Here is a 72,089-nt window from a genome sequence, read left to right as displayed (position 1 = left end):
GAGATCTCCCCTACCTAGCAATTATGACTTCCTCGTCTTCCGCTTAGCCTCGAGCAACTCGCTTGACACTCATTTCGACTCCCGTTCTGACAAAAACAAATAAAGTAAACATAAATATTGGATATTCCAACAAGGACCTTGGAATAGAATAAGAATCAAAAGAACAAAAACCATAAAAGACTTATAACCCAAATTGAACTCGCTTAACATCGGAAGAATACATGTGTGACTCTTTCTGTCTTCGATTCAAACACCCGACAATTTAAATCCATTTCGATCAAACCATACATCGCTGGAAAGTTAATGTAAGTTCCTAAATTTCATTACTTAGTGCCTCGGCCAAAATCCAAATGTATAATCCTCGAAATAGCAAAATACCTACAGCAGTAAAGCATAATTTCCTAAAAGCGCGCTGCGCATATTAACAACCATAACTCTCTTATACGAAATCCAAACGACATGTATCGTACCAATTCAGAAAGCTAACACCCAAGCTACAACTTAGCTCTTTGTAAAACTTCATCCGGATACTCAAATAACACAGAAATACTCGACAACAGACTGTATTGTGCAGTCTCCTGAAATCGTCGTTCGGTCGATAGTCTAACCCTTATTAACTTCTCTAACATTTCTTGAATACTAATTCACTTATTTCTAAATTATCCAAACCCTAGAATGCTATGAAATTATAACAATCCTCAATTTCATAAACATCAACACTAGAATCCATAAACCTAGAACGTATCTCAAGGATTTGCAAAACTTACCTTAAATTACTTGATGAAAGCTTTTATTTTCATTTTCTTGTTGCTAATCCTCTGACTTCCTCCTTAATTCACGAGTCTCTAACATGCAATCATAAACCTCCATTAAACTTAGTTAAATCAACCCACCATGATCACCTAGAGAGAGAAAGTAATAATTCTTACCAAAACTTCCATAAAACCTAGCTTAAATCACATCTTCAAGCTTTAAATCGACAAAACAAGCATTCCCGCTTGAAATTCCACCCAAAAATACTTTATGTTTTCGATTTGGTTCTTTCAAATCCTAACCCCAATTAACACTATCGAGCAGCTCAATCCCATCTAATTTCATCCCTTAACAGCCGAAGTGTAACTTTAGTGACTATATTTAGAAGGATTGCAGAAAGCCCCGCAAATTTGAATTGTTTGTTGGTTTAGCTTCTGTTTTGACTTAGTCTGAATTCAGAATGATCCCTCATCTAACTTAAAATCTGGGGATGTTACATCTTCACCCCTTAAAAGAAATTTCGTCCTCGAAATTTAATTAGACCCATACCTTGATCTGTGAAAAGTTTTAAATGTTCTCGTATTTCTGTCTCCTTCTCCCATGTTGATTCTTCGACGTTTTGTGCCTTCATAAAATTCTCACCAACGGGATCTCCTTGTTCCTTGGTACCTTTAGTTGTTTGTCTTAAATCTGAAGGAGTTGAAGGAGATGTCCTTCGACCAAGGTGACAATGCGAACAATTTGTCGGATAGGATAATTGATGTGGAAGATCATCAAGTCCGATTGATTTAGGGATCGTAGAGTTGTAGCTAGAGACCAACTACGATCGTCGAATTACGAAGTAATTCGCGGCTAACTTCGATCGGATCCTACAACGGGTTACACATAAGAGTGACAAATTGATCTAGGATATGACTAGTGGGAGTGAGATATAATCATGGGAGTGTCCCATAAACATATCTCATAGGCCTAAAAAGGAATTAGGCAAAGATAGTACAAAAAGGCCAAAAACAGGGTTTTTGGGCCTTAGCCGATTCGGGCACTTTTAGGGCTCGGATTGGGCTGATTTTTGGAGGGACGTTTCCTTATGTTATGAACATTAAATCTGCCAATTTTGGCTGTGTTTGGACGTCATCTCCTTAGGGAATTGAGAAAATACCAATAGTTGCTATTTTCGACTATTTCCCTAAATCTTATTCTAAAGGGTGTTTTAGGAAACCTAAAAGGAGGTGGATTCTTATTAGGGTTCTATATAAACACTCTTAGGGCAGAGAATAAGGTGTGGAATTTCACTCTAAGCTTTCTTACTCTACCACATCAAGTAGAGAGGAGAAAGTGAGCGAATTCCCATTAACTATCTATCTAGTCAAAGAAGAAGGTGTTCTTCTATCCAACCACCATTGGTGTGCTAGCTATACAACAAGGTGGGAGATCAAATTGATTGCTCGTGTCCCAAGTAGAGGAGCTACACTTGAAGCTCTTGGTCTTCTTCAATCAATTCAACTAGTTCGAGGGAAAAGCGATTAAGGTAATCTACTATCTCCATTAGATTAATTACTAGTTTTGCATGTGATCCTGGGAATACTAGTGTAGACATTAGATGTCATATTTCCGCTATAAACACTAGTAGAAGGGTGTAAATCCCTACAGTGGCGTCAGAGCCTCTTGCTATTAACTAGTTTTTGCTAAGAATCGAACTAATTTATATGCTTGATAGTTTGAAAATTGAGTTTATAAAAGTATTTTAAAAGGTGTTTTTAAAAAGGTATTTTTAACTCATAATTTGATGGGATTCAATAAATTTTCAAATTGAGAATCACATTGATGATTAAAAGTGTTTTAAAAGTCTCAATTTGATTGAATTTCAAACTAATCCATGCTTGATTAAATTGATAGTTATGTTTAAAAAGATTTTAAAACATAAAATTTGATTAATTTTGAATTGGATTCAAAGATTTTTCAAAATTGATTTCAAAATTGTTCTTTGAAAAATTTCAAAAACCTAGATTTTGATCCAATATTGGTTTGATTAAGAGTTGTTTTTAAGTTTTGGAAACTTTTGAAAAACAAAATTTTGGAATTTTAGAAGTGTTCTAAAAAGAGTAGTTTTGACTTTAGGAAGCTCTCAAAACAAATTTGGAAAAATTTAAAAGTTTCTAAAAGTTTTAAAATTTTTTTAGAAGTGTTCTAAAAGGAATTTCAAAAATTTAAGAAAAGTTTTAAAAATTGGAAAATAGCAACTTAGAGTTGCATAAGAAATTTTTTTTTTTTTTTTCTTTTTGGAAACTAGGGTTTTGAAAAACCCTAGTGTCCGGCCAGGAAGCTTCCTGGCCGGACCAGAAGCTCCTGGATGCGTCCTCTGGACGCGTCCAGAGCAGCTGCTGAGACGCGTCTTGAAGACGCGACCAGCAGCTGCAACAGAAGCTTCTGGACGCGTCTTGAAGACGCGACCAGCAGCTGCGAAGGAGCTTCCTGGACGCGTCTAGGACGCGTCCAGAGCACTCGACCAGACGCGTCTTGGAGACACCAAGTGCTGGTCCGGTCCAGTACCAGACACGTCTAGGACGCGTCTGGTACATGGACTAGCGTCCTGGCTCCGGCCAGGACGAGACCAGGCCTTGATAGGCCTCGGCCAGGACATGCCGGCCCTATGGGCCGTGCTATGTCCGGACCTTGTCCGAGCCCTTTTTGGGCTTGGGCCGGGACTTGTCTAGGACTTGTCCCGGGCTTTTTCGAGGCTTTTCGGACCACGAAAAGGGACCATCATTCGAGTGGGAGTTTTTGCCAAATTTTTTTCTGATTCCAACCAAATAATTCCAAAATCAATCCGGGCCATCCAATAGCCCAAAACGGATTTCTCTTTAAATTGATTTATGAAATCATTAAGAATCGAACCAATATTTTTTCCGAAATTGACCCGGGCTTTCTCGAGCCCAAAACGGAGTTTTTCTTAAAGATGAGTTTAGAAATCATAAAAGATAAAACCGGAAAGCACCATTAGTAGAATTCTTCGAATTTAGACTGAAGGTCCGTAATGTGACATGTGATGTCAACAAAAGTATCTCCCAAGATAATCATGCATATATAATTCTTAGCCTTGATATATTATATGATTGCATGTGATGTGAATGCGGGAAACTAGTATGGCCATAGATTTATTTCTTTATTCTTGTTTTAAGCACGGATGGGTGCATGCTTTGTAATTAATTTTAATTTCAAGTTTATACGATCTGCGAATCGTTAGAGTCTTGTAATTAGAGTTTAGGGTCTATGAGTCCATTGAAGAAACTCGAGGATGAAATCCAAAGGCGAGTGGGAGAAATCAATGGAGGTTCAAAGATGGCGATCTAAGACGAACCAAAAGGCGAAACAAGAAGAAAACCAAGGGTGATTAGATCTTCTAGGTTAGGGGCCATACTAGGATCCATGTCTTCTTGATTTACTTTCTCGCGCGCATTTACTTACTTATTTACGCTTTATGTCGTGGATGTTAGTTAGGCTAAATAGTTCACTATAACAATCGCCAGACTAGCGTAAAAGTCCCCAAAAGTAATCTTGAGTAATCGCCTATCCAGATTAAGACACTCGTTGCGCCCTTGTTCGGGGAAGGTGGGTCGGCCTTCGCAGAGTACCTCCTCTACCTTGGGACAATGCGGGTAGGCCTATAGAAGAGGCCTACACGTCTAAATGGTTCTACTCAACGAGATCAGCAAGAGAGTCTTGGATACTCGAGGCAAAAGGATAGATTAGTCATTCATTAATGAAATCTATCAACCAAGAGTCATAAGGTATGATCAGTGAAGTAGTTCGCTCACCCGGAACGACGGAGTCAAAAGGTAGGGCCTTCGTCCGCTTTACTTCGAAGAACTGGGGTCTTGGAATCACTTATTCAATCGGGGACGATTTTATATTGAATAATGTGGGAAAACTAATGTTTTTCAAAACGATAACGAGTTTTAAAAACTTTGCCATTACTTTATGTAGTTTTAAAGATGACACAAGGAAACAAGTTCGACCTTGGAACATACCTAAGGAAGGTGTTAAACGAAAACATCCATGAAGGAAGGAATCGGGAGATACTTCAAATATTGGATGGAGAGTTTAAAAACAAGCTAAATGTCTCAGACTATCCATTTTTGGATTTTTTGACTGCTAAGGAAATAGAGCATCAAGAGGATGATCAAAAGAGGGCAGAACCAGAATCAATGACTTCTCGATTGTTATCAGCCATGGAGGCTACTCTTAACGAGAAACCTCTGAACATGGAAGTCCCCTCCATCACTCCGAAAACTGAGGATTCAATCCGAAGCAAAGCGAGAGTAGAGAGGTTTGATACAACCAGTAAATTATTGCGTCTGCGCCTCGAGAAAGGAAAACCAGTAGGTCCTCATGTTCGGCAAATGATAGAACTCTTTGCTAAACTAGAAGAGCTGGGTTCTCCTGTTAGCCAATCGGCGGCTAATGACATGATCCTCTATTCACTTCATGAAGGGTTCAATCTATTTAAGATGGAATATGCGATGAATGGATGGAACAAGCCTTTAGAGGAACTTGATGCAATGCTTCAGGCAGCAGAACGACTAACAATGGACTTGGAGCCAAAGAATAAGATTCTTGTGGCTCAAGAGAACAAGAGGCAGAAGAAGAAACCCGCGTTAAAAGGAAAAGGCAAACGTATTGCTAAACCTCAAAACAAAGGTATTCAATCTACGTCAAGATGTCTCTACTGCAGTGGCATAGGCCACTGGAAAAGAAACTGCCCTAAGTTCTTGGAGGACAAAAAGAATGGAACAGTAGCTTCCAATTCAGGTATAAACAGTCAACTTATCAAATACTGTAAAATTCCCAAATTATGGTATGTAATACCTAAAATTGCCCTTTCATTGTGAATGAACAGGCGCAGCTGGGAACTGAGTATTTGGCTAAGGAAGACAAGATCCAAGAGGGAGCAGAAGCCTCGACTGCTAAGGATGCTGAAAGGGATCGAAGTCTACTTTAGGCACTATTCTAGATTAATCGTTTTTCTAGTTTTTTAACATCATCTCTGTACTAAGTATTATGGAGAATCAATAAAGAATTTTATTTCTAAATTGAGATGTTAATAAGTGCTAAGTTTAACAAACTATACCAAAAGATTCTAAACTTGGTCAAAAACCTATAAGATAGGTTCATCCCAATCGAAAGGGATGAGGACAACAAGTCCACTATAACCAAAACATGAATCAAACTGACAAGAAAGAAAGCCTTGAGTCAAAAACAGAGATTGATCTTCAAACGTACTTCTAACCTATCCATATTTGGAGTGTCCAAAAGGATTAAGATGAAGAACACGAATCAAACTCTATCCTCCAAAATCCATTTAGTCTAGACATAGCTTCTCACAAAACTACCAAAATTCCGTCTAACAGCTAAGCTTGTAAAAGCATTACAAAACTAGCTAATATCTGACGCAATTTCTTTTAAAAGAAATTTGGGCTTCTTCCATAACTAATCAAGAGAACAAAGTGTTTGTTGCTCATGATAGTATTCTTCTAATAATTAGCACACCTAGTAGTCTGGGAGAAAACACTAATTATTAAAAGAATAAGTGGGAGAAAAGTACAAGTCGATTTAATTCGATCATGAGAAAAATCATGGAGGGTCATGAAGAACAATCATGAAACTTGTACAAGTCGATTAAATTCGACCAAGAGCAACAAACTGCGACTCCTCGGAAAAGGAAAGGTTAAAGACATGATCTTATAAACCCACCGCACAAAAGCGAATGTCATTCGCCGGAGAACTCTCAAAACAAGTGAAAGTGTCTCTAAAGGAATATCTTAAAGTAATTGAGAAAATTCCAAATTGTTGTTCAAAAGCCCTAAAAGGTCAAATCTCAAAGACACAGAAAATAAAGGTTATTTCTGAAGAGATAAAAGACCTGCGCAGAAACGGAAACTGACTCTAGATTTTGGCTAGAACCCAAAATCATCGTGGAATCCATATCTCGTCAAGACATGAAGCTTGATAATTTAAGTCAACAAAAGACCTAAATTGGTTTTCCAAAATAGAAAACTGAGAAGGATGGAAACATTCGTGTTTCCCGAAACGAGACAAGAAGAATAAAGATTCTTCCAATCAAGTTATGTCCACAAGCATGCTTCAGAAATCTATCGATGGATTAAAAGCACGCAAGAGTTAGAATCTTCGATTCAAAAGGCAATCAGAGAAATTTGATTCCTGGAGAATGAAGAAAATCTTGAATCACGAGTTTCAAGAAGGTAAGTGGGAGTAAACAAACCTTCCGGGTCCGTATGCAGAGTACATACAAAAGATTGAGTACGACATAAGGTGTTGTATAACAGTAACGAACTGACTCAATAAAGGACCACACACAAAAGGATAAAATGCCATTTTGGGCATCTGAAGATCTATAAGCATAGATCAAAAGGATGATAGGATTAGAGAGACTCAGTACGCTGAGATGCTTGAGATCCGAAACAGAAAATCTAAGACTCGGAAAGTCTAAAAGAATTTCGACCCAAAAACTCATGACAGAGGGCGTTGCAAAACTCGGAGTCTAAAAGACACCGATGAGCTAGCACGCATGAGAGAGACATTTATGTTCGAAAACATAAAGTCAATCATGTTGGACATGATTAGCATTTAAACATCCGAATTCGGATTGGAAAACCGAAACACTACTTAGTACATCCTAGAAGGCTAAAGGATGAAGTAGTACAAAGTTGAACATGTCATCGTAGCAAACTTCCAGACATGGAAGGAAAGTAGGCTAAAAGTGTTTTAAGCCGGGAACTGTTGCAAATACTACACAAAGAATTAAAGGCCTTAACTCTAGTAAAGATTACTAGATATTATCAAGGTTGAAGATAGTAATCTTCAAATTAATTGATAATAAGCAAAGTTTAAAACCGACTACCACGGTAGTCAAACTGAACTGTCACCTTAGACATAGTATGAGATTCATACACAGTCTAAGGCATGAGGTATAAATTTTAAACCTCGACAAGTAAAACTGAGTGGGTAAAAGGAGTTTTACGGAAGAGGCTCAGATTTACAACTCTCGTTATCAGAAATAATAAGAATTATTTCACCAGTCGTCTAAACTTGGTTTAGTGTTTAAACGACAGTCCATCGATAATAAAACATTCCGAATAGGTTTGTCAGATACGTGATCTGATGAATGAAACCCTATTAAGTGAACTTGGAATATTTATTATCAAAAATCCCTGGTCCAGGTCATTGCATGGACAACAATGACTCACGAAGACTAGCACGGGAGTCGATGGGTTAGCGCAGTTTCATGGGCTATAGGAATAGTATATTCTATTCGACTACGTGGGTGTATAAAAGGTTTATACACTGGATAACCCTCAAATGAGAAGTACATCATTCGTGATGAACGTCAATACTTCTCATAAAGACAATTGGAGAGATTCCTCAAAACATGAGTGCTCCACTCATCTTATGTAAGGAATGCCCGACTTTGGTTCCGTTAAACGCCGCGCCGTAAAAGGAGGTTATAAAGACGGATACTGGGAAGGACAGGATAGACATGAAGTTAAGTGGGAGCGCAAGAATGGATTGTGTCACCCTAATCACATTAGGTACAAAGTGTTTCAAGGCCACTTGATGAGTAGCAACTGAAAATGCGTGGCCGCGCTCAAACGGATTAAAAGTTAATCGTTTGTCTTTTACAGTTGTACTCGGATATCAAGAAAGTCTGAATGGCGTGACGTATCAGATGGGATACTAAATTGACACGGGAATCGAGGCATTGCACTTGTTCTAAGTCCAAGTGGGAGTCTGAAGGAGTTGAAGGAGATGTCCTTCGACCAAGGTGACAATGCGAACAATTTGTCGGATAGGATAATTGATGTGGAAGATCATCAAGTCCGATTGATTTAGGGATCGTAGAGTTGTAGCTAGAGACCAACTACGATCGTCGAATTACGAAGTAATTCGCGGCTAACTTCGATCGGATCCTACAACGGGTTACACATAAGAGTGACAAATTGATCTAGGATATGACTAGTGGGAGTGAGATATAATCATGGGAGTGTCCCATAAACATATCTCATAGGCCTAAAAAGGAATTAGGCAAAGATAGTACAAAAAGGCCAAAAACAGGGTTTTTGGGCCTTAGCCGATTCGGGCACTTTTAGGGCTCGGATTGGGCTGAATTTTGGAGGGACATTTACTTATATTATGAACATTAAATCTGCCAATTTTGGCTGGGTTTGGACGTCATCTCCTTAGGGAATTGAGAAAATACCAATAGTTGCTATTTTCGACTATTTCCCTAAATCTTATTCTAAAGGGTGTTTTAGGAAACCTAAAAGGAGGTGGATTCTTATTAGGGTTCTATATAAACACTCTTAGGGCAGAGAATAAGGTGTGGAATTTCTCTCTAAGCTTTCTTACTCTACCACATCAAGTAGAGAGGAGAAAGTGAGCTAATTCCCATTAACTATCTATCTAGTCAAAGAAGAAGGTGTTCTTCTATCCAACCACCATTGGTGTGCTAGCTATACAACAAGGTGGGAGATCAAATTGATTGCTCGTGTCCCAAGTAGAGGAGCTACACTTGAAGCTCTTGGTCTTCTTCAATCAATTCAACTAGTTTGAGGGAAAAGCGATTAAGGTAATCTACTATCTCCATTAGATTAATTACTAGTTTTGCATGTGATCCTGGGAATACTAGTGTAGACATTAGATGTCATATTTCCGCTATAAACACTAGTAGAAGGGTGTAAATCCCTACAAAATCATGATTGGTTTGACCTCTTAGGTCGCGTCTTCATCAATGTCATACTCGTCCCAACTGATCACATGAACTGGATGGTTGATACTCCCTTAGATCTCAAACGTGAAATATATTATGAGTTTTCACTAACTTTGTTGCCAAACATACACATTATGCTACTACACCAACTATCTCAGGGATAGCAAAAGGACAAACGAATGTTGACGCTAGCTTACCCTGAAGTTCTAATCTATTTACTCCTTTCACTAGTGACACCTTTGCATAAAGATGCCATTCACATCAAATTCTAATGGTCGCCGTCGTTTGTTGGCATCACTCTTTTGTCTCCTCTGGGGTAGCAGCATTCTTTTCTTGATTAACTCCACCTTACCAACTGTCTCCCAAATCAAGTCTGGTCCCAAAAATATTTTCTCTCCCACTTCTGTCCATCACACGGGGGATATACCTGGTCTCCCGTAGAAAGCTTTGAATTGTGTCATACCAATAATGTCGATGTACTGTTATTATAAGAAAATTCTACTAAGGATAAACAATATGCCCAAGAGCCTCCAAAATCTAGTAGACATGCTCGGAGCATGTCTTCAAGGATCTCGATGGTCCTTTCTGAATCCCAATTTGTCGGAGGATGAAAACTAGTAAATTAGGTGCAATTCCGTTCCTAGAGCCCACTGGAAAACCTCCCACAATCTTGATGTAAATCGAGGATCGCATTCTGAACTATTATTGTCGGTACCCCAGAGAAATTTGGTAGATTATATATATGTACTAGGTTTCCGCCGCGTCCAACGAACGCGACAGATCCATCTTGGCTAACGCCAGAGATGACATTTAAATCAAAATCTCTAAGAAGAACGCTCTGGAGATGGTATTAGTGTAAATAACGAAGATAAGGGAGAATAAATAGGGAAGGGATGTTAACCAACTCATAAATAAATTGTAAATCCTGACAAAAATCGTGAGTAGGGAGAGAAATACGTGGGTATAGTTATTGTAGGGATATCCTAACTGATTTTGGTCGATTTACACTAATACCTTTATATTTTGATTTAATTTACATGACGAGGATTTTATACCAGCCATTGGATGTGATCTCAATCAAAATCACAATAAAAATAGATGGTCAGACTTATCCCTCATGTAACCGACTGACCTGTTTTAATATATAGGATAACATCTTTTACTCTTGGCAGTTTTTAATTTTAAAGCTTTTAGACACCTAGTCTAGGCCATTTTATTTTTCTCTAAAGTCCAAATCAATCACTACTCTACACTACACACGACTTATCTGTCACAAGAACTCATGCTCGGATACCCCTTGTGATGCCCCCTGCCCCATAATTAGACAAGAGCACGTCAGGCAAATTCACAGACGAGACTAAAATCTGGTAGAGTCTCCTCTGTAAATGACATGTCGCACCTGTAATGCAAACCGTACATTCGCATACACAAATAAACGAAAGCTAAAGTAAAACATAACTCAACTAACAACTCTGGTTCCAAGTCGAACCACCACAACTAGGTTAACTCATCCTGCACACAGCCTTACATCCCTATACAACTTGTGTGATACTATATATTTACATATATGGTTTTCAGTGTATAAAAGTATCACTTTGAATCTAAATCGAAACAAAAGTGAGGGAACGGTTTTTACCTCTTGCATATCAACAACGCTTATTCAGTATATACCAGAACTATACACAAGAGTCACGTTCAATGGTTGATTATGACGAGGAGTTCTCAAAGTTGGCTCAAAGAAACAATATGGAAAACATTATAAAACCTGGTAATGATATAATAGATCGATTTCTGAAGGGATTAAAATTTAGCTTGAGATTTAGTTTGAGAGAAAATGTGGGGTTAGTTACAATATGGAATATTCAAAACGCATACAACTTAGCCTTAAAGCTGAAGCTTGATAGCGAGATTACAAGAATTTGGGACTTCAGAGGGAAGAACAACCTCAATTTAATACAAATGAGGTAAAAGAAGCTACCCTCGTTGATGTTGAACCACCATGATAAGGGATTTGTTTCTAAAGAAGTTGTTCAAGAAATTGAATTAGAGGAAGTTGTTCAGAAAATTGAGTCAAAGGAAGTTGTTCAGGATGTTGAATCAAAGGAATGTAAGAAATTTCGCATGTCAGACTTTAGTCCAATTAAATTTCTTGCACGCGAAGATACGTTTTCAGAATTTTGTGAATCTCAAGATGTTTCACATGGATTCACACGTAATTTTATTGGAAAGTTTTCATTGAAGTTTGTTTTTCTTCAATCATTATACTTCATGATTTATGCAATTTATTTTTGGGGTGAAAAGGGAGTTGAGTCACATTACAATTATAGACAGAAAAATTTTAAAGTCTTAGTGAAATCTAAAAGTTTGGTGATTCCTACCCATAATTCACGAAAAGGATATATCAAAGGGGTTCCAATCAAGATAACATTCATGTCAATTAGTAAACTCGAGGCGAGTTTTTTTTTTAAGTGGAATACACTGATGCAAGTAGATTTTCAGAAGATATTACAAGAATATTAGATATCTTCAAATCTAGTTATTTTAGTAGTTCCATGTTTTGAGTTAGAAGAGAAATAATACTTTTAGTAGTTTTATAATTTTAGGAAACTTTTTAAGTTTTATATTTTAGTATTATATTTATTTACAAGTTGTTAATTCAAGTTTGAATCAAGAAATGAAATTTCAGTTTTGGTGAAAATTTTGGTCGGTCCAAAAGTGGAAATGTTTCGGTCTGTGTGAAAATCTTACAAATCTGCCGAAATTTTACTATCTTTATTAAGGTTTGTTTAGTATGAAAGGTCTTAGAGGTCCAATATCCAATAAAATAGAAGTTAGAGGGCTAATATGAATTATTCACCCCTAATAGCCCAAAAGAAGTTAGTTTAAGGGGTAAATTGAATTAATTTTTAACCATTCTGTTAATTTGAGGGGCTATATTCACTTCAGAAATTTGTTACAGGTTAAATAATAATTAGTTGTAAGGTTCTAAAAGCGTCCCCCTAAAGTGTTACTGGCACCCCTCGCATGCATAAGGACAGTGAACAAGGGCTGCCAATAACACTTTCTAGAGGGGGTTTTAGAATTATACTTTTTAAAACCTTAGTCGTTTTATTCTTCTTCTTCTTCTTCAGACCACTCCTTTTTTTCTCCTTCTTCACCATCTGAAACCTTAATCCTTTTTTTCCTTCTTCACCTCTAAAATCACTGTCAAAATCTGATTACATAGAAATCAAAAAGATAAGAAGAAGAAATTAAGAAGGTCGCGGCTTTGGGGAATAAAGAATAATCTCCTGGGGATAAATTCTCTAGAGAATTCACGTTTTTCTATACATTCTCGGGGGCATATCTTATTTTAGTTCAAAAACTGACTTGATCAAACATTGCCTCCTAATTATCATCTTCTTTATCACCTTTACCACCACAACTTCACACCACCATCATTCCGACCACCATTGCCACCTCTTCTCTTTCCCCTCTTCTCCCCTCTAACTCACTGTTACCCTCTCTCTAGTTTATATCTCTCTCTCTCTCTTGTTGCTTTCTCTCTCTCTTCTTTCGTTCTCATTGAATTTCTCTGTGTCGTTCTCACTCTAGATCTCTTTTTCATTCTAGATCACAGAGTTCGTGGCCACGAAACGTTTTGTAGTCACGAATTAGTCATGGCCAAGAAACGTTTTGTAGCCACGAAACATTGTGTAGCCACGAAATGGTCATGACCAAGGAACGTTTTGTGGCCATGAAACGTTTTGTAGCCACGAAATGGTCATGGCCACGAAACTTTTTGTGGACACGAAATCTTAAAAGAGGGTCTTACGAGAAACCCTCCTTGATGTAAGGTTCCGACGAAGGGAACAATCTTGTTGTCAGAACGGTGTTTGTGTGAGAGAGGGAGAGAAACAATGAGACATCGACTGAGAACAGTGAAAGATTGAGGGAAAACAGTGAGAGATTGAGAGACATAGATAGTGAGAGCAATAGAGAGAGAGATAGTAAGAGATAGACAATGAAGAATCGACAGAGACTAAGAGAAGAATAGGGAAAAATAAGAGAATAAGAGAGAGATGGTAAAAGACAATGGAAGAGAGAAACAGTGAGAGAGAGAGAGAGATAGGGAGAGGGAAGATGAAGATTAAGGAGCAATGTTTAATCAAGTCAATTTTTGGACTAAAAAAAATTATGCCCATGATTCAATATTTATTGACTAAATTTTTATTCCCTGGAGAATTTCTTTTATTCCCCAAAACCGCGGCCATTAAGAATATACGATGAATGAAACAAGAAGAAAATGATGAATTAACAAGGTTTTTCTTTAATCTCTCAAAATCTCTGAACTGTTTCGAAATTTCTATAAATTTCGGTCGAAATCACGAAATTTTGCACGAAATATTTTTGTAAGCTCTATTTGGTGCAACTAATCTCAAAAAACAAAATATTTCGGATTTTTCGACCAAAATATTTCGATTTTTCATTCTTTTGTATGAATAGGTTTAGGAAACCCTAATGCTATATAAAGTAGATCTAGTACTTGTTTAGCCCAATTCATCAGTTTATCAATAAAATTAAGTATTTCTTTTAATCTTGTGAGTTTTTGTTTTATAAGTCTTAAGACAGAGATCTAAAGGCTTTTATTGAGTTTTCAGATATCAATTCAGTTTATCAATAAAAATCAGTTTACCAATTCAGTTTATCATAAATGAACCCCCAAATTTCCCTTATATGAAATTGAACATAGACGCTTCATTTACTAATATTAATGAGAATACTAGAATCAATTGTATTATTTTTTATCATCAAACACATTTTACTACAGAAAAAACGTCAACTCTTAGAGTAAGAACTGCTGAAGAAAGTGAAGCTAAAGCGGTAATAATGGGGATCAAATAGGCAGCGGAAAACAACTACAAACTCATTCAAATTGAAAGTGATAATAAAGTCGTCAGTCAAATCTGAATGTTTGGTGAAATCTATGCATAATTCATGAAAAGGATAATATCAAAGAAGTTGCAATCAAGATAACATTCATGTCAATTGGTAAACTCGAGGTGAGTTTTTTTTAAGTAGAGGACTGATGTAGAGAGATTTTCAGATAATATTCCAAGAATCTTAGATATCTTCAAATCTAGTTATTTTAGTAGTTTTGTATTTTAGGTTAGTAGATAAATAGTATTTTTAGTAGTTTTATATTTTTAGGAAACTTACTAGGTTTTAGATTTTAGTATTTTATTTATTTAGAAGTTGTTAATTCTAGTTTGAATAAGTTTAAGAATCCCTAGTGTATATATAGGGGATCTATTACTAGTGTAACTCAATCCAGTTTATCAATAAAATTAAATATTTCTTTTAATCTTGTTAGTTTTGGTTCTATAAGTCTTAGAGCATCTCCACTGCAATACTCAATCTTAGAAACTCTGAATGCACATATGATTTTTAGAGTTTTTGCTTGAAAACTCTCTGCAATACAACACTCTATTTGGATCTCGACGATGACGTGTCGAGAGTGGAATGGAGATATCTCAAGAGGACACTCTATTTCTAGAGTGTAAAGAGATATCTCTAATTGTCTAACTCATCAATATTTGAATTTCAACCAACAGAAATCGAGTCTTTTATATTTATCTAAATAACTAATTATTTCTTTACAAAAATAACTACGACACATCAGTAAATAAGATAAGTTTAGAGTTTTTCATTGGAGACACAAAAGAGTTGAAGATCTCTATTTCCACCACATAAGAGTGAGAATCTCAGTTTGAACTTGACACATATGACAAATAGAGATTTTTTTGAGTTTTGCACTGGAGATGCTCTTTAGGCGGGAGATCTAAAGATCTTTTTTGAGTTTTCTGTTGCGTCATAAATGAACCCCTTAAATTTCCCTTATATCAAATTGAATATAGACACTTCATTTGCTAATATTAATGAGCATCAAGCACATTTTACTGCAACAAAAATGTCCATTGTTAGAGCAAGAACGGCTGAAGAAAGTGAAGCTAGAGCAGTATTAATGAGCATCAAATTGACAGCGGAAAACAACTACAAACTCATTCAAATTGAAAGTGATAATCATACTCTTACTATCGTCTTCAACACGAGAGGAAGACTATTCAATGGCAGACATTTGGGCACATTAAATTTAAGCAAATCAGATTGTAATCCCTTAATTTCATAAGGTCAAGTTCTCCAACATCCATGGTTCGGGCATCACTCAAGCAATTATATTGGCAAAATGGACAAGATCACACCAAGGCAACAAGATTTAGAATAATGCACTCCAACCACTTTACAAATGTATTATAATCACAGTCTTATTTATTAGGGTTATTTCCCTAATAGTCCCCAACTTTGTGACCAGTTTCCTGCCTAGCCCCTTACTTTATAAAAAATATCCAAATAGCCCCCTTTTTTAGATTCCGTTATAACACCGTTACCTAGTCACCATTTCTCTTTCTTCCATCTCATTACCTCTCTCTGCCACCTCACCTTATCGCCACCTCGTCGTCTTCACCGGCGAAGGTCGCCGGTCGACTAATTTTCCGACCGGCGACCTTCATTAAAAAAAAAAAAGCTTTTTTTCCTCTCTCCTCTCTTTCTCTAAAAAAAAAATCTCTCTCTCTAGATCTAGTTCATATACTAGATCTAGAGAAAACAAATGTTTCTTTTCTTTTTAGAGAGAGGAAAAAAGTTTTTATTTTATGAAGGTCGCTGGCCAGAAAATTGGCCGGTCGACGACCTTGCCGGTGAAGACGATGAGGTGGCGATAAGGTGAGGTGGCAGAGAGAGATAACGAGATGGAGGAGAGAGAAATGGTGACTAGGTAACGGTGCTATAACAGAATCTAAAAATGGGGGTCATCTAAGTATTTTTGATAAAATAGGGGGCTAGGCAGGAAACCGGTCACAAAGTTGGGGGCTATTAGGGAAATAACCCTATTTATTAGTATAAGTTCCTTTTCAACCAAATAAAAAACAATTGATAGGAGAATTATGTATGGATCTACAAACATCTACTGATAAACTGCTTTCATTAGAAATGTTTATCAAATCTCTCACAATTATGTCAATAGAATTTCACAATCAACTCTATCAAATACCGAAAAAAAACACTACTTCTCTTAAGTGATCTTGCCCTTCAAATCCTGCTGGCAAGGTTTTGACAACTTAAAATTGGACACATTTAATACTACTCCTATTGCGTATTTTTTTTTCTTACTTCCTCTCTTTTCAGCAGCGTTTTAAATACAGTCCTTTGATGTATGAGAAATTCTATTCGTCCCTCCCCCAGTCATCCGCCTGATGTAGCGACATATCACCTGACCGTGGAATAAATGGAGAGAGAAATGTGAGGGACCAAATAGAGGGATGAATAGAATTTTTGTTGATGTAATTGTCTTAGATGGAGTGCCAAGCTAGATTTTCCCTTTCAGTTTTACTGTCAAAGTTTTACGCTGGTTTCACCTTGCCACATGAGGTTGGCTGCTTCCACATGCGTGTGTATCGTGAATGAGTATGTATTTTTCATATTTATATCCATTATATATGTTATGTGACGCCCAACCGATGCGTAGTTTTGTTCATGACAAAGACCACATGCTTGCCTTAAAAGCTTTGAGACTAGCTAAGCTCGAGTATGCACCTATGGCACCTATGGCCAGAGCCGTGTTTGAGGGGGGGCGGGAAGGGTGTCCGCCCTGGGCCCCCACCTCAAAAGGGCCTACTTCCTATAAAAGGGCCATAGTTTAAAGGTTATATTTTATGCAATACCTAATCAATCATCTAATTACTGCTAGCTTTGTTGGAAAGGGTGATTGATGTCCATGCAGTAGACACGGGTTCAAGTCCAGAGTTCTACTTTTTGAATCTTTATTTTTGCTCCACTACTACACTTTGTTGTCTTAACCATCTTTATTTTTGCTCCACTACTACACTTTGTTGTCTTAACCATTTTGTTACCTTTGGTGTCTTTCGTTAATTTTTGAAGTATTTTTCAAGGAATAGAATGCTAAGTGTTTTTTCAAAAAAAGAAAACCAATAATACATGAATAGACATGTGAATCATCTATGATTTTCATCATCTTCAACTTTTTGCTCGTAATTTATTTTTGTACGAAAGGCCCGCAATTAAGTTTCGCCCAGGGCCCTCAAATTCTCAGCCACGGCTCTGCCTATGGCCTACGCTCCATCATCTTATCTCTTTTTTATGGCACAAACACTCAATATCATAACTAATTTTGGAGTCCTCTGCAGTTTGTTAATCAACATTAATTATCACAAATAACAACAATATAAGAGTTTACATGGGATAGATGTTTATAGCTAGAGTGGGAACACTAATGAGACTGAGATGAAAAATGGATTATTTTTCTTCTCATAATATTATCTATGCATTTTTCTTGTGTCCACTCATGTTGGCTATTTAATAATTTACCAACACCACCAAAATTTACAGACCTAGACTTGCTAGATATAAGAGAAGCTTGTACTACCATTTCTGATTTTAACGTGGAGAATTAAGCATCCAAGGTGGCATAAGTGTATTGATGGTTCTAGTCTGTGGTCGAACCCCTTCCTCCTCGCTCCTGTCGCTGCTGCCTCGAACATGGTAACTATAAATATACAATCATATGTCTAATACAATAAGTACCTTTCATACATAGAGAAGCTTAATATATTATACTGAGCATTGTTAGATTGACTAACATGAATATTGTGATAGTCTCACATCGGCCGCGAAAGTGCCCAGAGTACGAGTCACAGGTGAACGCTCAAGTTTAGTAAGTAGCGAGGTCTTTTGGGGGGCTCATGGAGTCTTTGCCAAGAACAAGACTCCGTACCTGTGGCCTTGGGCCTGAGGTGCCAAATGCAGGGACAATATCGTTAACGGTTAAGGTTTAGGGCGTCAAGAATATGGGATACTCTCATAATTTGATAAGGCCAATTCTACATGTGTTTCACGTCACACGAACGAAAAATATTCGTCTTCGGTACGAAAATGTCACGTGTAAAGGGATCAATGTGCGACAAAGTCTTACATGACAAAGACTACCTACTCTCATATCCAAGAACATTATTTAGGTCTCCTCCTCTCAGTTCCAATTAATTTTGAGTTTGACGACCACAAACTTAGCATATAGCAAGTTCCAATTGAGAGAGAGAGAGAGTGAGAGTACCCAATATTTAGGGAGGGAGTTGAATGTGAAAGTAGGAAGGATGAGGGAGATTGGCCATGGTTTTGCTGGTCACACTGAGGTTGCTGCTGTGCTGCTTCCTTCTCCATTTCCTTCAGCTATTTGTTTTAAGCATATGACATGCACAATAAACCCTATAATTGTTTAGCAGAAAGAAGAGAAATGTAAATAGACTTCACAGTAAGAATGAAAGTGATCACCTTCTTTCCTAGTTGGTTATTCTGCTCCTGCAGAGCTTTTTCCTGTCAATAAATCATTGACCATTAAACTTTGTTAATTCCTAAGCCCTAATTGTTTAGCAGCATGATATTGCTTAAGAAGGACGAAAAAATAATTATGGCGAGAAAAGTTTAAGTAGAAAAGTGTTACCTTTTTTTGAAGCTCAGCAATTGATTCATACATGAGCTGATTCTGCACGAACAATAAACCCCATTTTGGGTGTTAACACTATTCGTTAGAGGAATATACTAGCAGCAATACATATGAAAGAAGGGTTTTCCCCAAGGCTGATGTTAAGTCATTAATTTGTTTACTTTTAACAAGTAAAAGTTCAATTTTACATTAATTTATTGTACTGGTCTCCGAGTTTCTAATTAAGAATAAAGATAACTTATGTCTTGTGTACACGTTTAGAAACATGCGTAAAATAAACGTTTGATATAGACAAAACTGAAAAGACCCAAACAGGTCGAGTGCTCAATTGTCATTGCTAGCGTGAAAAGTAACAAGAAAAAAAACAACGCTAAAGCTGAGTAGAATATTGAGGATCGTGAGTCATTATAGAAATTCGAAAATTTAGAGGACAAAGTTTACATTACCTTTCTTGATCTTATCTGCTTCAGAGCAGTATCAAGCTGTTGTTCTAAGCTTTGGAGTTCTTTCAGACTCATGGACTGGAGGTCTTCACCCATAAAGTGCCTGCAATATGACAAGACAAAGAAAAACATATTTTATGTTTTGGAAGTCCTATTCCCTCGACTCGGCGTACAAGAGGTCTTCCTCCATCAAATAAATTCATAACTATATGTTCTATTAATTCGCTTCACTACTCAATACCTACCTTTGGTTTCTCTGTAAAATTTCAATCTTAGCCTTAAGCCTGGTATACTCCAGAGACCAGTTTCCCTGCAATATTTACTTAAGGGTTAAAGAAGTGCTTAACTACTAAAAGATATAACACATTTCAAGAAAATGTAACTTCATTCGATAAAATGCAGATGTAAATAGAAGGAAAAGCCAGTAAGAATCACATCTTTTAGAATACATAGGGTATGATATAACCTGTGAATCAAGATCAGTTTCAACAAGCTCTCGTTCAGCGTAAGAGTATCTCTCATATCGCTCGAGGATCCTATCCATGCTGTTGCCAAATTAAGAAAGTATGAATCTTTAGTATACCTTTCTCTGTATAATTCAATCAACTCTTATAAGTTCTAAAACAATGAAAAGACATAAAATGACAAATTAGCAAACCCTAATTATTAAATGTACATGTTGCTGCAACTGAGTCATTACTCAAAGATGCAAAGAGCATAGACCAACCTCCAGAAATAGATAATAAGAGAGATTTATCACTACGGATACTGGTTAAATGTGTAGCCCTCCAACTCAGTCAATGAGTGGAGAGGCCTAAATATTATATTTTTGGTTATTAGTATGCCTTTTTTTTTCATATGGGACTACTCTCTGGCACACCCATCACGTGTGGTGTTCTTTGAGCCTAACACGTAATTTTTTGTATCCGTGAAGCACTTGTCCATTGAGTCTATGATGTGTGGACCAAGCCCTCATACCATATATGCCGGATGAAAATCAGTCTATAGACTTAGGATCATGGAGTACATGTAACATCTTCACCAACAGTCTATAGACTTAGGATCATGGAGTACATGTAACATCCGTGCAATTGATTTGGCTTAAAAATCACGATTGTTGACCAATCGAATATGAACTGAAATAAATCACACGAAGTTCTTTGGGAAATATGGTCAAAACTCCCAATCAATTTTTCTTTGTGAAAAGGGATCACTCCAGTTTTACTAGTCTTCAACTCCTTAGATATGGTTGAAATGTGCAACTCATTGCAAATGTTTGCAACGGGTTGCAAAAAGATTACAAGGGGTTCCAAAAAAGATTGCAGCGCCCTAGGTATTATTGTAATTTGCAAAAGGATTATTCAATTAGTTTTGGGGAAAAAGAATCACTCAATTATTTTTAATCTTCAACTCCCTAAGTATTGTAGTAATTTGCAACTCGTTGCAAAGTTTTGCGGATGGTTGTAAAAAGGTTGCAATTGGTTGCAAAGAGGGTTGCAAAAGGGTTGCAACTAGTTGGAAAAGATTGCAACCGGTTGCAAAAGGGTTGCAAAAAATATTTAGATTGGTTGCATTGCATTTGGATTTAGAAAAATATTTGGGTTTTTAACCGAACAAAATACAAATATGTAGATTTTAACCGAACAAAATATATAAATTTGTTTTTTTAACTAAAGAAAACTTGATATTGTACCTTCAGCCCAAAAAATATTATGTGGTTTTGTCAGAGTAACACGACCTACATCCTTGGTGGAAAGCCATCTTGGCTACAAATATGTAGTTGTTAATTTAGTGATTTAAGTGTCCTAGTTTGATAATTAGGACTTTATCTCTAGGAAACTAGATTCTACAAAATATGTAGATGAAAATATCTAAGTAATCCTAAATTTATGAAACTCAAAGAATCTTCTAATTAATCTTGGAAATTTAAGATTCTCTATCTTTAATATCTTGGACACCTTCATTTGATCAATCTTGGTCATATACCTTGGGATCCTGATATCGTCTGGATCCATAGTATTGGTTAATATTTATTGTCTACTCTAGGATTTGTTGGTCGATGAGACAATTATCCAAGTTTGATATTATTCATATTCATAAGGAAACACACAGAGTTGCACATCATCCTGCCCGATTAAACCCTTACCACAAAATATTGCATCACACATGTACTCCATTATTCGAGCGTTCCAATAACAAATAGCTTTGATGCTCTCCCGACCTTTATAGCTTTTCCAAACTCTGTGTTTCTTTCTGAAATGATTCAACCATGTCCAATGCAGGGAAGATGCTATCCCCCAACCAGAAAGGGCTTCAATTTCCTGGTCGGCCGGTGATAGTTATCTAAACTCATAGTAGACAGCCACTTATATAAGTTGTATTAGTGGTTAAGTCAGTTCCTTCTATAAGAGGTACGCTGGAGCATTAAACCCCCATTTAGTATCTTTTCATAGTAGATGACATCAAAGTTTCTTTGTCCTTAAGAGTTCATCCCACAAAACCAAGGAGGCCATTGTATCTTTGCTACCCTTTTCTAGAAAACTCATCTTGAGAGTGTTCTAAACTCCAAAACTTAAATATCTTCCATTAGAATGGGGCGGTGCGTGTACTGTTTCACATTATATTGAATCTCCAAGACTTGGTTATAACACATTTTGCCCTCACTAATCCCAAATGATGTCATCTAGTTTTTGAAGGGCTAAATATATGAATGATGGGGAAACGAAACTAAGTATTACTATAGAGTCACAGCTAAAAAAGGAACAGCTTGATCACATCTTCACTCGTTGGTAGCTAGTATGACAGACCTAGTGGCTATAGAGGATGCTTTCCTCAATATCTTTTAGAATCGCTATCATGAAACACAGACACATGAAAGAACGGGCACCGTCTCTCAATTATGGTTGAAGAACTGAATTTTGTAGGAGATCAAGGCTATCTTGATACGAGAACTAAGTGTACTTCCATTGCTTTTATAATTCCCAATGTACAGACCTTCTTCCATCCAAAGACTACAGGCCGATAAGCCTCAAAGTGGTTCTAACAAGTTCTTTTCTAAGTTTTTATCAAATAGATTGAAACAAGTTCCATTTGTGCTGCTTAGCAAGTATTCTTCCTACTTAATTAGCAACCTCTCTGTTAAGTTTGTGGCTATCCAACTCAAAACCAATTGGCAATGAGTGGAGAGGACCTAGACCTTATATTCTTGGTTTCTAAATACCTAGTCTCTCATGTGGGACTATTCTCACACGCCCCTCACATGTGGCGTTCTCCGAGCCTAGCACGTGAGTTTTTTTTCTTTCGGGTGACGTGGAGCACGTGTGGCTTTTTTTTCAAGCCTATCACGTGTGGGCCTAGCTCTGATACCATGTTAAGTTTGTGGACTATTCTGACACTCTCTTTATGAGATATCAAAGTGAATTATTCTTCATGAATCAACACAATATGGTTTCAAATTCTCGAAAGAATTGGTCTACACCATATTAAGTTAATTAACACTTGCATAGTCTCTGATGATATGGGTTGTTTACCTCAACATTCTTCCAACATATCATAACTGGAGGAGAAGCGATCTGACTGGCAACCTCAATAATTGCTTCATCTGATTGCAATGAAACTAATTAAACCTATGCAATCAAGACACAATCACGAACTTACCATTTCCGCTTGCCTCATGGATGTTCTAGCTACTTGACAATTACTTGAACGGGCAATATATACTTTGGTGTTAATGCACTATCTACTCCTAGATTTTGATCAGCTCTTATCTACCAGTTTTCGTAGGACTTGAGTTGAAGTGCACAATTGGCATAAACATAAAAGCAGCTCCAGCTCATGGGGCTAAAGTGAGAAACACAAGCAAATCGAAGAAGACTTTTAGCATAAAAAAACATTTCCTGCGATAAAAATTGTGATATTTCCGTCACCATTTCTCTTATTTGTAGACCACTTTTATGAGTCGTCCAAAGTCTAGCTCCGAAAAGCTTGTGAGGTTCGCCATCTCTCTCGGCAGCTGCTTCATTAATGCATCCAAAGTAACCGGTTCTCCTTTTAGGTATTATTATTTTCGAAAACCTAGCTCATCTAAAACCATATATTACTCTAAACCCACATATGTCTAAATTGATCAACGGAGAAATGATCAATACTAGCCGATAATCTTATTTTCCCTTAATCAAAACCAACCACAAACTTATACTCTTTGTTATTTGTAAATCAGAAGCTAATTTTTATTGGAATTTTAATTAAAAAATGACACATTCTTTTAGTTCTAATTTTCAAAAATATGGTGAAATATATTTTGTTTTAATTAAAGCTATAAATATATATAGAAGTACATACTGTAAATGATCAAATCATATTCAAAAATAAAAATAAAATTTTAATATATATAAGTGCACTATATATGTGTACTATACTAATTAAAGTTTATTAATTATCAGATCCAAGTAGAAGTACTACTACTACGTAATTAATCCCACAAGGATCCATCCTTGATCTCTCTTAGATCTTACAAGAGAATAGAGAGAGAGAGAGAGAGAGAGAGAGAGAGAGAGAGAGAGAGAGAGAGAGAGAGAGAGAGAAGGAAGGTTAAGTGGGGTGTCTCAAAATTGTAGGTTGAACTTGGTTAGGTTTAGTCCCACATCATCAAGTAAGAATTATATTTCTGATTGACTAGAGAGAAAACCTAAGCTACCCATGATTCAAACCAAGAAACAAAACTGCATGAAATTTCTAAAAAACCAATATCATCCAATTATCTTCATAAACTACCAAAAAAAATCATGAAAAATATCAAAAGAAAGGGAAATATTCAAAGAAGAAAGGGAAACAAATAGACCAAGAAAGAATATATAGAGAGAGAGAGAGAGAGAAATTAAAGAAAAGAAAAACAAAATTAAGATCTCTCTAGAAAAACAAGCAATTTTAATAAAACAAAGAGAAAATACACCATAAGATCTTGAATGAAACAGGATAAAACCCTAATTATGAAGTGAGAGAGAGAGAGAGAAGAGTCATGTATGAGTACCTGGAATCAGTAGAGTATTCAAAGAGTTTTCCTTTAGTAGAGAAAACAATCAAAGCAACTTCAGCATCACAAAGAACAGAGATCTCATGAGCTTTCTTAAGTAACCCAGACCTTCTCTTTGAAAAAGTTACTTGTCTATTAATCTTATTCTCAATCCTCTTCAACTGAACTCTTCCTCTCCCCATTCTTGAACCAAATATGAAAAACCCTAGAAGAAAATCACAAGATAATATAGAAACAAGTAGTGAAAGAGATGTAAAAAAAAAAAAAAAAAATCTTTTCTTTTTTACTAGTTTTGTAATGTTGATATAGAGATGTAGGTTTATATGGACAGAAGGAAAGTTTGAAAACAGCCTAGATATAAGATAAGTGGTTTTAGATGAAAGAGATAAGTGGTTTTGAAATTGATAGTGGTTTTTATAGAAACGTTGTCGAATTTTAATTGGTTAGAATTTCTGTAACAGTCGTTATTATCTTGGTTTGGGTCACAGTTTTTTGTTCTGACAAATCCGTACTTTTGGGATGTCAAAACCAAACTATTATTTTCAATTCAACAACATGAGATATTATTAGAGTTGTATTTTGTTAGGGTTTTTATCTTATTGACGGCGGTATCCATCTTTCACTCTTATTATTACTTTCAGGTTGGCCTTTATTGAAGAATAACCTAACGGGGTCCCCATTCTAGTCCATGCACCTTAGGGCAGAGAATGAGACATTTTTGGTTTGGAGGGGATGGGAAGACAGACTCATAAACATATATTGAGGGTGAAAAAGAGTTTCATTTGAGTGAAATCCTCATGTGTAGTAAGGTAGTAATATTAATTACAAAAATGATAGTATGCCCGGCCAATATCCCGGCCGGGTACTCGGCCGGTTGAGATCTAGTGAGAGAAAGTGTTAGATCTCATCCGGCCAAATACCCCGGCCGGGATATTGGCCGGGCATATTATCAGTGACGTATTAATTAGGGTAAGTCAAAATACAATTGGATGAAAATCATCTCATACATATCTCCAAGATATAAGCTGATTTGATACATTTATTGTATTACTCTTCTGTTATAAATAAACATGGGAGGTATATGATTTTCCTAACTCAAAACTTAAATCTCTCGAAGTTACAAATTGAGGCTTCTAGCTTAGTAGTGTCAGTGAGGCATTTAGTGTGGATACATGGAGTCTTTACTAGGAACCGAACTTGTAACCTATGGACTTATATTAGGTTTAAAATGAGGACGATTTCGATATTTTCCAAGGCTTGGGTTGTAATATTGATATGTTACAAACTAATGCATCAGATTCTCAATCACTAATTCTTCTAAAATTGCATACCTTACCGTCTCTTCAATTAGTTCGCATCACCTTCATCTTTATTAAATTTTTACATGTGTTCTATATTTTATGATTTTGTGTTTGTTTATCAGAGTGAACTTAGGGATTGCACTTCCATGGTTGCAAAAATTGTTACACGAAATGAACAGCATCAGAAAATCGAAAAACTGGATTGGACTTTGCTACAAAATAGAAAAACTTAAAATAATAGTCATAAGCTAACAAAAGTATTTCTGCCAATTGCATTCTGATTTTGATTTTTTTTTTTGTGCATTTAAAAGTATGTGCTCGCATCTAAATTATGAATTCTTTTTAGGTCACAGAAGTTGATATTCACTTGTGACTCGTAACTTTTCTCCATTGTCCTTATGACGCTCCAGATAGGGGTCAACATCCGTCAGCTGCCAACCATATCACCTAACCGAACCCCATATCAGTTGAGACTTTGGCAAATTAAGTTTGGTCTAGTTTGGCTTTTCTCTGGTCGGTTAGTTGGTTCGGCCGATTTAGTATGTTAACTAGTTATATATTAGAATTTCTTTAAAAAATTTATGACGATTACATGAATTTCACAAAATTTCTAATTTTATACTCTTGCCCGAAAAAAGTATAATCATTACAAGAGTATATAATTGGTCCTAAGATGTGAATACAACTTACTTCATGACAAATTTTAAATTCTTCATTATGGAGAAACATTATAAATTAGTAAGAATATCATTCTATACTGATGTATGACATATGATGGGCTTGTTTGGTGTGAGCGGTTTCGAAATGCTCAAGCCTAAGTTCAATCAAATAGATGAAGTTTGGTCTAGATTGGTCGGAAAAGTGATTGGTGTTGGTAGTTCCACTGTGGTTCAACCGATTTTTTGCTCACTCTCGTTACAGGACTAAGTGCAACTCCAATGTAGGGGCTCGGGCTCCTAATTTTTTGACCCCCGATTTTTTTTCAACTCCAATGTCGGGCTCCCAAATCCAAATTATGTACATGTGTGGTGTACGTGTATGGGATTTCTATTTCCATTTTCACTGTGAAATTGTTGGCTCTAAAAATTAAAATTTTGAATTTCAAATTTTACCAATATTTTGGAGGGAATCCAAATTTCATATGTTACGAAAATTTTGGGGGTAGTTTGAATTTCAAATTTTACCAAAAAAATTGGAGGGAGTTTGAAATCCGAATTTTTTTACTTTTTGTTCATCTATAAATACAACCACTCATCCATTTAGTTTTCCACATCTTCTTTCTATGTTCTCTACATCTTCTCTCTACATTCAATGGATGATACTTACGAGTTAGTATCTATGATCATTCAAGGCGAGTTACGGGATAGGGAAGATGATGAAATTTTATATGAAATGTATCTGGAAGAGATTCAGGATCAACAATCCGGTTTTGATGGAAGTATTCCACAAGCAGTGTTTCCTGGGGGAGATATTGCCGAAGAAATGTTTGCTCGTCTTGGTCGAGTTAGAAGTAGAGAAGTTCATACATAATTAAGGGCAAAGTTCTTGTGGAATACCAAAGATCGCAACGACTAACAGATCTTTTATCGTTAATTTACTTGTTTTTTCTGTATTTCATGTATATGCTTTTGGGGAGAGTAATTTATTTGGCTTTTCAATCTATGAAATCTTATTAAAAAATTACATTTAAAAAACATTACAGTTTAAAATAATAATGATTTAATTTTTTTAAAACAAAAATAAATAAATAACTGGGGTGGATCCACCCCAAATACCCGTTGGGAACTCCCAACCGATATATTTGGGGGATGGGAGACCAGGAGGATGGGGCTTTGCTTATCAAGAAATTGGGTCGAAGACCCAGTTTTGGGTTTTTTTATTTAAAACGACAAATTATATTTTGTTTGGTTAAAAACCTAAAATTTGTATTTTGTTTGGTTAAAGGGCCAATATTTTTTGTAACCATTCTGCAATTATTTGCAAGCAGTTGCAACTCTTTTACAAGTAGACGTAACCCTTTTGCAATCAAATGCAAAATATGAAAAACCTAGGTAGCTGAAGGCTAGAATAAATTTAGTTATCTATCTTCTCCACAACAAAGAATTTACAGGGAGTTTTGACCAAACTTCACTTTGTTTATTTTCACCAACTTGAATAAGTGCTTTGAGAGTTGAGATACAATTTTATTTGAAGTTAATTAGACGAGATATTTTCATTTAGTAAATAATCATATATTTCACCCGAAGTCCATTAACAAAAATAAAGTAACAATAAAATACAATTTTTATGTGAAATGTTGGCATGCTTTAAGAGGTATGACTTTGTGTCTGGAACCCTTGACTTGGTGGGTGGAAACCAACTTGGTAACAACTCCAACCAAAGATTGTTGACTCAAATATATATATTTTTAATGTTGATTCCAACTCTGGCCAATAATAACCCAAAAATGTCTATAAATGAAGTGGAAAGTGTGGAAAATAAGGTTGTTACGCCATAATATTACCAAAATGACAAAAACAAAAGAAACACATGACATTTATATCCTAATATTGTTCGCATGCGCATCATATAAATGTTGTCCCCAGATACTATAAAAATGTTTGTTTCGTCATCTCAAAACTTTTAATCCGTTTTTTTACTTTCTTCCGTCATTTCATTGTTTTTACCTTTTTGAAATATTTTTGAACTGCTTTTACATTTTTTTTTCGTTTCTCGTTCTCGTGAATGTATCACTGTTTTTTTCGACCACTTTTTCAATGACTTTTTTATTTCACATAATCTTTTTCTTAATGTTTTATTGATTCTAATGAATTCTTGTACCACTTGTTTTGTTTTTCAACTTGAAAATGATTGTTTTTCGAACTGTTTCGTTCTTTTTCTCACAAACAACAATATACTTTCTACTTGTGTGGCCGATAAAATATTTGTTGGTATACCAAATTAGAGTTTGAGTTGTTGAACAAACTGTTCTTTGTTATTGAACAAAATGGTGTTTGTCATGAACAAACTGATGTTTATTTTGAAAACCCTCTGCTTGTTCACTATTTTATTTATTTTTATTTCTCTTTTCATTCTTTTGTTTGTCCCATTGGTCCAACAACTTGTATCGAACGTCTAACAGTCTATATCGAACAAACAACCGTTTCAAAAACAGATTTGATGTACAAATCATCACAAACATATATCAAAAACATCAAATATATATCAAACCAGATCAAAGACAGATAAAAACATCATAACATAGATCAAAACGGATATAAAAATATTAAAGCTTCATCAAAATTCAGAATAAACTGATAAGTCTCATTATAACTCAGAATAAATCTAATTTTCAAGAAAAGACAGTTGTTTGTTGAAAACAATCAACTTTTTGTAGAATGCAAACAACTATTTGTCGATAACAAACAATTGGTTGTACATGAGGGTAGTTTTGTCATTATTAGAAAAATGTGAATGTCAGCCACGTGGAGCTTGGATGAATCAAATTTATGGCGGAAACTGGCATTAGACTATATTATTTTTATTTTTTCGCAATATTGATATTCTGGTGACTTTTTGATCAGTATGTCAAATTATTTTGGTCCAAACTGACATTTTTGTTTTCTTTTTCTCTTGCTCCTGGAACCTTTACTGTTGCGATAAGCCGATATTCCAACCAAAATGTTATGATGCCTCTCAACAAAAAAAAAAAAAAATGTTATGATGCTCATTTCCATATGGGTTGGGATTGGTCCTTATGGAACAAGAGGAACAAAGCCTTCTACAAAGGTGTTCTTTCGGATTTTGAGAATGTGAAGTTAGGACCCAGCTCTTTATTAAAGGTCTGGTGTGAGTGAAAAGTATGAGGATACCACAGTATTTCATAGGGAGTCTCTTCTGGTCACAACATTAATTGTACAATAACCATGTAATTTTGAGTGGTCTTTTTAGTGTCTTATATACTTGGGGTTCCTTGCTTTATATTTGGGCTTTTGGCTTTCCTTATTTGGACAATAACTTCTAGTTTCTAGGGTGTTCCACCATACCTATCCATGTACCCATATTCATGTACTATAGTAATTGTAGCTGTTGTAGGAGTTTGAACTTATATCAAGAGTAGATTACAAAAAAGAACCATATGAGTTCCTATTCCTTATATATGTAGAAATCGTATTTTAATTTTCGCTCTTTTGGCTGGAAAATATTAAAATTTATCTTTTCAGACCCATTTCGCTTGTAGTAAGGAAAAAAGAGAACTACTAGTTGTGATATTGTTTCACTGGTATGAAACAATATCACAACTAGTAGTAAGGAAAAAAGAGAACGATCTACTAAGACTATAAATAGTCCAGGTATGAATAGTTGTGATATTGTTTCACTGGTTGTTGAGGTTGCTGGAGCACTTGTCCAAAATATGACGGGACAACTTCAATTTCTTGTTTGGACAAATGAGGCATCATTTCCTATCGGTCCCGCTTCATAAGTATGAGTACTCTAATCTTCATTGTTTAATGGCTAATTTATGAGACTTTTCTTGCACATCTTAAAAGGTGATAATTAATCACAAAACAATAGTCTGGATCACAATGGTCTCTATGAAGTTGACATTAAAAACCGGGCACTAGATACACAAAGCAAAATGTTATAAAGCATATCCACTTCTAACAGTAAAGAAAAAAAAAAATTAGGCCTCTGTTTGACACACCTGAAAATCAGTGAGAGAGTCGATATTTGTAGGAAAATCGATTTGCCACCGATTTGTTTAGTTGGACTACAACAGTGTGAAAATAGATTTTTCGTAGGGAAAAAATGTGGAAAAACATCGGAAATATTTTTCCACTCACAACGCTCCCTCTCCTCTCTCATCGTGTAACTCCCCCCCCCCCCCCCCCCCCCCCCCCCCCCCCTTGTTGGAAATTAGTAATTTGTAATTTCCTATGTAACTCTTTGTATTGGGAGAAATATTTTGATGGAGTCTTCTCTAAAGTAGAAATATCTAGAGAAGAATAATCTAGAGAAGTTTGACTAAAAAGATTAGTCCAAAAATTATATTAACTCTTTGTAAGTCCCAATGTGGAATTCTCTAGTCTTTACTTGTATGCTCTATCTTTAGTATAAATAGAGATAAGATGTGGGAGAGGAAGCATTAGGAAGCACAAGAGAAAAAAATTAGAGATTGAATTGAAGAACTTATAAAGTAAGTTGTAAGAGTTGAAGGAGCTCTGTACGGGCTTCTAGCTCGTACATCTCCAAAATTTTAATATAGTTAAATATATTACTATATGCCTAAATTTATTATAAATCTTATCTAGATATTTTCTCCCAAATATCGTCCCCTACAAGTGGTATTAGAGCCGAAGGTTCAATTTTGAGTCCTACACACATATTCATCCAAGGTTAATTGGAAATTGAAAAATGGGTGTTGGTGTATCTCCATATTAGAAAGGAAGAAAAAAGGAGGAAAATGCAACGAAAAAAAGGCGATGAATTCCTCACTATTGGCAAATAAAAAACTTAATGTACGGTATTCCCACAAAGAAGGAAAAAGAAACAAAGAGAGAACAAGGAAAAAGGTGACTACCCAAAGAAAGGGGTTGTCCACCTGGTGGTGTGAACGAGAGAATCTCTTAAGAAAGGGAGACAGAAAAATTAGCAAAAAAATATCAACAAAAAGAAGACCCAAAAAGCAGGGTTGAGTTATAACAATTAAATTCAGAACCTCTGAATCCAAGTGATCAAGTTCAATAGGTTGTGAAGAGCCTCTGAATCTAAAATTGATCAAGCTCGTATCAACAAAAAAAAAAAAAAGTAAAGCACCTGCATGAAAATACGACCAAAGTTGTCGTTTGAGCACACCAGTTGGGAAACGAAAAGTGGGATATTGATTCTTTTTATGAAGATTATGGAGAAAAAATAGTGATTCTCATTTCCTTCAAGGATGTCCTAAGGAAGATATTACAAAAGTCTTATTGCTCATTTAAAAATATGCTTCCAGCTGCAACGAGCAAATGCAAACAATATTGAGTTAATAGTTTAGTTTTCCCAACGTATCTTTTACAGGGGTTCTGTTGAGAGAACCATTTTTTGAGAAGGAAAGCTTCTCGCCGGAATCTATTCACAAGGGATGGACGATCGGCAGGATAGAGACATAGAGATAAGAAATGATGACTATGAATCTGTGGTGGTACTAATGGGGGCTTTAATGGGGAAGGAAGATGAAAATATCTTCAAGTTATCAGAGGATGATGCAATCTCAGAAGACGAAGCAAGAAAAAGCTTGGCAATAAAATTAATCTCAGGAAGGAAGATGACTACTAATGTATTGAAGATGACACTAATGGGAGTCTGGAAACCAGTAGGAAAATTTTGGGTGAAGGATTTTCATGGGGATTCTTACCTAATTACTTTTGAATTAACAATTGATAGAGAGAAAGTGGAAGAAGGATCACCGTGGTACTTACAGGATGAATTATTGATTTGGGAACGATGTGAGAGAAACAAACTCCCATCAGATTACCGATTTGATCAAACTGAATTCAATATACAAATTCATGGGTTACCAATTGAGTTTTTGACAATTGAAACAGTAAGCAAGATTGGTAACCTAATTGGCATCACAAGGGAGATTCAGAAGGAGGAAACTGTTAAGTGGGGTAAGTACGCTCGAATTAGAATTCGTATTGATGTAACCAAGGCTCTGAGAAGTGAGATAGCTATTGAATTACCAGACAAACGACAAAGTTCAATACAAATCAAATATGAGAAACTTATAAGATGTTGTTACTTTTGCGGAAAAATTGGACACTTAATGGCGGATTGTATTACTAGAGCAAAGATACGAGAGAAAATATCAGATAATTGGCCGGAAGATATAAAAGCTAAAGCTAAGAAGCTCCTTATACCAAGATTCAGTGATGTTATGAAGGCGGACTTTGGAAATACTACAAAGATTGATTTCCGGCAAAGAGGAATCGGAGAAGAGAGCCGGAAATGGATTCCGACGAGAAGGGCCGAAGAGAATCTAGAAAAATCAAATTCAAAGGAAGCAGAATCCAGTAATTCGAGAAAGTTACCTCATTTGGGTAGTAGAGAATCAGAAGATTATGCACGTTCCATAACTAAGGAGGAACGATTAAGGAAAACACATATTCTCACATATGAAACAATTATGGACGAGAATAATATACCTCGTACTCGGATTGCAACAGTTATGGAAGGGGGACCAAATCCACATCAGGAAAATCCTATCATATCATCAAATAAAATAGCAGAAGAGGACCCGATGGAAACCGCAGGGGGGCAAACAACAGAAGCAAACATACCCATTCTTACAACAAATAAAATGACTGTGGTTGGGTTAAATGGGAAGGGCCAAATTGGTATAGAGTTGTCACCAAATCTAAGAGAGTATAATAAACTACAAACCAGTACAGGGAACATGGAACAAAGAATAATGAAAAAGAATGCACTTAAAGGAGGAGGAGGAGAAAAAGATAATGGGAAAATACAGAAAAAATACAAAAGAGGACCAGGGAAGAAGACGGAACCAAAGCTGAGAGAGTTGAAAGAAAATACAGAGATGATAAAAAATAAGAAAAGAAGTCGTTCTCTTAGTTTAGTTGATGAAAACTCAGAGGAAGAAGAGAGGAAAAGAGGAAAGAATGACACAGACAACTTGACTGAAGTACGGGTAGAGGCGACCAGCCCTTCAAGGCCGCTAACACGATGATTGTACAAAGCTGGAATTGTCGGGGAGCGGGGAATGCTCCGACAATTCTGTCCGTAAATTCATTCCTCCGGGCAATTAAACCGTCCATTGTTTTCTTGTCTGAAACTAAACTATCTCAATTATCATCTGAAACTTGGATACAAAAGCTTAACTATAAGAAATACCATATTGTACCTTCTTTGGGGCTTAGTGGTGGATTGTGGCTATTATGGGATGATGAAGTGAAGGTGGAGATAATTTCTAGTTCACCAAATCATATACACTCCAAGATTGAGGAAGTAGGTAACCTACAGAAGTGGAATTTGTTGTGTGTATATGGGCCTCCTTGTGCTAATGATAGAGAAGAATTTTGGGAGTTCATGAGAAGATTTAAATTACAAATGCAGGAACCATGGTGTGCAGTTGGAGACTTTAACGCTGTAACGAGTGTAGCAGAAAAATGGGGAGGTGCAGGGTTAAATCAAAAAGCTACAGAACAATTCAGAAATATGATTACGGATTGTGAGTTGATTGATATTGGATATTCGGGACCAGCCTATACTTGGTCGAATGGGAGAGAAATACAAAGTCATATCAGAGAAAGGTTGGATCGTGTGTTGGCGAGCATAGATTGGAGAGTACGGTATCCCGATGCACAAGTGAAGCATCTCCCTAGAGTTAACAGTGATCATGCACCTATTATACTTAACACATCGAAGCCTAGAATTAAAGGTGGTATCCCTTTTAGATTTGAGGCGCATTGGACAGTACATGAGGAGTTCGAGGAAGTGATTAAAAATTCTTGGCAGCAAGCAAGAGGAGGGGTAACACATAAATTACCTCAATTGGCGAAGACGCTTAAGATGTGGAGTAGGGATAAAGTGGGTCAGATTTTTAAAAGAATTAAGGAAACTGAGGAAGAATTATTAGAAGTTCAAAATCAGTCACCTTCAAGGTTGGGTATGGAAGAGGAAAACCAAATACTTAAGAAGCTAATGGAACTACGAAGAATGGAAGAGAGCTTTTGGGCGCAAAGAGCGAAGAAGCATTGGGTGCACGACAATGATCGCAATACAAAATTTTTCCATCTTTCGGTCCTTAATCGTCGAAGAAAAAATAGTATTCTTGCTGTTAAGTTGGCAGATCAATCATGGTCTGCTGACCAAACTAAAATTGCTAATGTTTTCCTTGATCATTTTTACAGGGCCTCCAGAGCAGAACCAATAATTCCGTTTCCAGATGCCTTTGAATTGACAAACCGACCGATTTCAGCTACAAACAACTTGATGATTAGTGTTGTTCCGTCGAATGATGAGATATGGGGTGTTTTAAAAGAGATGAAGTCATGCAAAGCACCAGGTCCAGATGGGTTTCCTGCATTATTTTATAAGAAATGTTGGCACATTGTTGGTGATGAAGTCTCAAATCAAATCAGAGATATTTTTGACAAAGGAGTATTGCCAAGTAACTTCAATCACACTCATATTGTTCTTATTCCCAAAGTCTCAAATCCAGAAACCCCTATTGATTATAGACCTATTTCTTTGTGTAACGTATTGTATCGAGTCATTACCAAAATATTGACCAATCGAATTCGTCCTCTTTTGGGACAATTGATATCGTCAACACAGAATGCTTTTGTACCGGGAAGACAAATAGCTGATAATATTATTGTTGCACAAGAGATTTTCCACTCTATGGCACACACAACGGCAAAAGATGGTGCTTTTGCGTTGAAGGTTGATATGTCTAAAGCATATGACAGGGTTGATTGGAAGTTTTTAAGTGAAGTACTTATTCGAAATGGAATTATTGCCAATACTCATCGACTAATTATGAATTGTGTTACTACTGCATCTTTCTCGGTATTATTGAATGGAAGACCCAAGGGCTTTTTCTATAGCGAGAGAGGACTGAGACAAGGGTGCCCGTTAAGCCCTTATCTATTTATCTTATGTTCGGAAACCCTTACTAAACTTGTTATACAAGCTGAAACTAATGGGTTATACAATGGACTTAAGGTGAATAGACAGGCACCAAGTGTTAGCCATTTGATGTTCGCCGATGATCTCTTCTTCTTTGGGAAAGCGTCAGAAACAAATATTATTGGATTGAAAGGAATTCTCAACTCTTATGCTTCTTATTCGGGTCAACTTATTAACTATCAGAAATCCTCTATACATTTTAGTGCTAATAGTGATGAGGATAAAAGGGCAATGGTACTAAATATTTTGGGGGTGAAGGAAATGAAAAAAGATGATGTATACTTAGGCAATTACTTGTTAAAGCCAAAACACAAGTTGTCATCATATGACTTTATTGTGCAAAAAATAGATAAGAAGTTAGCCGGCTGGAAGAGAAATACATTATCACACGCGGGTCGCACGGTTCTCTTGAAAAGTGAATTATCATCCATTCCTATTTATTTTCTTTCGAATAATATTGCACCAAAGGGGGTTATAGATAAAATTGAACGGAAGCAAAGAAATTTTTGGTGGGGACATAACACGGATACTTTTAAAATGCATCATCTGAATTGGAGGAAACTTCAAGCTAGTCAAGAATTAGGTGGCCTTGGAATTAGAGATATGGGGAGTGTGAATAAGGCATTAGTAGGAAAGCTTGTATGGAGATTTCTAATGGAACCTGAGGCGATCTGGGTTTAACTCTTAAAGTCGAAGTATCTCAAGAATATAAATTTCTGGAATTACCAACCTAAATCACCAATTACTTCTACATGGCGCAGTATGTTAGAAATGAGATCAAATATAGCGGAAGGTATGTGTTATTCAGTTGGGAATGGTAAAAACATAAACATATGGGAAGATCCTTGGGTACCAAACCTAAGAGGATTTAAACCAGGTCGAAATGAAGATTACCAAGAGGAGATCCGTGTTAAGAAGGTATGTGAGCTGATTGATGAAGATAGGCAATGGAAAAAGCGGATGATTGAGGAGATGTTTGACGAGTTGTCAAGTAGAGCCATATTGCAAATACCATTAAGCCAAAATTGTACTGATGATAGAATTGTTTGGGTTCACACAGACAAGGGGATTTTCACTGCCAAATCTCTATATCAATCTATAGAGAGAGCGAAGCAAACAACGTCTTTTCATATGGAGTTATCAAGTGGATTAACATGGCACAAATTCTGGAAAAAAGTACAGGTTGCTCCGAGGGTAAAATTTTTCTTATGGAGAATTTTACACAATGCACTACCCACAAAAATGAGAACTCTCAGGTTTAGTGACCATATATCAAAAACATGTACATGGTGCCAGGAAGAAGATGAAGATGTGGATCATATATTTAAACGGTGCAAAATGGCGAAAGAAATATGGGCTTCTTATTCCTTAGACATAAGAATTGTCGATGAGTCACGCTTCATTGATATACTATGTGAATGGATCGAAAGAAGCAGAGAAGAAGATGCAAGTACGGAGAAGCTTTATATTGTGTGGTTTATATGGAAGGCGAGAAATAAATGGTTGTTTGAAGGAATAAAACCGTCTATAGGAGGCATTATTCATGCAGCAAAACTAATGCACAATGATTTTAAAGAGACCGACAATGGCCCTAATAGACAGACTAGAAGGGAGAAGAATGACGAAACACCATCGTCGTGGCAAGCACCGAAAGCAGGAGGAGTGAAATTCAACTTTGATGCTGCCTTCATTCATGGAAAGGCAGCAGCAGCAGTGGTGTGTAGGGACTCTAATGGAAATTTTGTAGCAGCTGAAACTAGTAAGATTGCGGCATCTTGCTCGTTAGAGGCTGAAGCAAAAGCGGCACAATTGGCATTGAATTTAGTGAAACAAGTGAACAAATTTCCAGCTATTGTTGAAGGTGATGCGATGGTGGTGATTAATAGTTGTCTATCGACCGAGAAGAGTATACCATGGAGACTTCGTCCAATAATGACTGATATACTATCCGAACTCAAGAAACTACATGATATAGAATTCACTTACTGCTCAAGAAATTTTAATTGCGCGGCTCATACTTTAGCAAAAGAAGCTCTCATATCAAATGAAAGTAATGTATGGAACTCTAATCAAACTCCAGCTTGTATTGTAAGCCAGTTGGGGGCAGATAAACCCAACATTAACTCTTTTCCAATCCATGAATAAAGTTAAGGCTAATGCCAATTTTCATCAAAAAAAAAAAAAAGAGTTAATAGTTTTGATCTGAAATGAAATCAGAAGGAGAAAACCATCATCCAAAGAAGAATAATGCAGGAAATGGTGCTACAAGAATTTTCAAAAATTCAAGGACTCGATAAAAATTACAAATTAAGAAGGGGTGTTGGAAATTAGTAATTTGTAATTTCCTATGTAACTCTTTGTATTGGGATAAATATTTTGATGGAGTCTTCTCTAAAGTAGAAATATCTAGAGAAGAATAATCTAGAGAAGTTTGACTAAAAATATTAGTCCAAAAATTATATTAACTCTTTGTAAGTCCCAATGTGGACTTCTCTAGTCTTTACTAGTATGCTCTATCTTTAGTATAAATAGAGATAAGATGTGGGAGAGGAAGCATAGGAAGCACAAGAGAAGCAAATTAGAGATTGAATTGAAGAACTTATAAAGTAAGTTGTAAGAGTTGAAGGAGCTCTATACGGGCTTCTAGCTCGTACATCTCCAAATTTTAATATAGTTAAATATATTACTATATGCCTAAATTTATTATAAATCTTATCTAGATATTTTCTCCCAAATATCGTCCCCTACAATATTTGGGACGCATGCCTTCTCTCTTTCGTGCACTTTCTCTTTGTCTTTCTCAGTCTGTGTACGACTCTCTTCTCTCTCTCTTAATCGTTACACGTGGTTAGTAAACTGAAATTTTGAAGTAGCCAGATTTTTTCTATTCAACTTATGTTGCTACATGAAATCTCCTTGAACAAACATCTCCACTTAGGTTCATATTCTACCTCATCTTTGGAGTAACTTCTAGTGGTTCTTATTTGCTTTCTGAAACCTTAATTGCAGGATGAAGGTTAAGTTGTTAGTATGCTCGACTTTTGGGACGGAGTGCTAATTTGGGAAAATCTATCGGTGCTCGGGCATATTGCAATTGAGTCCCTTTATGTATAAAAAAGGGTGCCGATAGAAAAATCATCGGGTACCATTAGATATTCTCCTTATATTTTCTCATGACATATTGAACACAAATAATTGAAATTCTGTAAGAAAAGCTTAGTTTTCTTTTCCATCATCAATAAATGGTTTTCACATCATTCTTTTCCATCATAAATAAATGGTTTTCACATCAAATGTTTACTCACGTTTCCTGAAAATCTTGTGTGTGGAGTTGAAAATGAATTCCTAAATTGTCTTTTCCTTGTTGGTAACTAAGAGATACTTTATTAAAAAGACTTCTCCAATTCACACTAAAAATAACTCTAAAACTTATTTTTCGACAATAAAATTAATAAAATAACTAGATTCTCGATCAAATGTCCACTTGAAGATCTCTATAATAAATATTGCCACATCATTTCAGAACACAATTGAAAAACCGTTTATTTAAAAACGCGCCACTCATCAACTCAATATATAGAGGGTAGATTATGTGTCGGTACTAAAAAGAAAATAAAACAGGCACATACTAATTTGTTTAATATTTTTCTTTTAGGTTCTTATAAAATGTGATTATTGAATAAGAGGTAGATTAGAGTTTTCTAAAGTTGGCTAGTTATATTAAACTAATCCCCAATATAAAGTGTTTTCCTTTTCTCCTTCTCCTATTGAAGTGGGGTTAGGGCATCTATCCCTTTTCTTACACTCAATTCCCTTATTTCCTGTTTTAGGTGAAGCTCATGGGACTTATTTAATACTGGATTCCCACTTTTGGTGAAAGTACTTAATTTACATTTAAATGGTAATGCTTAAAAGAATAAAAGATGAAGCTTTAGGCATTCAAAAATCTATTTGTCACTAAAGATGGAAACAATTGAAGCAAGATGGATGCTTACATAAAGATTGGAATCTTCATTTTTTTTTCTAGCAAATATATTATGACCAACTTGATCATAAAGAGTTTAACTCCTCTTTTCAAGGGTTTGAATTTGGGAAGGATGGGGGCACTTTTAAGAACTACATTATTTTTTTGGACAAGATATGATAGTTTCATTGATGGAAAAAAAAAAAGCAAGATTGATGAGCCCAGATGGCTAACACATTTGTTCGAATATAGCTAATTAAGTGGAATTCAAAGAACACCGCTGCACAAAGAGAAGAATAATCAAAAGAAAAATACAATGGCATTAAAAGTCGACAGATTTCATCGCAATTCAACACGGGATCGGATCAGTAAATTTTAAATGTTTGAGTACAAACCTTGGTTGAGAGTACAGAGTAAATAGTCCCTGTAACAACTTGAGATGTACTGGTGTTGGGTGGAGAAGATGGATCTAACTTTAGTGCTTTCTCTCATTTTTAATTTTTGGTGAAATGTAAATCTTGTGGTTTTTTCCAAGCAAAGAAAGGGCCAAGACAATGTGAGACCCCTTGTTTCCATTTCTCTTCATACTAGTTCAGGAGATTTTATCCTTCTTTATGAAGAAAGTCTCCATTGAAGAAAATTTACATGGTTTATATGTGTGATGTCATAAACCTTAGTAGTTAACGATATTGTGATCTTTGTTTTAGACACCCAGGCCAAAGCCTAATAGTTACTGGGTTTTGTTTTCGGCGAAGTCTCCACAAGCCCACCCAAAAGGCCCCGACACTTACTATGTTCGAGCTTACACCTATAGCTCAAACAGTCCTGGGCTTTCTCGCGAGCAATGTATGACTATCACAATCTCCCACCGTCAGCGACGAGACGGATTCTGCCTTGATATATACCATTTGTGAAGATCCAAACCTTGGCAATACTTGATATTGTCCCTGCTTTAACAACCCAAACCCACTCCCAGTAGGTACTAAGTTTTGTTCTCGACCAAGGCTTCAGGACCCCATGCGAAAAATCTTTGACAATTACCAAGTTTGAGTGTACGCCTATAGCGCAGGTAGTTGCTATAGTTGTGCACAATTGAAACAAACTTTCACAATAAGTGTATATACAATAGTAAAGATGGTCTCTTCACTATAATCTTTGTTTATTTTTGCGTCATCTCCCAACACTCAAGATGCTTTGCCTTTCCTGAGAGTTGTTACTGGGATCAGAAATACTTTCACCATGGTCTCCTTTCTATTATGGGCCGCAATGTTGCAAGCTCTCTCAACTACTGATAGAACGAGAAGAATTGGTTTTATCATTCTGTTAGAACTAAAAGTCGCGGAAGCTATCGAACCTACCCAGAAATTGATCCGATTATGAAGATTAATCGAAAAGCTAAGCCAAAATCAAATATGCGAACAGAATTTAACGAGGTTCGGCTTTAAAGCCTACGTCCTCGGGCAAACAAGAAATCTTTATTGAAGGATAGATGAAGACGACTCACACAACCCGCAAGTTCGTCCCAAGATGGTACCGTATAGTAATAACCTTCTATACTAAATCTTCGACGACCGAGAAATTTAAACCGCTCAAAAACTATGAAAAATTTCTCTCACTCTTGCTCTCTCTCTCTCTAGCTCTCTAAAGAAGAGTTGTTGTTGAGTAGTTGTGTTGGTGTTGATATTGAGTTCCAATACTAAACCCCCTATATATATAGCTTTTGTCCACCAACCATAATAGGGAACTTTTAAAACCGACCCAACTGAGCCGACCCCAATTGAAAACCAAAATTAGATACTGCCTCTCAAATTGGAAACCAATTGAAAACCGCCTATGAACTCAAACCGCCTCCAACAATTTGAAACCGCCACAATCCTTTGTGAAACCGCTTCTCACAATTCTCCACCTCGTACACAATTTGATACACTTCAAATTTTGGACGAACACCAGGATACTCCTTGTAAGATATATCTGTTTCTTGTAGCTTCATCCGACTGCGCCATATGACCATGGTTGCCTACGTACCCTTTTACAGGATCAAGCCTACCGTAGTTCTACCAACCCTTCACATAAAGATTACCTTGTCGCCATTACGCCCTTTCGGGCAACTTAACACGAGCCGATTTGTAGCAATTCCAAGCAATGCTGAAACTTGCTACACGTCACCACTTTAGCCAACATGTTCGCGGGATTCTCATCTGTGTGTACCTTCATGAGAGAAACATCACCTTCCTCTATGACATCTCGTACAAAGTGATACCTGACATCGATATGCTTAGTACGAGCATGATGGACCTGATTCTTCGCCAAGTGGATCACACTTTGACTATCACACCATACATCTACGCACTCCTGCTTAACCCCTAGATCATCCAGAAGACCCCACAACCACAATGCTTCCTTCACACCCTCGGCCATAGCCATATACTCGGCCTCCGTAGTAGATAACGCAACTGTAGATTGTAACATCGATCGCCAACTAACTGGAGCACCATGTACTCTAAATACATAACCAGTAGTAGATCGTCTTCTATCTAGATCGCCAGCATAATCTGAGTCAACATAACCGCTTACCTGACATGTGTCTCCACCAAAGCACAAACCCGTATCAACAGTACCCTTCAAGTACCTCAAGACCCACTTCACAGCTTCCCAATGTGTCTTCCCCGGGTTTGCCATAAACCTACTAACCACACTGACCGCTTGTGAAATATCTGGACGAGTACACACCATAGCGTACATCAAACTGCCGACTGCACTAGCATACTGTACACGATCCATATGATCCTTCTCCACCGTAGTAGTGGGAGATTGTTTTCCCGAGAGCCTGAAGTGTGGTGCCAAAGGTGTTGACACCGCCTTCGCATTCTGCATCCCGAACCGAGAAACTACTCGTTCGATGTAACCTTTCTGATTCAAGTACAGTTTCTTACTTGACCGCTCTCTCTTAATCTCCATTCCCAGTATCTTCTTTGCAGCGCCCATGTCTTTCATCTCAAACTCTTGACTGAGTTGAGATTTCAACTTATTTATCTCCACCATGCTTCGAGAAGAAATAAGCATGTCATCCACATACAAAAGGAGATAAATAAAGTCACCTTCGCGAAGCTTCTTGATGTATACACAACAATCATAGTCACTTCTGCGAAAACCATGCTTTAGCATGAAAAAATCAAATCGTTTGTACCATTGGCGAGGGGATTGTTTTAATACGTAAAGAGATTTCCTCAAACGACATAATTGATTTTCTTTACCCTCAACCTTGTATCCCTCAGGTTGAGCCATATAAATTTCTTCTTCCAAATCTCCGTGCAAGAAGGCGGTTTTAACATCGAGTTGTTCCAGCTCAAGATCACTGTGAGCAACAATACTCAATAGCACCCGAATAGAAGTATGTTTCACGACCGGTGAGAAAATCTCATTGTAGTCGACCCCTTCTTTCTGTGCATAACCCTTGGCCACTAGTCTTGCCTTATACCTTGTACCCTTGATTTCGGAAGAATCCTCTTTCTTCTTGTACACCCATTTACAACCAATAACAGACTTACCTTCGGGCAATGGGACAACCTCCCATGTCTGGTTCTTGTGAAGAGACTCCATCTCTTCTTGCATAGCAACCAACCAACTCTCTCTTTCCTCCGCGGTAATAGCTTGTTTGAAGGTGATCGGCTCGTCGTCTTCCACCGAGAGTGCATATTCAACCACATTTGCCTGCCCGTAATGCCTAAGAGGTTTGTCTGACCCTAACCTCTGTACCGGCTTATGTAACCGTTTCGGCCTAGTGTGTACCGAAACATCCTGCTGTTGTTGTTGTAAAACTTGTGTACCTTCCCCTTGAACCTCCTCATGATCGGGTTCATCAATTTCCTCATCCTGAGTTTTATCCTGATGCTCCACCTGATCATGATTCCTAGAAACCCGTTGGTCTTCGATTTCTACTTCCACTACTTGAGCTTTAGTAGACCCAACATCACCACAACTAGGCAGCGTAGCTTTCGCCATAGCTACAATAGATGACTCATCAAACACCACATCTCTGCTGATTACAAACTTCTTGTCTTCCGTACACCATAGCCGATAACCCTTGACTCCTGTAGCATATCCTAAGAAAATTGCCTTCTTTGCTCTATTGTCAAGTTTGTTACCTTTAACATGGTAATAGGTCGTACAACCGAAAACCCTAAGTCTCCCGTAATCTGCATGTTCACCTGACCACACCTCGTAAGGTATGCCGCCATCTAAAGAAGAATGTGGAGACCTGTTCACAATATAACAAGCTGTAGCAACAGATTCTGCCCACCATTCTACGCCTAATCCTGAATTGGAGCGCATACATCTAGCCTTCTCAAGTAGTGTACGGTTCAATCTCTCTGCGACTCCATTCTGTTGAGGTGTGTTTACTACTGTCCAGTGCCTCACAATGCTTTCCTGATTACAAAACTCCTTGAATGCCCCATCCGTGTACTCGGTCCCATTATCCGATTTTAACGTCTTCAGCTTTCGACCAGTTTTGTTCTCAACCATTGCTGTCCACACCAGGAATGTGTTGAATACCTCATTCTTATGCTTCAGAAAATAAAGTCAGACAAATCTCGAATGATCATCAACGAATGTAACAAAATACCTGGAACCACCCTTGGAAGGTAACTTTGCCGGTCCCCAGACATCGGTATGTACGTAGTCTAATACCTCTTTGCTCCTGTGCTTGCTTGTAGAGAACGTCACCCTGTGTGCCTTCCCAAACACACAATGCTCACAAAACTCCATGCAAGGCTTCTTCATGTCCTTCAACAAGCCTTTCCCGCACATCAAAGATAGACCCTTTTCTGACATATGCCCAAGGCGCATATGCCAAAGTCTCGTACTAGCTGTTGGATCCCTTCCACTAATTCCTACTGCTACATCTCCTGTAATTGTTGCCCCCAAAAGTTTGTATAAATTACCGTAACGAGTACCTCTCATTACCACCAAAGAACCCTTAACGACTTTTATGGAACCATTCTCTATAATTATCTTACAGTCGTTCCGCTCCAACACACCAAGGGAAATTAGATTTTTCCGCAAATCGGGTATGTGTCTTACGTCCGTCAATGTTCTCACCACTCCATCGTGCATCTTGATCCGTATTGTTCCGAGTCCCACAGTTTTACATATACTATCATCACCCAGTATAACTGTACCACCATCTATACTCCTATAGGTAGTAAACCACTCCCTATTTGGGCACATATGGTGTGACGCCCCTGAATCAAGCATCCACTTATCGAAGATCTTCTCAGACACCTCTGTCACCGAGAAACATTCGTCCGCCTCTTCTGACACATATCCCGCCTCTTGCATCTCTTGTTTCTCCTTGTAGCCTTCGTTCTTTTGCTTCAACTTTCTCTTTGGACAAGCCGTTTTAAAGTGGCCAAGCTCACCACAACTAAAGCACGTTTTCTTGAAAGAGCCTCTAGATTTGGATCTAGATTTCCCGCCCTTTCCCTTTCCCCTTTCATTACTCCTCCCCCTCGTTACAAACAACCCTTGTGTTTGATCCTTGTCTACTCCACCCGACGCCATACTGCTAGTAGCAACCTTACGAAGGTCATCCGCTAATAGCGAATTTCTCGTCTCTTCCATGCTTAGACTATCACCAACAAGCATCAAAGTTTGAACAAGGTTTTCATAGGATTTAGGTAATGAAAGTAACAATATGAGGGCTTGGTCCTCATCCTCAACCTTAACATCAATATCCTTCAAATCTGAGATAATCCTGTCAAATCTATTCACATATTCCTGAATAGAAGAACCCTCTTCCATTCTACATGTGAATAATTTGGATTTTAAGTAGACCCGGTTCGTTAAAGTTTTCGTCATGAAACTGCTTTCTAGCTTTAACCACACACCCGCCGCCGTTGTTTCTTCGTCTACTAGGAACGCCACGTCCCTCTCAAGACACAACATAATGGTAGCCCGTGCTTCGAGATCTAACTCTTCCCAATCCTCATCTGACATATCTCCTGGTTTCTTTCCCGTCAACGTCTTGTGTAATTTCTACGAGATTAACAGATTCTTCATCTGCATCCGCCAATAAGAAAAATCGTTTTTCCCATTGAACTTCTCTATCTCATATTTCCCTGATTTGACCGTACCACTTCTCGATCCCATCTTCTCTTCGTTCAATCTCAACAAGGCTCTGGTACCAATTGTTGGAACTAAAAGTCGCGGAAGCTATCGAACCTACCCAGAAATTGATCCGATTATGAAGATTAATCGAAAAGCTAAGCCAAAATCAAATATGCGTACAGTTTAACGAGGTTCGGCTTTAAAGCCTACGTCCTCGGGCAAACAAGAAATCTTTATTGAAGGATAGATGAAGACGACTCACACAACCCGCAAGTTCGTCCCATGATGGTACCGCATAGTAATAACCTTCTATACTAAATCTTCGACGACCGAGAAATTTAACACCGCTCAAAAACTATGAAAAATTTCTCTCACTCTTGCTCTCTCTCTCTAGCTCTCTAAAGAAGAGTTGTTGTTGAGTAGTTGTGTTGGTGTTGATATTGAGTTCCAATACTAAACCCCCTATATATAGCTTTTGTCCACCAACCATAATAGGGAACTTTTAAAACCGACCCAACTGAGCCGACCCCAATTGAAAACCAAAATTAGATACTGCCTCTCAAATTGGAAACCAATTGAAAACCGCCTATGAACTCAAACCGCCTCCAACAATTTGAAACCGCCACAATCCTTTGTGAAACCGCCTCTCACACATTCCTAACAGGTGTTCCCTGTGAAAATCTGATGAGGAAAACATTTACCATCTCTTACTTTGTTGCCCTTTCTCTTAAACGGTCTAGTCAAAACTATAAGTTATTATATTTACGAAGATTCACTCCTCAACTCTTTGATCTCGGATGTTATTCTTACATGGACGAACCGTTCAAATAAGGTTGTTAATGCAAGAAAAGGCTTTCTCGGGGTTATGCTTCTGTGACGCCCCAAGCCCTAACAGCTCACAATATTCTCAGGGTTATGCTTCTGTGGAGCCTTCGACAAGAACAAAACTCAGTATTTGTGTGAGGTGCGAAAAGCAAGCACAATATGGTTAACTGCTAAGACTTAGAGCGTCACGACTTCCATCTGCAAATATTTGGCCTATGTAGAAGGAACGTAACAAGAGAATGTTGGACGACAATGAAGGATCTATGCAGCCCCAGTCTGTAGAGCAACTTATCATTACAATAATAAGCATTTTGCTTTTCTAGAGCAAGTCAAACAAATAGAGCGAGAACAATGTTGTTTTCTGATTTGTTGGAAATAAAACTAGACAAGAGAAGAAGGAGATGACTAAAACTCTTTACTCTATTAACTTTCTTTCTCACTTCTTGCTTGAAACAAATTACAAGCTTGGGTCTTTATATATGCCCAAGTTAATTCTAAGTTACTTCTAACTAAATGCAAAAGACTCTTGACCTCCAAAATACCATAACATAAGTAACTACTACCATAATACTATTACTTAAATATTATAATTTAGAGCATAATGATAATATATGAAACCTCTTTTGATTCATCTTCCAACCATTATCTTCAACCAATATACCCATTCAATTTGGTTTGATATCCAACAATGGCTCCCCTAAACCAAATTTTCTTCCAACTCCCATACTTGCAACATTTCTCTTGAAAGCTTCTCCACTTAAAGGTTTTGTGAACACATCTGTCAATTGATAGTTTGTCATGCAATACTTGACTTCAGTATAATCTTCTTCTTCTTTTTGTTTATAACTTTTTGTTACAAGTCTAGCCTTGTACTTGTGGATAGAGCCATCCAGATTCATCTTTGTTTTATAGACCCATTTTACACCAACTGAATTCTTGTTTGGAGGCAAATCAGTAAGCTCCCATGTTTCATTTTTTTCAATTGATTTTATTTCTTCATCCATGGTAATTTGCCACTTTTCTTCTTTAGATGCTTCATCATATGAAATTGGATCTTCACCTGCAAAGAAAGCAAAACATACAGCATTATCTGGATCAATAGGATTAGTTGAGTCATAAATTTTCCTCAAACTCATTGTCTTCCTTAGTGGTGTACTTTGAGATGAATCATCATTTGATTGAATATTAGAAGATGAAGGGATTTCACTACCATTTTCATCTTCAATTATAGACCAATTAGGACCCTCACTTTTTGACTCAAAGGTACCACTTTCATCAAATCGAACATCTCAACTAATCACTATTTTGTTTGTTTCCGGATTGTACAATTTATAGGCTTTATTTCTCTCGCTATAGCTAACAAAAATACATTTTTCTGATTTATCATCCAGTTTTCTTCTTAATGCATCTGGAATATGTGCATAAGCAACACAACAAAAAGTCCTCAAATGACCAACATTCGGCTTAACACCATACCATGCTTCATGAGGTGTGCAATTCCTCAAGATTTTAGTAGGAGACCTGTTAATTAAATAAACTGCACAAGAAACTGCTTCAGCCCATAAATCTTGTTGCAAATGTTTCTTCTTAAGCATACATCTTACCATCTCCACGAGTGTACGATTTTTCCTTTGACTCACACCATTTTGTTGTGGTGTGTATCGTACTGTCAACTCATGTCTTATACCAAATTCTTTGCAATATGTTTCAATAGGAAGATACTCACGCCCCCTATCAGTTATTAAAATTTTAAGTTGCAAATCAGAAAAAAATTTCACCTCCGCTTAAAATTCTTTAAAAGCTTAAAACGACTCAGATTTTCCTTACAACAAATACACCCAAATTTTTCTTGAAAAATCATCAAGAAAAGTAATAAAATATTTTTTTTACCTCCATTGGACGCAGGAAATGGACCACATAAATCTGAATGTATCAATTCCAAAGGTCTTTTTGCTCTCCAAATATTTTATTTTTTTCGAAAATGGTTCTCTATGTTGCTTACCGAGTTGGCATTTCTCACAAACTTCTTTTGTTTCATAAATCGAAGGCAACCCATCAACCATATGCTTCACTTTTAACAATTTCAAGCTTCCATAGTTCAAGTGTCCATACCTATCATGCCACAACTTACAAATTCCATTGTTATGAACAGCTGAAAAACAAGACTTATTAGCAATTTGGAGTTCAAGAGGAAACATATTATTTGGTGTTACTCCAATTTTTGCAACAAGTTGATCTTTTCTTGATAAGAAACAAGAATTGTCATGAAAATAGATATCGTATCCTTTCCTTAACAAATGACCAATACTAAGCAAATTAATTTTCAAGCCAGGAACATAATAAACTTCCGACATTTTTTCAATATTGTCAGATTTTGTGTGAAAAGAAATTTCACCAATACCTCTTATTTTATAGGTTCTAACATCTCCAATTTTCACCTGTCCACTGTCTGACTTAATTAATTTTGAGAATAAATTTTTGTTACCTGTCATATGCTTACTAGCTCTACTGTCTAAATACCAAACATTATCAGTTACATCAGTATCATGATAACATGCAAGTAACAAAGTTTCTGGATGATCTTCTTCATTTGCATCATCATCATTATTTTCATGCATAAAATTAGATTCATCATAGTTATCTTGTTTATACCGACATTCTTTAGCAGTATGACCAGGTTTATGACAGTTATAACATTCAAAATATCTCCTACCTCTTCCTCTTTGATAACCACGACCACGGTAAGAACCACGGTCTCCCATATTTGAAATTTGGGTTTTAAAAGCTTGATCGGGAAGAGTAGGAATTCTTTGGTTAATTCTAAACTCATGTGCTTTTAGAGTTTCTTGTAAATCTTGTAAAGAAAGTGACAAGAGGTCTCTTGATTCTTCAATAGCCACCACTACAAAATAAAATTTTGTGGTGAACTACGAAGAATTTTTTCAACAATTTTTTCATTTTCTAAAATTTCTCTATTAGATGCCATTTGATTAACGACATAGTTTACTCTTGTAAAATAATCAGAAACATTTTCATTTTCCTTCGTTTTCAATTTTTCAAATTCTCATCTCAATGTTTGGAGACGTACCTTTTTTACCTTTTCCTCACCTTTATATGCAATTTGAATAATCTCCCATGCTTGCTTTGAGGTTTCAGCTTTAGCAATTCTTTCATACACCGATTTCTCAATTGCTTGATAAATATGGAACAATGCTTTGTTATATTTTTCCTATTTCCATTCAACACGTTTTTTGGACTATCGTTGGAGCCGCTTCATTATCAGAGATGGTGCAACCTTCTTCCACAAAACTCCATAAATCCTTCGATTTAAGCAACACTTTTAAATTGTTGCTCCAATAATCATAATCCTCTCCATTGAAACGAGGAATTAGTGTAACCATGTAGTTACTACTTCTTGTCATCTCTAACACAACTTCTTCTCACAACTTTTTCTCTCAATTTTTTTGAACCTTGCTCGGATACCACTTTGTTGGAAATAAAACTAGACAAGAGAAGAAGGATATAGCTAAAACTCTTTACTCTATTGACGTTCTTTCTCACTTCTTGCTTGAAACAAATTACAAGCTTGGGTATCTATATATGCCCAAGTTAATTCTAAATTACTTCTAAGTAAATGCAAAAGACTTTTGACTTTCTAAATACCATAACATAAGTAACTACTACTGCCGTAATACTATTACTTAAATATTATAATTTAGTGCATAATAATAATATATGAAACCTCTTTTGTTTCATCTTCCAACCATTATCTTCCACCAATATACCCATTCAATTTGGATTAATATCCAACATGATTGGATCTGGGTTGCTATTGCCAATTTTTAGTTTTTTCTTTTCCTTTTAATGGCTTCGTGTAAGTTTGGTTCTTTTCGGGTTCTTACTACCGTAGCGACCTTTTCCTATTATATGTATCAATGAATTTTATCGGTCCCAAAACGTTGCGAGAACTTGTCGTTACCATAAGAAGAACCAACGACTCTGTTGTCGGTTCACACCAAATATATTCCACAAAATTGTCGTTGCTAGACAAAGATTATTAATGAAGTTCCTTTTCCAATATTTAATTTACTTTGCTTGTGAATCTTAAAAACTACATTATTACATTCCAACATAAATGAATATTTAGTTATTAGATAAGTCTTTCTTCTAAATTAAGAACACTAATCTTATATAAAAGTGAGCACTTCAATCTCTTATATAAGTTTATGGTTGATCCAATACACTCCCTCGGTTCCAAGTTAATTAATCCAATCAATGACTAGCTTTGAGTCTCCCTCCTTATAAAGATTGAGAAAGCTTCTGGGTAGCCTAAAAAGTTATATTTCACATATCTAGGTTTTCCAGGCTCATCTTCTAATCTGCATCTATCTGTAGAACACTTACCTCCACAAAATCGCCTTCGGCTATACATGGCCAAACAATAATAATGTCAATACTTCTTGTAAAAGGTTGAAAATTTAGGTTCTGCTTCCCACATATTAACTGGTAGTTTAATAAGGTTATTAACTCTAGAAATTACAAACTTTAAGTCAATTTATTAGATGGATGCATTCTTTTTCATATAGTGAACAAATCCTTAATTGCATAGTCAACATAAATTTGTATATTTAGTACAAGTTTTCAAATGACTTTTCCTTTCAACTAAATGGTCCGAATATACTTTCAAATTCAAGATTTCAGTCTCGAAAAACGTAGAAGACGCTATAAAAGTAATCCTACTCTAGACCTAAATAAGAATCAATTGTCCATATAGAGTGAAAAACTCATCAAATAAGAAAAAAAAAAAGTTGACTCGAAACTAGAGACAGTTGATCTCGTGTAGGTCTAGTGTAGGCTTTGACTTATAAACTCTTCTAGCATTATTCTTCAATCTCAACCTCTTACCATAATGTGGCCCTCATACGTGATATAGGGTTTAAGTATATCGATTTTCTAATTGGTAAATCTTACACATGGAGTCATTATTATGATCTACGAAGAAACTTTTGGCATTACTCTTCAGTCTCAACCTTACATAAAAAAGACAATTTAGGGAATCTGGCTCTTATGCATGATATACGGCTTAAGTATATCGATTTTGTAACTGGTAGATCTTACACATGGAGCCATTATTATGATTTCCGAAGGAACTTCGAAAATAATTTAGGGTTTGGTCTCTTAATATTCGACATAAATTAACGGTTCGAGATTTGTTTTGACTATGGTTAAAAGACATAGCATGCATGGAACTCATCACTAAGATCCAAGTAGCAAACAAGGCCATAAGAGCAGCCTGAATTTGAGGTGAGGTCTCATAACTACAGTAATTTGGATCTATGTAACTTTTGTGTATAAAATTATTTAAAGTTTTTTGTAAGTACAAGAATAGATTCATAAGAAAAGAAAATCTAGGGCATGCTTCTGACAAACAAATACCTAAGGAAAGAAAAGGACATTTTGAAGTGATGGGTCAAATACTTGTAGAGGGTAAATGTACTAAAACTGATTCTGTGACAATTCATGCATGGGTTCCCTCTTCAAATAAGTTTCACCAGTACTACAGTAACATATATATGAGATCTAGTACTATTCAGAATAATAATTCAAAAAAACCCTAATTAGGTTAACTCCAAAAGGTACATAGCTCAATTTTATGTTTTTTTACTTTATATTCTTGACTAAGCTTTTAATCATGGTAGTTACTAGTTGCATATGAACTGTCCATTTTCTTCCTATCTAAGGTAATCTTGCTGGCTACAAGGTATTCAACTTTCTTCTTTTATATGCTTATTCCTCTATATCTCTTTAGAAAAATTAGGGTTATGATATTAGGGCACATATGACATATATATACTCCAAAGTTTATTCTTTCATTAATAATTAGCTTTTGTTTAATCTTGTAGCTCAGAATTAGGGTTTTGGGGGGACCATTAGTAACATACTAACATGAAACAGGAAACAAGAATGTGAGGTTAATGGAGGACCACAAATGCATTATACTAAATTAATTAGAGTAACATGAAATGAAAGTTATGGGCTAATTAGGGGGACCATAGATGCATATTAACACAAGCATGGGAGCAGGTGATGGAGCTCATGAAACCTGACAATATCATCTTCTTTAAGTAAGATCTTAATCGTTTCGATGTCGACCGACAAGGTATCAAGATTCGTATTTTGAGTAGTAATGCTTCTTTAACTAAGCAGAGTTTTTAAACTTTGTTAACATCTATTACCCATTATGTGTCTCTGTGGTCTTCAGCATTCTGTACTAAGTACTTCATATGCCTAATTTCTATAGAAAATTCCAAGTTGTGAACTTGTAATTAGTAATAGTCAGAGCGACGAAAATACGCATTTGAAGTTCTAATTCAAGTCCAGTTCACAAAAGGTGCATGATTAGCACATGAATAACGGTGTTAAAACATATTCGTTACGTAGTCATAACAATAGCTAGATTAGTCGAAACTTGAAATTTTGAGCTATAAACGTAAAGCTTTTACAATTGGTTTTTGAAGTTAATTATAACAATCCTTGACCATTAAACCACTATTTCATTGTTTTTGAAAGATGGCTTAAATTTGTTATAGTTAACTTTTCATTTCAATAAGAGTACTTCAGAAAAACAACCAAAATGGATATGACAGTCACAGTAAAAGGGTATACACGAATAACGTTTGTAACCGCCAAATAGTGATAGAAAACAGTTAACTACAAACTTGACTCTTTCTTTAGTATAATTGAAGTTAAAAGAAAAGAGTTATTTGATGGCTAATCTGGAAATTGTCGAAAACTTAGTTCAATGTCGATTGAGCTGTGAGTTGGGGTTCCCCTTATAGTTTTGAATGTAGAATGGAAGTTTTCTTAGCACAGATAGCACAGTACAAAGTCCAACTCTTACTGTAGGCAGCCACACAGAAAATCTGCTTAACCGATACATCAAAATCCATTTTCTAACCAGCGAGAACCGGTACATCAAAATCCATTTTTAGTCTTCGGAAACAGGGTTCCCATCCACTTGAAATGTCCTGAATTCCATCTCTTTTTCAGATAATGACCCCGCATTTTTGTCCTAAAAAATTGTTCTATCTTAAGCCCTGCTTTCTCCCATTCCTCCTAAATTTGTCATGTTTTATCATAATGCACTAGGAAATCAATTTTATTTACTATAAATCTTTCTAGATTGAATGTTCTTCTAGATTGAAATTTTTTTGTTCTGACGAAATCAAGTAACCTAAGAAAAGTAATCGAACAATAAATAATCACACAAGACACAAAGAGATTTATGTGGTTCGGTTTGCTAAACGTACCTATTCCACGGCGAACAACGGCGAGATGATTTCCACTCTTACAAGAAAACAAGTTAGACAAGAGATTCATAAGAATAATTAAGATGTCCCTAGGATTTTAGTTATATAGTCACTACAACCCTAATCCCACCGCCTCACCGACTCTCTCTTTCTAGTTCGCGAAATGTACATGGATACCGCTAACGATAGTAACCGCCTTAACATAAGCCCTGCCTCGCATACAGAGATCTTAATTCAATATATAAATCAATCAATCCGTGTTTTTGTCTCTGCTTCTTGTCCTATCATCTGTTCCACGCGGTCTCCTACTCTTTTGTGGGTTTGGTTAGGTCTACCCCATCTCTTTTTTCCTCTTTGTATATGGCTCTTTGTATTTTCATTGATGGTTGAGAAACTTAGGGTTCAACTATCTTGCTTCTTCTTGGTTGTTCTGATTTCTTTCAAAAGACTCTTTCTTCACAGCAGAAGCCACTCGGGGTGGAAAGAGTTTCTCTAAACTAACCTCTTCAAAATGAATTATTGTCATATTTCTGATGTATGGTTCGCGATGAAAAATTGATAATCTTATCAAATTAAACAATATTTAGGTTTCACTGTTAAAATCATTTTCTTAATAATTATATATTCTAACCGAAGTATTTCTTGTATATTTTTCTTTTAATAAGCATTTGCAAATAAAACTTCAACTTTTGGCGACCATTTCGATGGAATCATAATTTTTCAAGTCAAAAAATCATCACCACGAAACTTAAAAAAATCTTAGTCTAATAATTGGTCAGTGTTGGAATCAGAGCCAATTTCTGATCGATTCAAATCGTCAAACTCAGAAACGAAGCACACCATTACGTTCATCTCGTCGAGATCTTAAGTTTAAATCCAAGAATCACTCAAATCCGATTCCGGATGAATGAGATATTCAAGTCTGAAGTTTGGACGAAGTTTGGTTAATTAAGGGACTAAATGGCAATAAGGAAAACTTGATTTGGGGCCATTTGAGCAAAGAGAACACGTTCAGATCGGACGGCTCGCGTTCTCTCCGCGCAAAAGGCCAGATCCAACGGATTACGTTAAGCCCGTGTAAGGCACAGAGTGGGATCATTCCGAATCTCCATCTAACGGTTCCGAGCTTCATCTGTTAGGCTACATTCAGGCATGATCACATTGATCCAAAGGAGGGCATTTCTTCCGCGCCTTTGAGCGAGTTCAGACGGCCCAAATCGCAGTCAACAATAATCTGTTGCTAAATGAGTGATCCGTCCCTTTTCCTTTGATAGATGTGTCCCTAACCCAACATACGCATCCCTAATGAATGTGTCTATTCGAAACCTATTTATAGGACCCAAATGAACTCCTAAATTCAATCTGTTTTTTCAGAGTATCAAGCACTGTTAGAAGATCATATTAGAGTGTCTAAGAAGAAGATTTAACAGAGTTTTCAAGGAGTTTCATAAGAAAGAACTTTGGTCCATTTGCATTAAGTCAAAGGTTAGTATACTTTCAAGTTCGACTGCTTTCTGATTTGAAGTCCACTAAATCGAAAGGTTAATCGTTGTATCCTGTGAGACAAACGCTTGTAACTGTTTGGTACTCTATACATGGTGTCAATTGTCTTAAGGAAAGAGGAATACCTCGCCTCGATTAAAAATATTCTTCTTCTTATCCTCCGATTTTTCTTTTTCTTTTTAGTTTATCTGATTTCTTAATCAAAGATATTCTGATTTTTCAAATGAGAAGTGTGTTGATTTTAAAGTAATAACTCAGAAAACACAGAAGGAATACAGTTCCTCTTTCCGATCTAAAGTCGATAGTGAGATTCGACTACGAATCGTCTGTTCGGGATAACAAACATTATCGGTTAGAAATAAGAAAGATATTGAGTTGTTCTCTTCTTTAGTTTTTCTCCATTAATTTAGAACGAAAGTGATTTTGATTGATTTACAAATAAAATCAAAGTAGTAACCTGTTCTCACCAGTGATCCCCTTAGAGGCTCGTTGAGTCAACTTGTTGCATCCGTACCCCGAAAACAACAATTAAAGTATAAAATATCTCATACTCAACTTATCATATGAAAAAACTAACTAATTTTTCCATTAGATCCTCTGGATAGAGGCATACGAAGAGAAGAAGATAAACAAGTCTAAAAAGAATAGCTAGATGACCAAATAATAGAAAACGAGAAAAAATACCGAAAAACATAATATGTTTATTTTAAGAAAAAAAAATATTATTATGGACATATTTAATTAGGGGAAACAAATTCTCCGGTGAGAAGTGAAGTCATAGTTTTCCCCTTTTTCAGATAAAATTAAGTAAATTTGAAAACAAAAATTGTGTTTTAAAATACCAATCAGACAAACGAAAATTCAATTTTTAGAAAACTTTCTCTTTATCTATGGGAAAATGGGAACCATACAAAACTCAAATGCGAACCTGCGTGAATAGGCCCCCCTTCATTTTATTCTTGAGCCTTCCTTTCTCTTCGAGTACCCACAAATTAGTTCCAGTCCGAGTGCCTTCAGACTACTCCAATCCGTGGACTTCAGACTGCTCAGTCTGAAGCCAACGGAGAGTGCCAAGAGAGAGATGGGCCGAGAGCAAAAGACATGGGAGCCTTTAGAGGCACCCCTCACTTAATTGCACACATGACACGCCTACTAAAATTCAACTACTTTCTTGATCAAGGATGGAGGAAGCCCATCTTAGGATACCACAAAAATCGGACGGCTACAAAATGAAAAATCACCTTGTTCCAACTTCCAATTAAATACCAAATTCCCACGTTTTTCATGAACTGAAATTTTGAAGTCTTACCAGAAATTGAAAGAGAATCTGGAATTGTAATTTCTAGAGTTTCTCTTCTTCATATGCGTTCTCTCCCTAACTCCATCCTCGTCTGTTCCAAGGTACTACAGTATCTCTTTTGTTCCTAAACTAAAACCCTAACTTTATATTAATCTTATATTTTTGGATTGGAAAAAATGCTCTTTACTTTTTCTTACTTATCTGCTGATATTATTTAGATCAATTTGTATTTTGTGTGTCAAATTTTGTTTAAATTACATATGAAATTAATAAGATCAATGATTATAATAGTTAAAGTAGTTGAGATTATGTTTATTAGTGTGAAATCATTTAGTAATTTTGGGAAATTTCATGGAACGGTTAGCCAGTTAGGTCTTGATAGTTTCAATTAGCTTTTGACCTTAATCACAAACCAAGAAGACTAGAAGAGATTTCACTAAGAGTCCGGGATCATGATTTTTACCAAAATGTTTGCATTCTTTGAGCTCTTAATTATTTGACCTAGGTGTCTGATTCTTTGTCTTGCGCCGGGTATGGGTACCTATACGTTTCGCAATCCACAGAAGAGACAAAATCAGGCAGAGTCTTCTCTGTAAAGCGGACTAGCCACGCCTATCACTAGTCATAAAGCAAAGCGTAGTTCTCATCGCAACGGAACCGAAACCACTTATAAACCAACCTAACCCGGGATCGAATCCTGGACCAACAACAGAGCTATAGACAAAAAAGTCTCGCACAAGACCAAAGAGTCCATATACAAGCGTATGTGTTAAATATATACATCTTTTGGATTTTATATGCGCAAAACATGACTTGAGGTAGTATGAGTCAATCCTATACCCATTTTCCATCAAATTTTTCGAACTACGTGATCACATTGAATTCGCATAAACAACCCCAATGTTTTGGATAGGAGATAGGACGAAGATAACTATGACCCAAAAATCGAATCAATACTTGCTTTTCACATTTTAAGCGAATGGTTTTATTATTAGATATTGCTATATTTATCTAAGAACAATCATTATAATGAATGGTTTAGGATTTGATTACACCTAAACTATAGGATTTCACAGAGAGAGATTTTCATGATTATATCTTGATATTATATGCATTGATAAATTTTTCAGCAAGCTTGCAGATTTACAAGGTTCATGGCTCAATCAGTAGGAGGCAACCCAGGGAAGAAGGTTATTCGGATTGATGTTAGTTCAGATACCGTATGTCCATGGTGTTTTATAGGCAAAAGACATTTAGACAAAGCAATTTCTTCATCAAAGGATCAATATGATTTTGAGGTCCCTTTTGTCTACTTGTGGCTCACTTTTTTTGCAATTGTTTTTTTTTTTTTCACCTTGTTCATTTCGTTGTTAGTACAAAATTATGCAGGTTCACTGGCACCCGTATATTCTTAATCCTTCCGCCCCAAAGGAAGGTGTCGTGAAGAGGGAGTTTTACATGAAGAAGTTTGGACCTCGATCTCTACAGATGGAAGCTCGGACGGCGGAGGTTTGTCACCTTAAGCAATTGCCATAGTTTTAGCCCTGTCTAAGGGCTAGCCCAGCCAGTTTCAAAGTCCCCGTAAAGTATGACCCAATCTCTAATGACTAATCATCTACTTAGTGTTCAGGTCATAAGACTTCTCTCTTTTCTTCACCTTAGTTCGTTCTTCAATTTTGAGATATGTAAAGTCGTAGAACAGAAGAAGAGCCTTGCTCTATAGGGACACTAACAAGGCACAACTAAACTAGCAGCCACATTCGCTTTAGGTAGGATGGTTGGAAAAGACTTTATGTGATATAATAGGCGGCCCCTTTAACTTAAATAATATAGGACCTATCTTACTTAAAACAACTTCATACCTGTATTTTAGACATTTTGAAGGCTTTAAGTCATGCAGGTATTTCGCGGCCTTGGACTCGACTATGATACATCTGGCCTCATGTAAGTTGAAGCATATTTTAGTTTCCAATATGTCATATGTGTATCTTAAAGGATGATAAAGAGGATTTTCATTTAATAACAACAAAAGTATTCTCACCTTTTCAGAGGAGAAACAATGGATAGTCACAGGCTCATACTATTTGCGGGGAAGCAGGAGCATGATAAGCAACATGCTCTTGTAGAGGAGTTGTTCCTTGGCTATTTCACGCAGGGAAAATATATTGCAGACAAGTATGTGCATATGTGCTATATAATTTTCTTTAATGTTTCATTTTGACGCCTTGTTAACAAGTCCTAGATGGTATATGTGTGTTTTTGCTGGTTTAATTATGCATTTACCCTTTGAGTTTATTCTATTGGTCATGTAACCGTAATTCCTCAAATTTGAATCCCGAGAATTGTTCGTCCGATGTCAATTTTCTAAATAGATTTCCTTTTACTACATGGGGACTACATGTGGTTTTTTTGCTTTTGCTTAAATTCTTTACCAAGAGCTTTACTAAATAGGAAATGTTTGGTTAAACATGGGTTTTAACGAAATTATTAAGCTTATAATTGGAAAAACCAGACTCCTTGTCTTATTATTAACATGAATATTTGAATTTAAATTGCAGAGGATTTCTTGTAGAAGCTGCCACAAAGGTCGGAGTAGAGGGAGCTGCAGAATTCCTTGAAGACCCTAACAACGGCCGCGACGAAGTATTATCCTTTTCCACTTTTGGAACTTATCATTAAACCTTCTCTATAAATTGTTCTATTAGCATGTTCACTTAATGAAAATTGGTTGTTTTTTTTGTGAAAGGTACAAGAGGAGCTCGAGAAGTACTCATCACACATTAGCGGAGTCCCATTCTTTGTGGTACATTATGTTCATTCTAATTAGTAGCGGGTAGCACGCCCATTCTTCATTTGCGAACAGATCCTAGTTTTTTATTTGACATCTAGTTCTCTATATTTGCGAATAGATCAATAGTTCGAAATGAATATATTTCAGTACTGTAAATATATAGATAATCAGAACAATGTTCCTCACCGAAGATTCTCTTTTATGACAGATTAATGGGAAGCACAAGATCAGTGGTGGCCAACCACCAGAGGTGTTCATGAGAGCTTTTCAGGCGGCTGGAAATAACAGTGTATAAAAGAATTGTTTTCAGGTACTCGTATTGTTCTATGTTCTAATAATATTAGTAGTAAATGTTATCTGTGTGTATTATTAGTTAATAAATAAAGAGAAATAGCCAAATGACTGACAATTCTTATTATTATAGACTTCCCTCATTTCTTGAGCATGTAATATAAAAAATTATATGTGTATTTGAATTTCTTAAAGTATATTCCTATCTTAAGTTTCGTATCTTTTAACAACTAATAAGAAAGGTACTAAGTAAATTTGTGCGCGTCATATTTAAAATCAATTAGCAATGAGTGAAAAGACTTTATATTCTTGGTCACGAGACTGTTGTTATCCATGTGTAACTATAGGAAGATATTAGGTCTCAGACATTTGGGATTCTATCCCTACAGCAAAAAGGACTACTGTAGTCAAGTGGAGAGAAACTGAACATTAGGTGCTATATTTGGATGCAATTAGGTTGCTAATTGGTATTTTTTTACCCATTAATCATATGGGCTATGGCCCGATTGTCACGACAGAGTTTCCACTATATGTCTTGTTAAGAAATAAGAATTTTGGTTTTTTTAGAGGATTTGAAAAGATGAAATGTAGTCAAGGTATAGCTTTTTGAATCAATCATCAGAACAGAAATTTGGCCAATAATGAGGATACATTCTTGGAAAATAAAACTTTCATGGACGAGAAGCAAATGAAACGCGTTCAAGGCCGAATTGTTTCAATATAGTTTTGACAGTGTTTCATTCTCATTAAGAATGTTGGGTTTTTAACCAACAAGATATAACTTTTGTTTTTAACAATTTTATCATCTACAAGTTTGAACTGAGTTTGATATGTGAAGTCAAGATTCTTAGTTTCTTTTTACTAAAACCACACTTACCATTACAAGATTAATAAACTATATCCTTATGTTCCTTATACGCCTCGTTGCTATATAAAGTTGATTAAAAGAACTACATATTCGCTGGCGTTTCGATCTCTTCTATTTTATTTTCTCAATCAACTTAATATATGTACACAAATCGAACTGAAAAATGAGAATATTATATATAAGAGTGGAAGGCACAAATGCACGATTTAGCAAATAATTTAAGAGAGTTCATGCTCTTCACGTCCGAAAAGAAAATTAATTAGTCCCCACCTAATTCATAATTAAATTCCAAACAACCTAAAAGGAATAATTTGATAGCCATTAATCATGAAATTAGAGGCAAGAATGTTGAACCATTTGGATCAAACCGAAAAATCATTTCCCATACTTTGACACACACACACACACACACATATATAGGATTTCAACTTCTCCCCTTTCTCTCTTCCTTTTCATTAGAACTCTTCTCTTCTCTTCTCATCCCCTCCCCCAACTTCTGTGTTTTTGGAACTAATTAAAGACCAAGAGATATGGGCAATTTAAGATTTCGACTTTCTTGTTTGAACCCGAAATCAATCCGTAAGCGAGCTAGTTCTCGACCCCCTCAAGCGAAACTCACTAAATCAACTTCCCACAAAATGGACATGATTGAAATGAAGAAGGGGTTCGCCAATTATCCTAAACAAAAGTTTGTAGTTGGAAGGAGGATAATGGTGGTTGTAGATTTGGGGTTTGAAGCAAAGAGTGCAATTCAATGGGCTTTATCTCACACTATTCAAAATCAGGACACCATTGTACTTCTCCATGTAACTAAGCCTTCTAAGCAATGTAAGTAACGAACTCTATTTTCAACTAATCGTTATGCAGAGAGGCATTTTTCTTATGGAGAGAGTTCGATGAGAGGAGAGCAATGGAAATTTTGATTCGAGTAGGCGATAAAGAAAAACAATGTAACCGAAATTTGAGTGTGAAATTTTTTTTGAGAATATCTAGTGAAAATCTAAAGATGAAATTTATTTTACTTCATTCTTGAGTGTTGTAATTACAGGTAAAGAGTCTGAGAGGGAGATGAGTCTTAGAGCTTACGAACTCCTTCAGTCCATTAAAAACATATGCCACAAGAAAAGACCTGAGGTAATTACTTTTATTCATTTTTTTTACTTACTCGACTCTGCATCAATAAGCCCCTATATTACGTAAGTAGAAGATATAACATAAAGTATTACGAGTACTGCATATCAAGTCATATGTATGAATCTCTTCTTTATTGGTCCATCCCACCATATTACAAGTGAGTTGGAGGATATTGTTCGTGGGGATCATCGTCCTATAATGGACGAAAATATAATTTATGACAGATTAACTAATATCCAGAGCATCTCTGAGTTGTTGTGAATTGGTTTCAAGTCTGATGCTCAAAAGTTTATGTTAGTAGGTAATATAATTCCATAGTTTATAAACGCAAGAATCACACGTCTCCTCTAATGCCATTTACAAAAAACACTTCTTAGACGCTAAAAGAACACTCACTACATGTAAAGAGCCTATGAGAAATTAGAATCATGTCACATGGAAAGAGAAATCCGCGATCTTTCCACTAGGTTCCTATTAGTTTGAGTAATATAAACACAAAATTAATAGTGGCAAATTAGTACTGCAAGATTCAAAAAGGCTCAAAGTTGAGGTCTCGCTTTTGAGTTATATATAAACACATTTAATGAAACTTTTTAATATAATATAGGTTCAAGTTGAGGTAGCATTGAAGGAAGGAAAAGAGAAAGGTCCAACAATAGTACAAGAAGCTAAGAGACAAGGGGTCTCACTATTAATTCTAGGGCAAAGGAAGCGCTCAATAAAGTGGTATCTATTGCAAATGTGGGGCAGGAAGAAGCATACTAATGGGCTTGTCGAGCATTGTATTGAAAACGCAACTTGCATGACAATTGGAGTTAGAAGAAAGAGTAGAAAACTTGGAGGTTACTCAATTACAACTAAGAATCACAAGGACTTTTGGCTCTTGGCTTGAACAAGATCATTTGAATTCTCTTTCTCGCCTTCCATGGCCGGACTTAGTTGTTGGTGTCGAATGCTACTACTACTTGACATATATGGGATAGCGTACAACATTTTTCTATTTGGGCTTGTGAGACTCAAAGCTAGTGTCTTTGCCGTCCGATGTGTTTATATTCTTCTTTGAGTTGTCAAATATGTGAAATATTTAGATAATGTAAATTTTGCTTAGAATGATGAAGTTGTGGGAGGTTTGTGATTATTTTCTCCCCTCTAAAACAATGAGTTATACAATATAGCACAACATTTTTCAGGTAAGATATTGTAAAACTCAAATGTTTCATCTTGTCAAATCTCTAGGGAAACATTTGTTTGTTTGGGTGTACAGAGTATCAAACAATCTCTATTAGATTAATGAAAGGTTTTAATAACGTCGTTGACTTGTTACATTATTTTCGTATTTAAGTTTCACTAAGTGTAACTTAGTTGTTTCTTAGCTCGGGGCAGCTATCTCGTTCTCCCCTCACGAATTTTTCATTGACTGCAATTAAATTTGGTCATGATTTTGAGATGTCCTAAATACTCTACGGGGAATAAAGACTTTGGTCAATTAGGTTTGACCTAGAGAGTATAATCTAGAAATCAATTTTATTTTTTTTATTTTTTACCCCCCTAATCTTCATTTTCGACCTTTCCTCCAACCACCATCATTCCCGCCACCATTACTCTTTCCTTCTCCTCTCTCTTTATATCAAATAAATCGTAAACGTGAAGGCTAATTATCATATCCTTTTTATGGTTTTTTTTCGAAATCAGTCGCAAACAATTTACATTTTTGTTCATACCAACATTCATAAGGTTTAAAAACAAGGGTTATTTCCCTAATAGCCCCCAACTTTGTGACCAGCTTCCTGCCTGACCCCCTAAATTAGCAAAAATACTCATATGGCCCCCTTTTTCAGTTATCTTTAACTTCCGTTACTCTCTCTCCTCCATCTCTTTTTTCTCTCTCTGCCAAGTCACGCCACATCATCTATCACGCCACATCATCATCTTCTCCGGCATAAGTCGCCGGCCGGCCAGATTTCCGGTCGGCGGCCTTCAATTTTTTTTTTTTTTATTCTCTCTCCAAAAAAAAACATTTTTTTCTCTCACATCTCTCTCTCTAAACTCCGGCGAAGGGAAACCCCCTTCGCCGGAGTTTAGAGAGAGAGAGAGAGAGATGTGAGAGAATTTTTTTTTTTTTTTTTTGGAGAGAGAGAAAAAAAAATTGAAGGTCGCCGGCCGGAAATTTGGCCAGTCGGTGACTTATGCCGGAGAAGATGATGATGTGGCGTGATAGATGATGTGGCGTGACTTGGCAGAGAGAGAAAAAGAGATGGAGGAGAGAGAGTAACGGAAGTTAAAGATAACTGAAAAAGGGGGCCATATGGGTATTTTTGCTAATTTAGGGGGGCCAGGCGGGAAGCTGGTCACAAAGTTGGGGGCTATTAGGAAAATAACCCCCAACTACCTAAATAGTTTAAAGGAGTCTTTTCTTTAAATAAATCCATAAATTCCCCTTTAGCTAATGAAAATATACGATCGGGAGTTACATAAAATTCATCCATAGTCGGACAATAATTATTATAATTAAAATTTTGCATCGATAGTTCTGACCATCTTATACTTATCTTGCAGAGAACATGAGAAATCAAATTATGCTTTTTTTAAAATGAAATTATACTTTTCTTTAGCTACTAACTAGAAACACATGAGAATATGAGATCCTTCCTATAAACAATTACATTATGGGAAGTTTTATAGGGGCCATTCTTATTAGAAGGGTCCCGTGAATTCGGCATGAGTCCATTAAATTTACAAGAATAGATTATTGGAGTGAATTTCGGTGGACGCGTACCGAATAGTTTCTTGTGAATTCCGTGAGCTCGTACATAATATTCTTTCGTGAATTTGATGGACTCGTACCGAATTCACATGGAGGGGCCCTTTTAACAAAAATGAGGGTCCCTATAAAACTTTCCTAAAATTATCTTTTAGGGTTAATTTTGATTTGGCCCTCAACTCGTGATAACTGAAAGTTTTGGTCTCAATATCTGTCAAACGTTTCAAAATATCTCTCAAATTATATTTTTATTAGTCAACTTTAACAATTGATTTTGTTTCTTATTTGTCATTTCTTTCGTAAGTTTTCCCTCATATTCACAGTCTTTTCCCTTTCTTCTTCCACCACTACTACCACCACCACCATCTCTATCAAAACCACCAACATCCCTCTCTCTCTCTCCATTACAACGAACGACACCAGATGAGACATACAATTCTAGATGTTTTCTTTTCGCCACGGTTGAACAAGTTGTGAGGTTGAAGATAAGCGAAGTGGTCAAGTTCCATACCATGGTTGGGGAGTTCTTAGTCTCCCAATAAAGCATAATCTAGCTCTCGGCCTCCCAACAAACTCTATTCCAACTCTTTTTAGTCAAGAACAACGCATCATCAGTTTCAACAAATTAAGGTATTTAAGTTACTCGGTGTTGTTCAAATATTGATTAATTCTAAATGTATTTCTTTAGTTAGTTTATTTGATAATGACGATGTATTCATTTCTCTTCAGTTTATTTTCTTTTGTTTAACCTCTTCTTCAAAATCAATAGCAAATGTCTTGAAATAGAGGCAATATTAGTGCAATTCTCTAAAATCGACAACTATAATTTTTTTAGAAACCTACTAGGTTAGTCGTTACGAGACATCGATACATCATAAAGATGTGATAAGCACAATAAGCGCCTAATTTAAACTAGCCAATGTGATTATTGAAGAAAATTGGTGATTGAAGAGATGGGTAACTGTGATTTCTTGTGAATGAACTTGGAACTTAGGGTTTTTAGGATTTTTCTTATTTTTTTTTTAAATATTTTCTTAAGTAAAATTACCCGAGCCCGTCCGATCCGAGTCTGACGGAGCCCGCTCGGGCAGGCGGGCTCGGACGGGCTACAAGCCCTGATATGGAGATTTCTGTGCGGCCCGATCCGCCTGACACTTACACGCGGGCTAGGCATACTCGTGCCCGATCCGCTCAAGTCCGACTCTATATTGCTTGAGCCCGTCCGAACCCGCCCGATTCCCACCCCAGCTTAAAACTAGTTATTAATGTTCAAAGTTGGTCTAGGAGGGAGGGAGAGAGAGAGGAGAGGATTTGGGGCAAGTATTTTGTGTGGGCATTAGAATCACATGCTTTCATGTGCTGATTTTCCCATCTTTTATTACATTAGTATTAGTATTTCATTTCCATTAACAACAAACAAAACCCACAAATTAAAACTCAAATCAAATTCATTTTCCATCTTTCTCATTTCACTCTTTTAACTCACAATCCTCTCTCTCTCTCTCTCTCTCTCTTCCCCGGTTTAGTAAGAGCTGATTTCCTCTATACTTCAATGTTTTTTTCCACCCTAAATCCTCGATTTCTTCACCCCATTTCTATAAACTCTTATTTGTAGCTCAAAAACTTGATCTTTTTTCCTTTCTCAGCTATATCGGCATTCGATTTGGGGCAAAACCCAGAAGCTATAGAAGAAGGAAAGTCGATGAGATTGGCAGAGACAAGTAATATCTATTTGTTCTAAACCTAAATTAATAAATGAATGATTGAGTCTTTGATTAAGGAGATTGAGATTTGAAATTGTTAAAGATGAGAAGACGGGCGGCCGAGTACCGGCGCCCGGTTCGTAGGGGGTTTTCATATTGGATCTGGGGTCTTCTAGGGTTGTTCGCAATTGCTGCTTTAGTAATGTTTGTTCTTCATCATAACCATGAAGACCGGATTGAACAACCTATACTTGTAAGTTTCATTCTTTTTCTTCTCTTTATATATTTAACTTTGCTTTTTAAGATTTCAGATTTTCCCCAACATTTGATAGTGTTGTTTGAATGATTTCTGAATCTGAATCTGGGGTTTGATTGAATTATAATGCAATTAACTCATTGATTTAGTCTTGTTTGATTTGTTTAGTTTTGAGTACTCTTAGTTTGCTATGATTTAGGATCAGAGAAAAGGTTCTTTTATGACATTGATATTGAGCAAAAGTACTAGAATACTTGCTTATATTCTTTTGAAGTTTTGATTTGTGGTTTTGATCATTCTATCATCTTTACAAACCCTAAAGAGTCTGGGATCTTGTCAGCTTGTTTGTTGGGTATTTGCTCAGTCTCAATGAGCAAACAATTTAGCACTTATGTCTTGGATCTGTATCTGGAAATTTAGCTTTGTGAACACCTTAAACAGGACTCGTGAATCGGCTTGATCACTTGATCATTGGAGGTTCACCAATGATTCGTATTCTTACTTCCTTATTCACTTAGCTCGTGATTTCCATGATAAGTAAGAGCCTGAAATACTTTCGGGTTTTTGCATTAAGGACATTTATTCTGTTTACTTAAATCTTTAGATTGTGTAATTTTTCCGAGTCCTCGCTTTCATTGTTTCGAGCACAATATGTTCATGAAATTTGGTGGGTTAATATCAGTGAGGTGTTTCTTAAGTAGATTACTTCTGAGGATTCTCAAATATAACATGTACTGCATCTTCCCGGGAATTCTCAAAATAAAGTTACGTGCCATTTTCACCAAACGACAAAAAAGTAAGCACTAGGTTCCATTCCCTTTCTATTGTTTGAGCGTTACTAAGCTTTTTCTTATGAAGTTCTCAGCTGGTCTCAAGTGTGAGAGAAACTTTGTAACAAGGCCCCTCTTTGATTCGTGCTGTCATGGTGTAGAGTTGTTGTCTACAATGTCTTCTGATACAATTTAGTATTTGCTTAATGTAGATCACTATCGTGATATCTAAATTGGAAAGGTTATGTCCATTTAAATACTTCTGGAAATTGGGGGCTAGTCGAAAGAGTTGTTGTGAAGTACCTTTTACCTTCTTCCTTTCCTTCACCCTCTTTTATTGTGAAACCGGCCTTTTGTCAAAGTGCAAAGTGTCATCTGTCAAGTATGTTAAATTATAGATGTACCATGAATGCGGTAAATCGTCGAGCCACCCGTCCAGCTATGTTTTGTATACTCTTCAATGAGGCTTCCATATGGCACAAACAGAGCGAATTCAGTCGACTAGTTATGGTGTTTGTGGGACTTAAATGTGGTGTCAGCGGGATGTTCTTACTTTTTACTTGTTTAGTCTTATGTTTTAGGCTACACTCTGTGCTTGAATACCAACATAACAAAACACTATATACATTTACGGGGATAGAATCGTGTCTTTAGAAATGATAAATTGTGTGTTAGAATGTGTACCTTTACAATTCAGTATCATATGATATGGTGGGCACGTTAAGTTTATTCAGAAGACGTAACTGGTGTAGATTTCTTTCTTTGTACTTACTAATTAATAACTTCGTCTGCGTAACAAACATATTTACATGGTATTAAATTTCGACCGGAACATTTTCAGTTCCAATGGTCACCTAAAAGCAACCACGGCTTATATCTATGTTGAAAGTTGATTTTACATAACCTGTATAAAGAACTTACGGAAACTGTATAAGAGAAATTACAGAAATTATGTAAATCCTTGTTCAATTTCGACTAACACATACTTTGACCATAAGACCTGTATACCATTGCTTTACCTTATTGAGTTGTTTTGGATCACTTTTTATGGTGTTACTAAGAGCTATTAGCTTTGTTATCAAATAGAATAGTTTTTTTCTATCATGTGCCCTAAGGGTACGTGATAAGACATAATATTTTTTGAAAACTCTGATAAGACATAAATTCTTTTGCATTTTAAGTTAGAATCCTGGAAGCAGTACAATCAGTGAGGTAAGTTGAACTTTCACTTCTTAAAAGTAAAAAGAATTTATGACTTCTAATGTGTCCTTATAGAAGGACCCATTGAATAAATGACTTGCAATATTTTCTGAAACAACCCCATACATTCTCATATGAGCGTCTAAGGCAATTAATTCCTTCATGGTTACTACCTTTTAAAAAAGGGAAGAAATGATTTATTAGTAATGCGCTTTTTATGCTTCTGTTCTCATTTACCAACTTTCTAACAAACACCTGTATTATTTCCATCGTCTACACAACATATCGATCATTTTGAGGAATCCGTAATTATTTCCACACTAAATTCGGATTCCAAGCGGTACATAGTTCAACCAAAATGTAATCTGATATTTTGCAGTCCTCATGTTGTAGTGCAACTACAAGATCATATTATCTTCTTCCTATTTAGTTACCTATTCAGGGTCTCCTAAACAACTAGAAGAAACTTACCCTCAGATGGTTGTTCTTTATTACTATTAGTTTTAAGATTAGTTTCATGCTTGCTCTATTACTTTCTAGAAATCATATCATTTCGCAAAAGTTCGCGATGACCTCATGCATTCTGGTAATCAGTAAACTATGATGGTCTATTCTATTAGGTAAAGAGCGTTCAATATGGAACACTATATTGGTTTCTGTCCGTGTTTCCCTTTTTGAAATCCCTAATGAGAAGCTGGAGTTAACTCTGATGTGTAGCGGGCAAAACTGAATGAAACGAACTCTTCTCTCAACCACATCACGTCCAAAAGCTTGTTTTAGTTTCCAAGGCAAAAAAATAAAGTCATTCAGTGAGGTAGCGCCATGCGTTTTCTTTATGAGAACATGTGTAACTAGTTTTAATAACGAATGAACGTTATCACTTGGTCGCTGAATTGGATAGCTTCATTTGACTTGTTTGGATATACCTGTAGCCAGTTGGTGCAAGCTCGCAAAAAGATCTAGAATGATCTGGTGGGCTCGCAAACTGGCCTTTTAAAAGGAGTGGTACCTTTTGAAAGGTCGAAATTTTCGTATCATAAACAAAATTAAACTCCTAACGAAGATGAAAGACAAATATGACGTGATAGGTTGGAAATTGTTTTCAGTTCTAAGAAGTGAGAAGGATGAGGTCTTAGGGAAGGATTGTAACAATGAACAACACTTTGATTTCGTAATGGTTACTGCAGTAGAGTCTATTTAATTCATAAATGGATATTATTGGAAGGATTTAATCTCATCTACTATTAGAGAACGAACAAGCCAAAGTAGGCACCTGTTTTATGCTTGATGTGGCTTACTTCAAGATATTTGTTTGTGAACTTAATAAAGTTCTATGTTAACTCATTTCTGCAGGTTAAGAATGAGAAAGTTGAAGAGCTGCGTCACCAGGGTTTAAACTTTACCGAGGAAATACTGAGTGTTACATCATTTGCTAGGCAATTGAGTGATCAAATGACATTGGCCAAAGCTTATGTGATCATCGCAAAAGAGCACAATAACCTTCAGCTAGCTTGGGAGCTCAGCTCAAAAATCAGAAATTGTCAACTCTTGCTCTCGAAAGCTGCCATGAGAGGAGAACCCATCACACTAGATGAAGCCCAACCTTTAGTTAAAGGGCTATCGTCGCTAATCTACAAGGCCCAAGGTGCTCATTATGATATTGCAACTACCATAATAACAATGAAGTCTCACATCCAAGCAATTGAAGAACGTGCAAATGCTGCGACAGTGCAGAGTACAGCTTTTGGACAGTTAGCTGCAGAAATGATACCCAAAAATATTCATTGCCTGAACATTAAACTCACAACTGATTGGCAAAGAAAACCTATCCTACAGGAAGTTGCAGCAGAAAAGGAGAACTCCCCAAGACTTGTAGATAACAATCTCTATCATTTCTGCATATTCTCAGATAATTTGTTGGCTACTTCAACTGTTGTAAACTCCACTGTCTCTAATGCCGAGCATCCGAAGCAACTAATCTTCCATATTGTCACAAATGAAATCAGTTATGGAGCGATGCAAACATGGTTTATAGAGAACGACTTCAAAGGGTCTACTATAGAAGTTCAGAACATAGAGAAGTTATCTTGGTTGAATACCTCCTACTCCCCTGTGGTGAAACAGCTCCTTGATCCTGAAGTCCGGGCTTACTATTTTGGTAATTCACAGGATTCAAAAGGTGAAACAAAGTTTCGGAACCCAAAATATGTCTCTCTGCTGAACCATTTGCGCTTTTACATCCCCGAGATATACCCGTCGCTGGAAAAGATAGTCTTTCTCGACGATGATATTGTTGTTCAGAAGGATCTGACTCCTCTTTTCTCATTGGATCTCCATGGAAACGTGAATGGTGCAGTCGAAACTTGCCTAGAAGCATTCCATCGTTACTACAAATACCTCAATTTCTCAAACCCAATTATCAGCTCAAAATTTGATCCACAAGCCTGTGGGTGGGCATTTGGGCTAAATGTGTTTGATCTTATTGCATGGAAAAAGGCGAATGTCACCCAGCGGTATCACTACTGGCAAGAGCAGAACAAGGATTCTACACTATGGAAGCTTGGAACCCTTCCTCCAGGTCTCCTAACATTTTATGGACTGACTGAGCCACTTGATCGGAGATGGCACGTATTAGGGTTAGGTTATGACATGAACATTGACAACCGTCTGATTGAGAGTGCAGCTGTCATTCATTATAACGGGAACATGAAGCCGTGGCTGAAGCTAGCTATTGGTAGATATAAACCTTTATGGGAACGGTATGTAAATCATACTCACCTATATGTCCAGAAGTGTCTTACAAGCTGAAAATGAAAAACAATATTCTCTCCGGGTTCACATTCGTATAGAGAAACATGAGGAAATCGTGGGTGATTTTGGGTTTTGCTTAAGATATCTGTTCCATTTACTTTATTTTGGAAGGACAAATAATTATTCTTATACACAAAAAAGCAGGAATGTAATAGATCTTTAGGGTTGTGGGGGATTCAGTTTAGTTGATGGGTTTCCCTTTTCTCTCTCAAGGTGTAGAATTCTTTCTGTTTGTAGCAAATTTTGAAATAAACTCTCTGTTCTGTTTAATTACAGTGTATTTGTTTGGTCCATAAAGTATTTGTATTTCAAACCTGATATTTCATCTTTAAGATAGAAATTTTAATACAAGTAGAGCCTTTGTTAGTAGATTGCCTTCTTGAGTGATATCTGCAAATTAGTGGGGCTGCTAAATTGTTAATCACCATCACTTATTTCCTTGTGAATACAAAATATTCTGAAACCTAAGCTATGTTTAGTGTTCCGGAAAGAATGTGATTACGAGTGTATATATGTATAAAAGTGAACTTACATATTTATGCCATTTATGCATATATTACATATAGGAATCCGTATGCAATCAACTCCTCTACCCATTATACCGATGATCTGTAAGTTACTCGAGCGGATTACAGGATCTCAACTGCTTGGTATAGACACTGATTTTGTCTCTACTATTTGAGGGGAAGGGAATCACGAACAAACAAACCCTCCCCCGGGTTTAAGATTCTCCCTTTCGAGTTGATTCTTTTAGCATGGAATGTGATTTATACTGCCTTCACGTGTACAAAATACCCATTTAGAATGTGATTTCACAAAATCGCATTCTATTTACGTGCACCCAACATAGTTTTAGATTGGACTCCAAGAGTCATTACATTTTAATGGCAGTTGGATGAACACGGTAACCGCCCATTAAGACATCAAAGGTCTTAAAGGCCACATAAAGACC

General features: G+C 36.4%; 4 protein-coding genes across 7 annotated transcripts; 3 read left to right on the top strand and 1 right to left on the bottom strand.

The window, feature by feature from the left end:
• Positions 1-17,781: 17,781 nt before the first annotated feature.
• On the bottom strand, positions 17,782-25,004 carry LOC147543351 (agamous-like MADS-box protein AP1). Of its 3 annotated transcripts, none has more exons than XM_086636034.1 (8): positions 24,567-25,004; positions 20,004-20,082; positions 19,783-19,847; positions 19,541-19,640; positions 19,092-19,133; positions 18,923-18,964; positions 18,705-18,820; positions 17,782-18,140 (listed from the first exon to the last, which is right to left on the bottom strand). In XM_086636034.1, the coding sequence occupies exons 1-8, from the start codon at positions 24,749-24,751 to the stop codon at positions 18,032-18,034; spliced, it is 738 nt and encodes a 245-aa protein (XP_086492160.1). In that variant the 5' UTR covers positions 24,752-25,004; the 3' UTR covers positions 17,782-18,031. The 3 variants fall into 3 exon arrangements, with proteins under 3 accessions (XP_086492160.1, XP_086492161.1, XP_086492163.1); XM_086636035.1 differs by having other exon boundaries at positions 17,782-18,122; XM_086636037.1 differs by having other exon boundaries at positions 17,782-18,119.
• A 31,396-nt stretch (positions 25,005-56,400) lies between these two features.
• LOC147543350 (Thioredoxin superfamily protein) lies at positions 56,401-59,845 on the top strand. 2 transcript variants are annotated; one of them, XM_086634862.1, is made up of 8 exons: positions 56,401-56,653; positions 57,683-57,850; positions 57,942-58,061; positions 58,453-58,496; positions 58,602-58,727; positions 59,111-59,195; positions 59,299-59,355; positions 59,552-59,845. In XM_086634862.1, exons 1-8 carry the CDS (start codon positions 56,615-56,617, stop codon positions 59,636-59,638), a joined length of 726 nt encoding a protein of 241 aa, XP_086490988.1. In that variant the 5' UTR covers positions 56,401-56,614; the 3' UTR covers positions 59,639-59,845. The 2 variants fall into 2 exon arrangements, with proteins under 2 accessions (XP_086490988.1, XP_086490990.1); XM_086634864.1 differs by having other exon boundaries at positions 56,469-56,653; positions 57,694-57,850.
• A 970-nt stretch (positions 59,846-60,815) lies between these two features.
• Positions 60,816-62,958, top strand: LOC147543349 (uncharacterized). Its single transcript, XM_086634861.1, has 3 exons — positions 60,816-61,330; positions 61,551-61,636; positions 62,244-62,958. The coding sequence occupies exons 1-3, from the start codon at positions 61,033-61,035 to the stop codon at positions 62,526-62,528; spliced, it is 669 nt and encodes a 222-aa protein (XP_086490987.1). The 5' UTR covers positions 60,816-61,032; the 3' UTR covers positions 62,529-62,958.
• Positions 62,959-65,661: 2,703 nt separating this feature from the next.
• On the top strand, positions 65,662-71,486 carry GAUT11 (galacturonosyltransferase 11). The gene is made up of 2 exons (XM_086636466.1): positions 65,662-66,353; positions 69,680-71,486. The coding sequence occupies exons 1-2, from the start codon at positions 66,204-66,206 to the stop codon at positions 71,132-71,134; spliced, it is 1,605 nt and encodes a 534-aa protein (XP_086492592.1). The 5' UTR covers positions 65,662-66,203; the 3' UTR covers positions 71,135-71,486.
• The last annotated feature ends 603 nt before the right edge of the window (positions 71,487-72,089 follow it).

This window comes from Eschscholzia californica, unplaced genomic scaffold (assembly GCF_041429995.1).
Source record: "Eschscholzia californica isolate CP2 unplaced genomic scaffold, dmEscCali1.0.p SCAF_4, whole genome shotgun sequence".
NCBI lineage: Eukaryota > Viridiplantae > Streptophyta > Magnoliopsida > Ranunculales > Papaveraceae > Eschscholzia > Eschscholzia californica.
Note: the sequence above shows the minus strand (reverse complement) of the source record. Positions and strands in the feature narration are given on the sequence as shown.

Excerpts from the sequence above, each read along its gene's own strand:
- LOC147543351 (XM_086636034.1), bottom strand. The coding sequence starts at position 24,751 with ATGGGGAGAGGAAGAGTTCAGTTGAAGAGGATTGAGAATAAGATTAAT. Across the intron at positions 20,083-24,566 it reads GAATACTCTACTGATTCCAG|CATGGATAGGATCCTCGAGC; the intron begins GTACTCATACAT and ends ATTTGGCAACAG. Across the intron at positions 19,134-19,540 it reads AGCAGATAAGATCAAGAAAG|AATCAGCTCATGTATGAATC; the intron begins GTAATGTAAACT and ends TTGTTCGTGCAG.
- LOC147543350 (XM_086634862.1), top strand. The coding sequence starts at position 56,615 with ATGCGTTCTCTCCCTAACTCCATCCTCGTCTGTTCCAAG. Across the intron at positions 58,062-58,452 it reads TGGAAGCTCGGACGGCGGAG|GTATTTCGCGGCCTTGGACT; the intron begins GTTTGTCACCTT and ends TAAGTCATGCAG. Across the intron at positions 59,356-59,551 it reads GCGGAGTCCCATTCTTTGTG|ATTAATGGGAAGCACAAGAT; the intron begins GTACATTATGTT and ends CTTTTATGACAG.
- LOC147543349 (XM_086634861.1), top strand. The coding sequence starts at position 61,033 with ATGGGCAATTTAAGATTTCGACTTTCTTGTTTGAACCCGAAATCAATC. Across the intron at positions 61,331-61,550 it reads AACTAAGCCTTCTAAGCAAT|GTAAAGAGTCTGAGAGGGAG; the intron begins GTAAGTAACGAA and ends TTGTAATTACAG. Across the intron at positions 61,637-62,243 it reads GCCACAAGAAAAGACCTGAG|GTTCAAGTTGAGGTAGCATT; the intron begins GTAATTACTTTT and ends AATATAATATAG.
- GAUT11 (XM_086636466.1), top strand. The coding sequence starts at position 66,204 with ATGAGAAGACGGGCGGCCGAGTACCGGCGCCCGGTTCGTAGGGGGTTT. Across the intron at positions 66,354-69,679 it reads GGATTGAACAACCTATACTT|GTTAAGAATGAGAAAGTTGA; the intron begins GTAAGTTTCATT and ends TCATTTCTGCAG.